Source organism: Natator depressus, chromosome 9 (assembly GCF_965152275.1).
Source record: "Natator depressus isolate rNatDep1 chromosome 9, rNatDep2.hap1, whole genome shotgun sequence".
NCBI classification, from domain to species: domain Eukaryota; kingdom Metazoa; phylum Chordata; order Testudines; family Cheloniidae; genus Natator; species Natator depressus.
Genome location: NC_134242.1, coordinates 29508380 through 29580468, shown reverse-complemented (window position 1 = coordinate 29580468; position 72089 = coordinate 29508380). Strand labels below are relative to the sequence as shown.

The following is a 72089-nucleotide window of genomic DNA, read 5'->3' as shown; positions in this document are numbered from 1 at the left end:
TTCCTGATGGCTTAATGCAGGGGTTCTCAAACTGGGGGTTGAGACCCCTCAGGGGGTCGTAAGGTTATTACATGGGGGGGGGGGGTCGCGAGCTTTCAGCCTCCACCCCAAATTCCGCTTTGCCTCCAGCATTTATAATGTGTTAAATATATAAAAAAAGTGTTTTTAATTTATAAGGGGGGGTCACACTCAGAGGCTTGCTATGTGAAAGGGGTCACCAGTACAAAAGTTTGAGAACAACTGGCTCAGTGTATGGAAACCTTTGACACCTATTTGAATGGGGGGTACATAATAAGGAGCTCATTAAATTACATGACATGAGGCTAAAGTCACCATAAGTAGCTACCTAGGAGTTTTAGTCTGCACTAGGTCACTGTGTAACTTAGATTTGAGGGGTCAGATCTTCCAATCTGGATGAGCTGCACTGAGTGAGCGGATATCAACTTATTATACAGCATAAAGAGCCTGTGGCTTCAGTCCCACTGGAAATAAAAAGCCAAGAGTAAGCCATTTTACTAGGAACAGTCACACTTTCAGATGGTAAACTCAGCTCCCAAATGTACTGCATTTCTGTTGAATCAGCTTGAGGAAGAAGAGAAAGTCAAGGTGTTGTGATAATTGGGGCCACAAATTTACCCTAATTGTAAGCTCAACTGTAAAAAGCGAGTAAAAGTTCAGAAAAGGTTACAATAGCCTCTAATAACAAGTGTGGGTGGGAAAAGGTAAGAATGGGACACAGAAAAATGGAATTAGTCCAAACAAAAAGACCTACTGATATAACTCAAGGACTATGTGAAGATTATGCTTGGTAAACAAGAAAAGCATGGAATCAGAAATCAGTGTACCAAAATTGGTGTGACAAAAACTAGGCCTAACTGTAGAATTGCCAGATGTTGGTTTTCGACCAGAACACCCGGTCGAAAAGGGATTCTGGCAGCTCTGGTCATGACCAGCAATGCTGACTGGGCTGCTAAAAGTCCGGTTGACCGCAGCAGTTGGCTCCACACAGCTCCTGGAAGTGGCTGGGATGTCCCTCCAGCTCCTATGTTGTATATTTGCAACACTGATGTAAGCCTGTGACCAGAAAAGAGCAGTTAAAAGTAAATCCTTAAATAGCCCAATGCTGGTTTGAGTTTGCCAGGTCTTTGAACAGCTAATAAGACTGCATGCTAGGCCTGTGTTTCTCCAGCAGTAAGGCTGCAAGTGAGGTTGCAACATCAGAGATAGAAGCTGAATTTTCTTTGCTGTTCTTTTGTCTCCCCTTTTACCTGTGTTTGTTTTGTCTTGTCAGAAATGTGATCAGACTTTAACAAAAGATTTAGTCCATCTCAACTAGCTTCTTCTCTTTTCCTCACAAGAACAGTTATTACTATCTTTGATACCATCTAAATGAGTGTCAAACAAAGGGAGAAGGGGTTTCCTTCTAACAGCTCTCCAGCTAATGGGAAAGGGAACAATATATGTAGTTAAAATGCAAGCCTTACTGAATACCTTACATGTAAAAACAATTAAAGTATTTGAAATCTTTTCTGTATCTTTAATAAAATGTTAAAAGGATGCTTAACAGCACGTTTGCCATGATAATGAGCAGGCTGAGGCCTCTGTATAACAAACCCTGAACCTTGTTTAAAACTGTTTAATGTTAGACAGTGACTGCGTTATGTTAACATCTTTGACTCTTTGCCCATTTATTATACCTAAATTAATTTAACAGAGGTCTCCAACAAAATGTCCACTAGCCTAGGACAGGGGTTCTCAAACTTCATTGCACCGCGACTCCCTTCTGACAACAAAAATTACTACTGGACCCCAGAAGTGGGGACTGAAGCCTGAGCCCGCCCAAGCCCCGCCAGCCGAGTGGGCGGGGCAGGGAGGGCAAAGTCAAAGATGCTTTAGCCCAGGCTGGGGGGCAAAAGGCAAAGTCCAAGGGATTCAGTCCCAGGCAGGGGGCCTGTAACCTTAGCCCCGCCACCCAGGGCTAAAGCCCTCAGGCTTAGGCTTGGGCTTGGGCTTTGGCCCTGGGCTCCAGCAAGTCTAAGCCAGCCCTGGCGACCCCATTAAAATTGGTCCCGACCCTTATTGTTGGGAAAAGCCTCATCCCCCCACCTTAGGGGTCAAACAGGCTTCAGCTACACGATTTTACAAATAAACAAAGTGACACATTGCACAATATTACTTTAGAATTAGAATTCAGGTGTCTGACATGACAGACTACAGTGTTCCCCCCTTAGCTACACTGCCTCTCAGGAAGAATCTACCAGTTCTGTATGGTTGCCTATGCTGGCTATAACCATTTACCACACTTCAGTCTCAGAGGTGGTAAAATAACCCAGAACTCCTGCTTCCCAGAATTTTATTTCTAACTAGTAAGCAGGTGCAAAATCCACTTGCAAAGTGTATCTCATAACCCCCCCCAGTGGCTCTTCCTCATAAAAAAAAAAGTTTATTCAAGTGGTAGAAGTATGTGCTGGGAGGGTAGGGGGTGAATTAAAATTTAGTGTTAAAACCCTGCTGATGACCCTGGGTAGGGTGACCAGAGAGCAAGTGTGAAAAATTGGGACGGGGGTGGGGGGCAATAGGAGCCTATATAAGAAAAAGATCCAAAAATTGGGACTGTCCCTATAAAATCAGGACATCTGGTCACCCTAACCCTGGGTGGGGATGGGGTGGGAAAGGAATTGTGCTTATAGTTGCACATGATAGAAATCATCTTCAAAAAAAGGTTTTATAGTGAAAAAACATATTATTATTGTGAGATGTGCAACAAAGCACAGGTGTTCCACAGTTCGGTAATTTGTTACACATTTCAACGGCTTGACAGACTTGTAGATTTCGAAATATGATAGCAAAGGTGAAATGGTGAGTATCTCCCCTAAGAGCAACTTGAGGCTTCAGCTCTCCTGGAAAAAAATGGAGAATAGTGGTTATCTTTAGTAGGAGTACCCCCACTCATAAAGTAATTGCTGTCTTTACTGACCAAGTGAGTAGCTTCAATATCACTGTAAGTTATAGGAAATGGTGGCCATTTGAGAAAGGGAAAATAGTTGATTTAATGGAAAAGACAAGAAAAACTAATAATTAAGTAACTGCTTATTCATAATCTTATTTCTTCATATTTTGCATTTGTCAGTAGCAGACAATGTGGTTTGACTATATGAAAAGTTTATCTTTCAAATTAATCATATGTTAGCAAAAAGATTCCAAACATTCATTAATTTTAACTCTAACTAAATAACAGATTTAGTCAAAAATATACAGATAATGTAATCTTTACTCCTATGTTCCTACTCACCAGAGCAACACTCCCTCACAGCTACAGGGACTCCAAGAATAGGGCAGAAATTGCATTAGTAATATTGCTTGATCTATGTTCCTGTGCCAAAACCATACTTCATCTAGATCATATTTTGGATTATGTGCGCTGGACTGGAATTTCTAATGAAGAAGGCAGCTGCATCTTTCTTCTAGTCTCTAGTTCCTGCTCTTCACAATAAAACTCAGTCCTTAGGAAGAAAATGCATCTTATCTTAATGTGGGATCTCAGAAATCATTCATTAAAAAACACAATATGGCACTGAAAACAGTTCAGGAGACAGCCTGTGGCATAGAAAGCGTGCCAGCAGTGGTAGCATCCAGCAAAGTGCTAGTTATGTTCCACTAAGCCATAAGTGATTGAGCAAGTAGATAGTTCTGTGCTCTTGACACCTACAAAAACATTATCAAGAGAAAGAAAGAGAGATGGAGCCATCTAATTGTATAATATTGGACGAATACTTGCATAATTACAGAGCTACAGTGACAGCTGCTTACAATGTCCGCTACCATGCACTGCAGGTGGTAATTTATCCATGGGTTTCCCATTCACTTGAATGGGAAACAGTGTGTGTGTGGGGGGGGGTGGCCTCTTGGCATCCCACATAATCACATACATTTTAAGCAACTACCATTTCTTAGGTCCCTGTTTTAACAGTGGGGCTTGTTATTCTATACTGGACTTGTCTACTGCTGAGTGCCAATTTTAAGGACATATAGTAGTTATTATTAAAGATGTCACAGGGCAAGTTGTAGATGGCCCAGGAACTCAAGATAAGTTCTTAGGACTGGTTTTGGTGAACTGAATTTTGGAAAGTTTCCTTACGATGCAACCCCTCTGGTTGCACATCACATGACAAGTTGGAGGACAGCAATAGTAATGTCCTTTAAAATTTAAAGATCTGAAATACTGTTGAGTGTGTAAAACACCTGTTTGAGGCTGAAACAAAGTAAACAGAGATAACTGAATATAAAGGCAGAGACAAAAAGGGAAACTTTTTTTTAATCTCCCTTATATCACTTCTAAAATGCAGGTTGGCAAGGAGGAAATGTGTCACAATATATCCTCTCTCCTCATGGGGTATACAAGTGAACCACAAGGACAGAAACAATTGGTCATTATGGCTTCAGAAATGACATCTCACATATGTTTTGTGGTGCCTTACAATATATTCTCTATCTCTTCAGTTACCATCCACACCTATGTTACTAAGCAGTGAGTAACAGCCTTAATCTCAGGCTGTCCTCGAGTGTGACTGTGGGCTAGCCTCACCAACTGTGTCCTACTGTTGTCCATGGGGTCAAGCGCTTGTAGTTGCATTTGCTTTATTTGTATTTGCATTCACTGGTGAACATGTTCACACTTTCCTTAAGCTCTTGTAATGCCTTATTTAGTTATAATACTTACTGTACAGTAGAACCTCAGAGTTAGAACCCTTTGGGAATGGAGGTTGTTTGTAACTCTGAAATGTTCATAATTCTGAACAAAACATTATGGTTGTTCTTTCAAAAGTTTACAACTGAACACTGATTTAATACAGCTTTGAAACTTACTACACAGAAAAAAAATGCTGCTTTTAACCATCTTAATTTAAATGAAACAAGCACAGAAAGAGTTTCCGAACTTTGTCAAAAAAATTTTTTAAAAACTTTCCGTTTATATTTTAGCAGTTTACATTTAACACAGTACTGTACTGTGTATGTGGGGTTTTGTTTTTTGTTTTGGTCTCTGCTACTGCCTGATTGCATACTTCCAGTTCCAAATGAGATGTGTGGTTGACCAGTCAGTTCGTAACTCTGCTGTTCGTAACTCTGAGGTTCTACTGTATTATATCTGTGTGACTTTCTACTGGCTTTATAGTCAACATTTAACTGTGTTTGTGCATTCTGTGTACCATAAGAATTCTCAACAGAATCCAGCAGTAACAATGCCTATTACTCCTTATGCCATTGGAAAGTGCGGGAAGACTCACTTTGTTATTTTTGTAACTGGGTGACATTGTGAGGTGCTTCCCATGCTTGCAGTATTAACCTGCATTACAGAAAGACAGAAAACTTCCATTTAAATTGTAGCAATCATAGGTATCATTCTCGCCACTGTATATTACATTAAGTTAATGAATTTTGGAAGATGCACTTGAACAGATCATCATGTTCAGCCCAATTTATTATAAACGGTATGCATCATTTACATTGGTTTCCAGTGTACTTTATGGGGGTAGGGGGAGGGGGAGAAATGTGGATCACTTCTGCAATCAGCTCAACATGTGTGTCCTGCATGCAAATGATCACTTCTGGGAAATAGACCGAAGATAAAACAAAACACGAGTCTGAGTACAACATAAAGGAAATGTGTCCTGGTCACAAAAAGGGTGCATCGTTCAGATGAAAGTAGAGAATGTGAGGGAGCAACCATAAAATGTGGCTTGTATGGCATGACTGCACTTGAATTGCTTTCACTGTAGTCCACCCATCACCAACAGGCAGTCATGCGCACACTCAGACCACAGTCACACAGCCTGGAAAGAACACCACTTTTGAAGCTTTAGGCTTTTTTTTCCTTCGGAGGCTTAACCTGACTTTTCAAAGAGTTTTCTTTACTGACATTTGTCATAAGCTCTATCTGATTGGAAGAAGGAGACCAAAGACAGCACTGCAGCAGAAGAAAAGCGAACAGATTTTCTTGTGTACCCTGCATGCACCATTCACTTCATTTGGATACAAAGCAGCTTTCTCCCCACAGTCCTTCATGACAATTTGCGTATTACCTTTCCTTCCCTCTCCCAGTTTGCATTCCTCTCTCAACTTTCAGCACTAGGCGTCACATGCTACCATTCTTTTTGAATAAGAAAACACTTTCTAAGTGCTCTTATCATACAACACACCTGATACAGTCATTACCAGACACCACATCTGAGATCAGTAAGGCCACATCAGAAACAAGAATAAATCTCATCCGTTCCCTCTCCATCTGGTTTTTATCCTTGGACCCAACAGCTGGGCCACCTGGAAGCTCCCTTTTTTTGGACTCTCCCTCAAGTGTCTTCTTTCTTTTACAGAGGTGGGAATGTAGTCAAGGTTCTGTAACTTGGCCAAAACCTACATTCACTCATTAATTAAATACATTTTTTAAAGTGCCCTTCAGTACTATAGTGTGGCTGACTGTTCCAGGAAGGGATCATTCATCAGATCTATTCCAGCAATTTAACAGCTCTGTGGGGTTCTCAGTTCTATCTCACTGGTATGCCTTGGCCCATCTCACAACTGAGAGAACTGTTTAGTCTCTGTGCCCATTCACAACTTGGCTTTTTGGATGAGACTATCCATGACGTTGATGATTATAACTGGGGAGTTTGGGGTGTTGACACCTTTCCATTAATGAGCTGACATACTGACCACGACTACCAACTCATTTCATATGGTCTGTTTCTGGGTATGGCTGGGACATTTATTTTAATTTTGTGACTAATCTACAAGAGTTAAAGAAATAATTGAGAAAAAAGAAGCTTTTTCCATGTTTTCCTGTTACTTTACCTATTTATGGTGGTGATGTATCCATGTTGGTCCCTGGATATTAGAAGGACAAGGTGGGTGAGGCAATATCTTTCATTGGACCAACTTCCATTAGTGAAAGACATGAGCTTTTGAGCTACACCGAAAAGCTCTCACAGTAAAACTTGTCTCTTTTATCAACAGAAATTGGTTCAATTAAAGATATTACCTCACCCACCTTTTTTCTCTGTTATTTACCTCAGTGGTTCTCAACCGGGGGTATGCGTACCCCTGGGGGTATACAGAGGTCTTCCAGGTGATACATCAGCTCATCTAGATATTTGCCTAGTTTTACAACAGGCTACATAAAAAGCTATAGTGAAATCAGTACAAACTAAAATTGCATACAGACAATGACTTGTTCATACTGCTCTATATACTATATACTGAAATGTAAGTACAATATTTATATCCCAATTGATTTATTTTATAATTATATGGTGAAAATGAGAAAGTAAGCAATTTTTCAGTAATAGTGTGCTGTGACACTTTTGTATTTTTATGTCTGATTTTGTAAGCAAATAGTTTTTCAGTGAGGTGAAACTTGGGGGTATGCAAGACAAATCAGAGTCCTGCAAAGGGTACAGCAGTCTGGAAAGGTTGAGAGCCACTGCTTTACCTGACCATTTGCACTGCACTTACCCTCTGCTGTCAGACCTGATCACATATGTGACCATATCTCTTTCTACTTGTTGGCCTCTACAGTTAGCTCAAGGGGCAGGGAACTGTGATTATATCCACACTGTAGATCACATACATATGTAGAGAATCATGGAAAATCATGAAGTCGTGTGTTGGTTAAAAAACTGACCTGGGTTAGAAGGCAATTGAAGTCAGTTATAAAAAATAAAATTATAATATATAATAAATGGAAGAAAGGTGAAATTGATTGTAATTTATGTAAATCTGAAGTTAGGAACTGTAGACAACTGGTAAGAAGGGCCACAAAGAGATATCTATGGCTAGGAAAGTTAACGACAATAAGAAGAGATTTTAGATACATTAGTAACAAAAAGAATCCTTACAATATTGGTCCATTATTAGATGGAAATGGTAGAATTTTCAATACTAATGCAGAAAAGGCAGAAATGTTCAAGAAATATTTCTGTTGTGTATTTGGGGGAGAAGACATAGTCTGCTCATATGGAAGAGGTGGCTGAGGATCATACTGGACCGTTAATGTTGATTTTCAATAATCCTGGAGCACTGGTGAAGTTCCAGAAGACTGGAAGAAAGCTCATGTCGTGCCAAAAAATGTTTTTTAAAAAAGGGTAAATGGAATGTTCAGGATAGATCTATTAGCCCAACATCAGTCTTGGCAAGATAATAGAGTGCTGATAAAATATTTGATTAATAAAGAAATAAAGGATTGTAATTTAATTAATGCAAATCAACATCTGTTTATGGAAAATAGATCTGGTCAAAGTAAATTGATTTTTTTTCATGAGATTACAAATTTGGTTAATAAAGGTAATAATGTTGACGGAATCTATTTAGACTGGGGTAAGATGTTTGACTTGGTAATGTACTACATTTGGATTAAAAACTAAATTAACATGGCACACATTAAATGGATTAAAAACTGGCTAACTGATCATTGTAATGTGATTGTAAATGGGGACTCATCATTGAGTGATTGTGTTTTCATTGGGGTCCTCCAGAAATCAATTCTTGGCCCTTTGATATTTCACATTTTTGTCAATGACCTGTAAAAAACAACATAAAATCATCATGTAAATCATCTGACAAAATTTGCAGAAGACACAAGAATTGGGGAAGTGGTAAATAATGAGACGCACAGGTCACTGATTCAGAGCTATCTCGATTACTTGATAAACAGGGCACAAGCAAACAATATGTATTTTAACATGGCTCAGTGTAAATATATATATTTAGGAACAAAGAATGTAGCCCATGCTTACAGGATCGGAGGCTGTGATGGGTTATACAAACCCCACATTAGATAATAAGGGGTTAAGGTGATTCTCTGAGTTCAGCCAGCTCTACCCTACCACACCTGCAAGGCAGATACAGGCTGGAGGTGGGTCTTAAAAGGAGAGCAGAACAGCTCACTTGCAGGCAGACCAAAGAAGAGAACAGACTTTCAACCTTCAGCTCCTGAGGAAAGGGCTGACTGAAGACAGGAGCTTCCCAGACAACCTCCCTGAGTGAAGGGAGGGCCAGATCCTGATACAACCTGAGCAGGAGTCATTCCCCTCTCTCTTTTACTAACTCAGGTTTTTTTGCGTTAGTTTCCTTTGCTTTTTGTTTATGGATTACCCTGGAAGGGGAGAGACTTTGAAGTAATCTGGCCAGAGGGCCAAGTCACAGGAGGAGGCAGGCTACTGCAGAAGTGGAACAGCCATTGTCAGCAAACCCCAGTAGAAAGAGAGCTACCACAGCATGCCAGACCACAAGGAGGTGCTGGCAGTAAGTTGACTCCTGCATAGGGTCTCAACCCCAAGAAGCAGTAGCCATCAGTCAATACCAACATTCTTCCAACCTAGGATACAAAATCTGATAGTAGTTTTGTGATCATCTGGATTTTTTACTAAATCAAGATGCTTTCAAATTTCTCAAGGTTGGTTTTTGTTTTTTGGGAGAGAGAGAGAGAGAGAGACAAGGTGGGTGAGGAAATGTCTTTTATTGGACCAACTTCTCTTAGCGACGTGAAGAAGAGCTCTGTGTAAGCTCAAAAGCTTGTCTCTCTCACCAACAGAAGTTGGTCCAATAAAAGATATTACCTAACCCACCTTGTCTCTTTAATATCCTTAAATCTTTTCCACAGCTTGAGGAATTATTTAAAAATGAAAACAACCTTCTCCTCTTCATGCTTATTTTTAGTCTATTGTTTTGGTCAGCTCAGAAATCCCATTTTAACCTCTACTGTATGTGAATCAGTGCTTGAATTAAGGGAAAATGTCAGGGTCTGCTCTGACTTTTTTGCATTCCCTCCCCTTGCCATTTTAGCCGTTACCTCCCTACCCCTTTATATTTACCCATCTGAGCATTACGGTATAACTACTTACACCAACCCTTGAACCCACCCCATTTTGAGCATGCTGTACTCAGTATCTGTACTCAGAGCCTGCTGGACTCTGTCAAGTTACTCTTGATAAAAATTGGTAAAAATTTTCCCTGCAAAGAAGTATGATCACACATTGGTGACATCGTGGCAATGCATGAAAACACTGACTCAGGCTGCCAAAGACTCTGATATTACAAAGGTGACACAATCTCCCAGAAGTGAGATTTCAGAGCACTCTTGGCTTCTGTTGATCAGTCATGGCCCATGGAATAGCTTCAATTTTTCACTTCATAAAAACTTAGCTTCCACCCTGGTGCCTGCAGGGTTTGTGTCATGACTACAAGAGGGGAGTTGATTTGGTTAGAACAAAAGTGGGTGGAGGAGAGTAAGGAAAGAGATATTAAAAATAAGTGAAGTGCATGGAGTGAATAATTAAAACCACTTTTCCATCTTCTGGAGGAACAGAAACCACAAAGATGAAAGTGAGATTGCTTGTTTTATTAGTTGCCTAACCAATCAATACCATCTTGGAACAGCAACTGTATAAACACACATCTCTTCAGCAAATGCTTTGTAGAGCCACCTGCACCCTGATGTAAACTGAACCCCAGTGACTTTTCAAACATTCTCATGAGAAGTTTTCTTCTTTCTCAGAATACAATGGACTGTATTGCTCAGCAGATTACTGGAACATATGCAGCATTTTTTGGACAGTGGTTGCAGTTAAGGATTTTCAAGCAGTGGTTTATGTTTTTTTTGTTTTGTTTTAACCACTGCTTCATTTTTAACATCTTAAACCCCAATGCACATCTGTGTCAATGCTTCTACAGAATTTGTAAAAATCTTTGCATACCTTACAGGTTAAGTCATATTGGGCTAGATTCTCAACTGGTGTGAATCAATGTAGCTGCTGCACTGAAGTCAATGGAAATATGCTGATTTACTCCTGCTGAGGTTTTGACCCATTGTGTCCTTAAGATTCAAAAACGTGTGTTTCTAGTGAACTTACTTATTATTCAGCTACCTGGTTAATTTATTTTTTATATTTGACAGTGTCATAGTACAGAATTGTCATTAAAGTAAGCAGGGGGTTACATGCACAATTCTCATTAATGGTAGTATTTTTCTTGGGATTTTGCAATGCCATTGCCTTCTAATCATTCGTAACTTTCATACTTATGCATGCACAAACCAGAAGGAATATGACTGAAGGAGGGTAAAGGGAAATTACCATACTAAAAATACTGATCTTATCACAAAATTTTGCGTAGCCCAAGCAATGCCTACCACGGTATTTAACAACACTTCGTGCAAAACTGAAGGAAAGCATCATCTTACCTACTCTATCAACAGTTCCTAGCTTTGCAGTAAGGTTAAAGTCCTCCTAGATAAACTGATGCCAAAATAAAAGCCATATCTTAAAGAAACAGTTCACCTTTTTATTTAGGGACTTATTCAAAGTCCGTTGAAATCAACAGGTGTCTTTCTGTTGACTTCAATGGGCTTTGGAACAAATTCTTAATGCTCTTCTGTAAGAAAAACAATCAAAGAAAAACACACTTATAGGCAAAATTCTTCACCTTCTTAAATTCTGGTTCTCTGCTTCCCTTCATATATAGATTTCTCAGTGTCATCTGTGGTAATTCAGTGCACACAGGGAGAGCAGGATTCCTCATAAAAGACCATCATTCCTATGGAAAAGGAGATTTTTATATACCAATTGTCCTTTTCTTTTTGACTCAGTTGCCCACATATGTCATTTCAAGTACACAATTACTTGGGCTATTGTCTACCTGCACAAATAATGTCAAATTCCTCATTAGCACTTCTGCAAATGATCCAAATTTGCTAGAAATGCTGATCTTCAGTTGTTAAATGATTTTACAACATTTGTAGATGTGCTGCTATACTTAAGTTCTGGCATATCTGATATAACATAATGACATAATAACATGTGAGGGTCAGGACAACATGAGAATGAACTCTGAGGTAAATTTGAGATCACAGTGAGGGGTGAACTCAAAAGTTTATAAGGTTAAGTGTAGTTTGGAACCAAAAATGTGGATGCTTATAGAAACCAATTAAATGTCTTGGTTCTGCAAAAATGGGCTGAAAGTACTGTGCTGCCACTGTATCAGTGTTTTGATACTTCTTTTTCTAGTCAGGACCCAGAAGAAACAAGAAACTTCTCAAACTTCAGAAACAGATTTGGTTCAGGTTCAGTTTTGGCAAAAGCAATTTCTGGACTGCTTCATCCATCCCTTTTAGGAATTAGAAAAAGGTAGAATGTAATATTGGATCCCTTAAAACTCTATGCTCCAAGTCCCTCCACTGATATAAATCAGTGTAACTATTAGAGTTGGTTGAAACATTTTCAACTGATCATCTTTTCACTGAAAAATTTTCTTTTGCGAAAGCCAAAACATTTATCAGGAACATAAATTATGATGAAGTTTTCAGTGGTAACATTTCTGAGGTTCAAGGTGGACTCTCCAATCACTTACAGAGAGAGAAAAACAACCCATTTTAACATAATTCAGTTTCACAAAATGGTTCTGTTTTCATTCCAATGTGGACCAAAACCAAATTCTGAAACCTTCAAAGTTGTTGCAAAATTGAATTGTTTTTCTCCATCCATCTCTAGTAGCTACATGAACTTTCATGGTGCTATGTTGAGTTAAGCCAGCTGGTGACCTGGGCCCACCTGTTATGCAGGAAAGCAATGTCTATTTTAGAAGGATTCAGGGATTTCATGATATTCAGTGGAATTCACTTTAGTGTACAGGTGGAATTTTAAGGCTCAAAGATTGGATATTAAAGTTTAGAACCATACTGTAAGCAATCTTGAATTACTGGGAAAGGGTGACAGGGGATGGATCACTTGATGATTACCTGTTCTGTTCCTTTCCTCTGAAGCAGCTGGCATTGGTCACTGTCAGAAGACAGGATACTGGGCTAGATAGACCTTTGGTCTGACTCAGTATGGCTGTTCTTATGTTCTTATCTTCTTAATTAGGCACTGTAAAAGTCTAGTTAGCATAGGTTTTTAGTATTATCGTGTAAAGAATTCCCTACTTTCTATTATGGACATTTTTATGTAAGTTTGGGCCTTGAGAAATGTGCAGCAATCTAAACAGTCCATTAAACCAAAGTGCACATCCACTGCATTTTAAAGATTTTTTTCATTTAAAAATATTTCTTCTGGAAAACACATAATATCTAGATTCCAGTTTATCCTAAACAATGTGGTCTGATAGCATGGTAGGAAACCCAAGTATGATACAACACTAATTTCTGTGATAGAAAGACCGTAGGAGTAGCTCTGCACAAGTAAAAAACACATTCTGATGCCTATATCCCAGAGTAAACTGAAAGATGGTAAAATCTTCACCCTCACAAGATCCTGATCTCTCCTTTACCTTGTAAGGACCTAAAAAGAAAAGAAGCATTTGCAGAAAACCACACATTATGCATAAGGATCTAGAGAGCAGAAGTGTAACGGTCTCTCATTACCTGCTCCATTTTTCTTAAAAGCTGCTATACCTGTATTTACATGAGTACCTTGGTCATAATATGATCTTTTATTATGTATTAGAATGTTGAACATATTTAGCCAGCAAAGGAGTACTTATGTGGCTTCAATGAGATATGCTGCAATGCCATACACTGCATCCTGAATGTTTCTTAAGTAGAGATGGGAACTGAAGAATTGAGAGCGCATCAGGATAATTGTGCTCATAATAAATGTCAAAGGAATTAATTAATTGCCATTTGTTTTTACAAGGTGCTGCCCCAGTTTCACTCTTAGCATTGTAAGACTGTGTGGTTCATTACTAACTGGTTAATGCAACCCTAAACTCCCACCCAAAACTCCACTGAAGTAATCATCTAATAATGCATTGATTGATGTGTTAAATACACTGCAACCAGAATATGCAAAACCCCCTCATAAATCAGTAATTATCCTCATCATGTACTTCCCAGAACAGAATAGCATTATGTGAAGCAAATACTTCAGATCCTAACCTGTACCTGACCTTACCAAAACTAAGGTAGAATGCAAGATTTATTTTTGGCAGATTGTCAACTTTTAGCTTTGTAAATGGATCTTACAAAGAGTATCCTGTTAAGTTCAGGTGGCTGTTTTCTGGTTTGGCATGTTTGTTTTACTTCCAAAAGAATTTTTAGAATCTGAGTTTTGCATTGTTTGTACCTAAAGAACCAGTGTGTGTAGGTGTGAGTTTGTGTGTGTGCACATAGAACCTGAACCTTTGTGCGTTACATTAATGGACAAATGTGGTTGGTTTTTTCCTGAACTTAATAGACTAAAAATTCAGCTTAAAATCAGAGAACACTTGTCAGTACCTACTGCTGTTTAAAAATTATATATGAAGAAAGACTTTCTTTTTAAAGCTTCTAGCTCTATTTCTAAAGACTACTGTCAAGATGATATACTCCAGGAAACAAAAACATCTCTTAAATGATCACATCCCAATGCAGTATAAAACCATTTTGAAAAAGCATCTCTCTTTCTGTCACCTTGTCTGACAAGCTTTATGCAGTTTATTTGTATGCAAGTGAATGGCAGTTTATTGTGTCCCAGAGGATAGGGTATTAATGATCATTTGCTCCCTGCTGTGTGGCCTGTCATAGTTTTGCAGAAAGAAGACTGACAGAAGTAACAACCAATCAGTATGCTAATACTCTGCCTGACAGTGGATAGTTAGTCCATTTTAGCCAAGGTTCTTCTGCCAAATCCTTAGGTAATTTTCATAAAAAATGCAATTTTTGATAGCATCTGTAAATTGCTAGATAGAAGCAGACTAAGAAACCATATATTTCTTTTGTGTAGCAGTCAGACTTCTATCTCAGCAGGTGTTTTCTAGGGGAGGGGGAAAAGACTTCCAATCTGAAAGCCCATTTTGGTCAGCAAGAATCAATCTCTAAAACATAGAGCAATTTGTTATATCAATATCTTAAGAACTCTTTGCAGCATATCAGAATTAAGTCCAGCCCTGACAAGTAAATAGATAGCAGAATCTTTTTAAAATGATAGCTGGAAGTCAAATGTCAAAAAACCACCCAGATTTGTTCTATATGATGTCATTCATTTTTTTCTCTTCACTGCCATGAAGCTTGTGCCTAGCTAAAGACAGTTGTTACCAGCTCTGACATACAAATAACCCAACATTTTGTTAGTCATTTTGTATCATACAGCCCATGCTATATGCACTCTGTGCCATAAAAATAATGTTTCTGGAAAATGATTTCTGAGTGTTTGCACAGCACGTGAACATATGATTACAGAGAGGATTAGTGGATTTAGGTATTGATGGTCAGCTGCCATAAGGCAGCACCCAAAAAGAGCTGTATTTCTATCCATAAAATTACATTTTATTCTCATTCATAAGTGAAACAATGAAAACAATAGAGAGAGCCAGCCTTTCTGGTTAGTTTGAAAACAAAATCCTTAGGTGAATTTGGTAATCAGGGAAAACAAATATGAGAAGAGAGAGAGAGAGAGAGAGTGAAAATCCTTGACAGGTGTACATCAGCTTGAAACTAAAGTCTGCCTCCTTGTTGACAAATGGGTTTGGACAAGGTATGACCTGTCTAATGTGCCTTACCTGAAGAAGGAATTGTTGTTGGTTACCTAAGGATGGGTTGCTTTTGGGACCTAATGCCAATTAATATCACTCATGTGTTACAGCTGTATTTGATGTAAATTAAATAGATACATTATATCAGTTACATTTCTATAAATGGGGGTGGGGGAAGAAAAGAAAGAAAATATACTTGCTTGCTGCCTGCTGTTCTTTATATGCAAATCTTGGTATATTACATGGCAACATACTTGCTTTCCAAAGCCACATAAATGTTTTACTGTTTTATGAGATGTTTGCAATAAATGTGATTGATGATAATTTTTTTTTATAATTGCCTATTAGAAATACACTATTTTGTGACAAATCCTTTAGGAATAACTCAGTTTCAAATCCAAACAGAATAAGAGAAGATATCTGTACTAAGAGGTGGGTGGTTCTGCTAACAAAGATCAAAATGTATGTTTAGTCTGCTGTTTGATTTTACTCAGACAATTCTTTAAAATTGTTAGCATCTTTTCCACGTTTACTGAGTTTTGCATTTCAGTCAGATGCAGACTTGTATAAAATACTGCTACTGTACCTCAGGGCAGGCAAATAGCTTTAAGGTACACTCACAAATAGTCACAAGGGTGGATAGCTATAATTATATTGGAGTGCATCCAAGAAATCAGCTATTCTGTTTATACTTATTGCCTCTCTGAATTTATGTGCACTTCAAGCAAACATACTGTAAATTGATTTTAATACTAAAACTGTTGACCTTACAATTGCAATTTATTGACTATTTTTTTCACATTACTGCTGTTGTACTGGAAAGATACACAATCAAGGGAAATATTTATAGTAGGAAATGCCAGGTACATTGATAAGTGACCTTAGGTATTGCTGATAATATTTTTAAAAAGCAAGACTTTTACAATTATTTTTGGTCTAAACATCAAGAGCCAAAATCTTGACTGATTTACTCCCTCTGCAGTTCCATTGAAATCAATAGGGAATGCATGAGGTGTAGATCAGCACAGAATCTAGCCCCATCATTACAATTTGCAAGGTTATTTTAAAATGGTAGGTCACTCAATTATTGCTCTTTGAGTAATAGGCTTGTTGGGATGTGGCTATGCCTCCATTATCATTGCAGAGATCAAAAATGGGCATAATGGACTCCAGCTGCACTGTGAAGGATCATGCTCACTAGTGACCCTTGATATATTTTTGTCAAAGATCACGGAATCAGAGTTTAAGTCCAGAAGGGACCATCAGATCATCTAGTCTGACCTCCTGTACATCACAGGCCACCAGCACCACCCACCACGCACACACTAAACCCAGCAATCTAAATTAGATCAAAACATTAGTGCCCTCAAGAGATTAGATTATTATGTGCCACAGGAAGGGAACAGGAGGGACCATGGTGCACCTATGCCTGAGGCCCCTGCAATGGCAGGGAATTGATTACATAAGATATACCCAGATAATCCCAGCAAGTGACCTGCACCCTATGCTGCAGAAGAAGGTGAAAACCACCAAGGTCACTGCCAGTCTGATTCGGGAGAAAATTCCTTCCCAACCTCACATATGGCCATCAGCTGGATGCTGAGCATGTGAGCAGGAACAGCCAGCTAAGCATGTGAGAGTGAGAATGTCTGGTGCCACCTCAGAGCACTGGCCTACCCCATCCAGTGTCCTATCTCCAGCTGCGACCATCTCTGAGGCTTCAGAGGAAGGAGACCAAAACCCAGAATACATTGGCTAGGGGTGGGGGGGAGAAGGAGGGAAATCCCTTCCTGACCCCTGCAAGTGACCAGCTGAAGTCTGATGCATGAGCAATAGGAACATAAGGAAAACAGGAGAGGAACCCCAGGGCTTCCTAGCCTGGTCCTCCACTATCATGTGCAATACAATTCCACTCCTAAATTTGTTCAGCTTCCTCTTAAAACTAATTAAGTTGTTTACCCCCACAATTCCTGTTAGAAGGCTAGTCCTGAACTTCACTCCTCTGATGGTTAGAAACCGTCTTCTGATTTCCAGCCTGAATTTGTTCCTGGCTAGCTTATACTCATTTGTTCTTGTGCCAACATTATCCTTCAGCGTAAATAGCTCTTCACTAGGGTGACCAGACAACAAGTGTGAAAAATCAGGACAGGGGGATGGAGGGTAATAAGCACCGATATAAGACAAAGTCCCAAATATCAGGATTGTCCCTGTAAAATCAGGACATCTGGTCACCCTACTCTTCACCCTCCCCAGTGTTCACCATCATGATGTGTTTAAAAAGAGCAAACATGTCTCCTGCCTGATTTTGCTTTGCTAGGCTAAACAACCCAAGGTCGTGTAGTCTCCTCTGGTAAGACAGGCCCTCCATTCCCCTGATCATCCTAGTAACTCTTCTCTGCAACTGTCTCAGTTTGGATTCACCTTCTTTGAAGATGAGTGACCAGAACTGTACTCAGTATTCCAGATGAGGTCTTACCAATACTTTGTACAATGGCAGTAATACTTCTTATCTCATAGCTTTCCAGCCATAAGCCAGATGCAATGTACTGCATAGCACTGTCTTACTGGAAGAAGTATGTAACATGTGGTGTGATGTTGCTCTTGAAGGGCTGGCCTGCTATTGCTAATTATTAAATCATTCACTAACAAGCAGAGAATAATTCAGAAAGTACGCTGGGCCCAATTCCTGCCTTTTGTATCACTGTTAAAGAGGTTTGGTGGGTTAAACTCACAACTGGGAATCAAGAGAAGTAGTTTCTATTCTAGAGAGTGACTAGATGTATGTTTTAGGGCAAGACTCACAAGGCTTCACTTTCCCTATCTGAATACTGGGGAAAAATCTGACCTTCTTTGTAAATCATTTTGAGATCTATGGCTGAAAAGTTCTAATCATTATTATCATCCATAGAACCTCAAAACAACTGCTTCAACAGCCTGATCCAAAACCCATGAAAGACTATGGGCAAATCCAAAATATCAGTATTACAGCATTACACTGAATTTGTAACAGGTGATTGAAATGTGATATGGCACAGCCAAGCAAATATTCAAATAATCATATAGAACAAGAGGTTCCATACACCTTAAAGTGCTAAAAAAATAATGTACAGTTTAGCAAACTTGTCATATAAGACTAAGGAGAAATTAGATCAGTCAGTTTTCTATTTTTCCAGGTAAACTAAACAAACAAAAAGCAGCAATTTAACCTAGTAAATGAATGGAACCAAAATAGGACTTTCACATCTGTGGATTATAAATCACAGATTTCCACAATAATACATATTTTTCCCTTCTAGATTAATTCAATTAAGAGGAAATTTGTCCGATTTTTTGCCAAATAAATTAGATTTAACATATTAACTTGGGAAGACATCAGAGCAAATTTACTAGGCTCATTAGGCTTAGGAAATTAAGTTACAGAAAATTGTGCTTCCTAGCAATAGATTTAAGCAGTAATATTTAGCAGTCTGCCAAAGATACACAGATTTCTCATACAAATAGCTGTTAGGGACCAGCAACAGCCACTAAGTATATCTCAGCAGTACTTTGTATCACCTTTTTGCAACAAAGAAAAAACTATTCCCATTTTGAAGAGTTCAGAAATATCAGGACTGTACTCAGATGAGGAGTATTTATTGACCCTGTCCAGTCAAAACAAGCTGAACCAAGCTCCTGAAAGGGTTTGAACCTTGCTATCTATCCAAAGGGAACCATGTGTGTAGAACCAAAATACACAGGTTGGGAGGCTATGGATGTATCATGTGAGCCTGAACCTATAGGCTGTGACCATGTAAAAAGATTTTGCTGTATGATTTGTTTCAGTTTTTTTGTACTCCAGGTTGGAGCTCACATCCTAAAAGAAGAAGTGCCAGAATGCACTTCTGGTACTATACTATCACTCATAAATGATAGTACCAGAAGTACTGGAACACTGTTCCAGCTCCCCAGAATAATGCCGGAATGACTCGAACCCTGCTCTAGGTACATATTTTATCAACAAAACACAGTGACTAATATAAATGGACCAAAGTCAGACCTCAGGTGCATACTTGCAGCTTGCACTAAGTTCAGTAGGATCCATGTTTGTATCTGTGCTCAGGATTGGCCAAGTCTCTTGTAATGTGAGAACTGCTGTGGGCACAGTAATATTGGCAATTATGAGATACCATAGTGGACAAGATTCAGCCCTAGATTATGCTGGTTTTTGGATTAACAGGGCTCCAGCTGGAGAATGTCTATGCAGAAGGGGATGCCACAGTGCAAGGCACCACAGACTATCCCCCACCAGCCAGGCCAAAAGTTGGCATCTGACTGGAGAGGTGGTATGGTTTTGGAGCCAAGGAATATGCTAAGTAAGGGCCTTAATCTAAAACTCATTCCATATCAATGGAAAGAGTCTCCCTCCATTTATTGTATGGGAAGCCTGAGTGCCTAACTTTCTGAATCCCAGTGATTTTCTAGGCACCAAAAAGTTAGGCATGCTGCTGCTCGCAATCACCACACACAAATTCCCTTGTGAATCTAGCCCTTGAGATTTTGAAGGATAAAATAAATTGGAGGAAGAGGGGAGTTAATGGGGGGAAGGGTCACAGACTATTCTTTTGAATTGCTTCAGGATTCTGTAGCCACCTGACAACCATAGTATTAGCTCAGGTCGTTACAAGTTCAACGCACGTTGCTAGTCACACTCCCAACCTTCCATTTAGTGTAGATTATAGGCTAGAAAGTTGGATATTTTACACCTTCACCTACCTATCAATGGCCCCTGTTGTCAGAGGTAAGGATTCATTTTCCCATTGGGGTGAATGGCTTGTTTTGACTGCATGCCCTTGAAGATTAATGGAACTTGAACTTGGGTTCCTAGTAATAGATTCACCAGACTCACCGGCCAGAGCAGTCCAAAGCAAGCCCAAATGCTTGAGTCTAGTCCCTTTCCTTACGGCAGATTTTATTTAACAATAGAAGCTACAATAGGTTCAAAGTAATACAAATTGCTTAGCAACAAAGACTCTACCGCTTTTTACAAGCTGGGAGTGGGAGGAAATATTCTCCCCCCCGCAGCTAACTTTTCCGAATTCTATGGAGAGCTCCTCCCAGGTAATTCCCGGACACTGTCTCTCTCCTGTCTGTTCTTGTTGGCTGAATGAATGTCACACACACTTGCTCCCGATTCTGTGCCCTACAGCTACTCCTCCCAGTTTTAAGTGGCCTAAGGCCTATAGCAAGCATGGTGGAACATGCACATGCACCCAAGCCCCAGAACCCTGTTACAGTTCCAATAAGCCATGTCTAGACCTTGACATAAAGGTCTCTTGTCTTTAGCTAAATAAAATAACATGGAAGGAAGAAAATATGAGTTAGGAGTGAGAGCTGCTGGTAGATGGGGACAGGAAGGTTCCTGTCAGGGGTTCAAAGACTGAGAAAGATGAATAGAGGAAGAAATAACAGGCAGTCTGGGATGGAAATAAAGTTGAAATTAATTTTTTGCTTTCGGGTTGTTGTTTTTTTTAAGAGAACAAAAATAAAGTTCACAGTTAGTTTGAAATTTATATTATTTGTTTGCAAAATATCAAAATATTTGTGTGCACAGTACCTTGGTGTGCAAAATAAATGGTTCTTGCGAGATCTGCTTTGCGAACCAGGCTTTGGAATTTAACATTATTACAATCTGGGACAGTCCGATTTATTAAATCAATCAATAAAATAAATAAAAGCAACAAAAATTGTTGAAACTAATGCTGACACTGATTTCTTTAGAATGTCTTGTATTTCCCATAATACTTATGAGTGTGCTGGAGCTCAGAGCTTCTGGTTCATATGTGTTGGGTCTTTTAATAGAACATAATTTGCCACTGACAACCTATTTTAGAATCCCAAATAAATATCCAGTAGGCTTCTTAAGGTCCACTCACCTCTTTCTCTTAAGGATATTGGTCTGAAAATTTCTAAAAAGCCAGAGATCGCACTTTTATTTCAAAATTTGCCCCATTAAATTTGCCCCATTGAATTTGTTTCTTTTCACAGCACCTCTTCAGTTTACCTACTTTTGTTTGCCAAGTTATGAAGCTGGTGTCAGTCATGCTTCAAATTGGTGCTGTAATTCTTGACAGTAAAATGATCACAGTGATGTCCCTTTGAAAATATACAGGATTGAATATTTATGTCCAATACACATTTTGGAGCTGGGCAGGGCAGAAATTGTCAGACTAGAAGATTGCCTACCCTCCTATGATGACATTTAATTGACTGTTTGACCAGTGGGTCCCATATCTAATGTGAGGTAAATAAGGCAACCCTCTCTACTTGTTAGAGATCAAGCAAGAGATTACTTTTTTGCCCTAGCTTAATGTAGCTGGGAAATAGGTTTGTTATTTTTCTACAAAGAATGCACAGGAAGGAATATGCTAACAAGTGTCAGCTGCATCCATGATCTATATGAAAGATCTGCTTAAAACCACTTTAAACACCAGCTTCAGTCCATATAAAATATCAGCTTTACAATGCTTATTCCTAGTTTGTACAGCTGGCGGCTTTGACCCTTCCTCAGCAGATGGTGTAGGTAGATGGCTTAGCATATATTTTCAGGATCCATGTAAGATAAAAAAATGCTATCTTTATTATTACTCTTTGTGGCATCAATGACTGGTTCGGAAGAAAAGCAATACCTAAAAATAATTGTGATTCAAATTCCCTGGATATTTTGAGGCAATTGTAGAATATGAATTACACTCTATCAAACCATTCTTCACATCTGAGGCCTTTTCTTACACGTCAGCATCTGGAAATTATCAAGATGCCCAGGAACTAGAAAATGTATAAACAGTATGGTCTGATTAATCGCTACACTCCCACGTTCATAAAGACAGAATAACTCATTTGTTTTATTTATTTATATATTTAACGTTTGCAGAGTGTTGGAGCCATGTTGGTCTCAGAGTGCTAGACAAGGTAGGTGAGGTAATATCTTGTATTGTCTCTTTCACCTACAGAAGTTGGTTCAATAAAAGCGATTACTCGTCTCTCTTATTTATTTTAAAAATTCCTGAGCAGGAGAGTAAGTTCTTGGAAGGAAGACTTGCATAAAACTGAACCAACCAGACAATATAGCTTTCCTATTCTTGGTCAACTCCTACAATGCTAGGTCTCCCTACTATACACAAATACCACTGTCCCCAGTCACTGAAGCGACTCTCCTGGGATACAGCCATTGCTGGCAAGGGCAACTTGAGTTAGGCATTGTATTTAGGGCCCTCTTAGGAAGGGGAAAATTATGAGTGTCCATGAGCCATCAAACCATCTGTGGCGTAATAAAGGTATTGCTGTTTCTCTCGCTCTAATTATCGTCTCCTTGTTGACATTCTTTGGGAGGCCAGATTAAATTCAATTGAAGCCAATGGAAAGGCTCCCATTGATTTCAGGGAAGTTGGGTCAGGGCCTTACTGAGGCAAAGTAGAAAATAAGAAAGCTCCAATAGCTTTCTATTTGTCAGTGCAAGAGTTGAGCTGAGCTCTCACTGACTGGCAAGAGAAGACTTTCGATTGCACTGGTACAACTCCATGGACCACAATCTGGGATTCAAATTTAGGTCTTCTTCTTGGCTGTGCTTTATCAGGTATATAGCCCTTCTCATCTATTTATTTAAAATTGCTTTACAATAGAGGTAACTGAGGCAACGGAGGATTAAATAATTTGCTGCAGGTCCAACAGCAGGTTAGTGAGAGAGCCAGGAAGAGAACACTCTTGGTAGAGGAGAGACAAGACTTAGCTGTAGTGAATATAAAGTGGACTCTATAATGAGGATACCAAATGCAAATAGTTTCTGTAATTCTCCCTGAGGCTGTAGTTCTCAGATTAAGCACAGCTTGTGTTGCTAAATATCACCAAAGTACTGGCCTGAACCAAGCAATCATAGATGGTATTGCTTGCAGTGTATATAGCCAACCCATAGAGCCATCTGATAAAAGAGGTAATTTTTAAAGAAATCCTGGCAGACATGAAGTTATGCTACTCTAGTACAGTGCTATATATTTTCACTCTGAAGTTTACAAAATACCTGTATTTATCATAGCAAAACTTTCAACAAAATGGTGAAAAATATAGTTTCTATTAGAGGATACATTTCACTATAACAGAGGGAAAAACCACAGTTTTGCAAAATTGTTTTAGGCCTATGGTGATTGATTCTTAAAATATATATATACATATATATGATTGTGGCTTCTATGGTTTGATGCCAGGAGAATCATATTTCTTAATACAGGATTGCTCATTAACATGATATATCCACTATTACCATATTAATCACAAATTGATTTCCTTTACAGACAGGGTAGTTGAAGAACTAATAATTGAAACAGACATTAACAAAGACAGCTTTATTATGAATAACTGCCATCAATATTACCTTTGATAGTTACAGTGTAAATTACTATTTTCCAGCTGTCAAATTTCTTTTGCTAGGATACTTTAAAAATAAAATGTGCAAAACCAAAGCAGTTATTGTAGGTCAAACTGCTGAAAAAGTTATTTTTATTCCGATGCTATTTTTAATTTGCCCTTTAAAGAAAGAGTGCAGATTTTTAATACTGTAGATATATCTATATATACACACACATTATGCTCTGCTTAAGGAATTTATGTCAACGTTCTGTAAATTTTTAACATTGCCCTTTATAAATGTTTCAGGGGCTATAGAAATGAGACAGGCCTATAAGAAGTTTAATGGGTCCCTGTTTAGCCATTTGTAATGGGGATTTAACTGCTTTGTTTGTGAGCTTCAGCCAAGAAAACAGATTACCTTCATCAAGTGCTAATACTCCAGAGTCAATCTATACTCTGTTCAGCTATGGAAAGGTATCATGGGATGTCAATAAGTACTGTAAACACTAATCCAGCAAACCTGTCAGCTGCTGTATAAAAAATTATTTCTAAATCCAAGCTTCAAGTCCAACACCACCCTTCCTTATCCAAGGCATAAAAAAAATATGGTGCATCATCAGGGACACATCTCAAAATTCAAAATACTCTGCTCATAATAATTGAAACTGTTGCAGTTAAAGGGATGCTTTCTGCATATCAGCAAGACAAAAGCATGTGATAAATATGAAAAAAAAAATCAAGGCCTCAGAGATGACACCATCACAACACAACAAATTCCATCAAAATGTGTTTGCTGAGGCACTAGATGGCTCAGGGGATTGGTAATGGTATTTCAGACACTTTCCCATCTCATTCTCCATTTTGAATTCAGTCCTAGTGTCAGTAGTAAATGAAAACTATTACCATCCAACAGGGGTGAAAGTAATATTAATTTCTTACTGGTATGGGGGCCAACTCTGGCCCCTGGAAGGGTGGGGCCTCAGACAGAAAGTGTGGGGCTGGGGGGGGGTCAGCCTCTCCCAGCCAGCCCATCCGTGCTGCCCGGGGCTCCAGCGGCGATTTAAAAGGGCCCGGGGCTCCAGCTGCTGCTACGGTAGTGGCGGCTGGGAGCCCCGGGCCCTTTTAAATCACTGGCCCTGGGGCAGCTGCCCCTTTTGCCCCCCCTGTTGGTGGCCCGGGGCGGAGGCAAAAGGGACAATGACATTAAAGCGCTGCTGCAGTGCTTTAACGTTGTTACCCATTTGATACTGTCTCGCATGACCTTCTCATAAACTAGGGAAATACAACCCAGATGGAGTTACTATAAGGGGGGTGCATAACTGGTTGGAAAACCTTTCTCAGAGAGTAGTTACCAGTGATACACAGTCAAGCTGGAAAGGCATATTAAGTGGGGTCCCACACAGATCAGTTTTGGGTCTGGTTCAGTTCAATATCTTCATCAATGATTTAGATAATGGCATAGAGACTACACTTATAAATTTTGCGGAGGATACCAAACCGGGAGGGCTTGTAGGTACTTTGGAGGATAGGATTAAAATTCAATATGATCTGGACAAACTGAAGTGGCCTGAAGTAAATCGGATGAAATGGCCTGAAGTAAATAGGATGAAATTCAATATGGACAAATGCAAAATACTTTGTACTTTGGAAGGAGCAATTTGTTACACACATACAAAATTGGAAATGACTGCCTAGGAAGGAGTACTATGGAAAGGGATCTGGGGGTCATAGTGCATCACAAGCTATATATGAGTCAGGAGTGTAGCACTTATCAGAGGGGTAGCCGGGTTGGTCTGGATCTGGATCTTATGCTCCAATACGTCTGTTAGTCTATAAGGTGCCACAGGACTCTTTGCCGAATGTAGCACTGTTTAAAAAAAAGCAAACATCATTCTAAAATGTATTGGCAGGCATGTTGTAAGCAAGACACAAGAAGTAATTCTTCCACTCTACTCTGTGCTGATTAGGCATCAGCTGGAGTATTGTGTCCTGTTCTGGGTTCCACATTTCAGGAAAGATGTGGACAAATTGGAGAAAGTCCAGAGGAGAGCAACAAAAATGATTAAAAGTCTAGAAAACATGACCTAGCAGGGAAGATTGAAAAAAATGGGTTTGTTTGGTCTGGAAAAGAGAAAATTGAGAGGGGGACATGATAGCAGTTTTCAAGTACATAAAAATGTTACAAGGAGGAGGGAGAAAAATTGTTCTCCTTAATTTTTGAGAATAGGACAAGAAGTAATGGGCTTAACTTGCAGCAATGGTGGTTTAGGTTGAACATTAGGAAAAACTTCAGAATAATTAAACACTGGAATAAATTACCTAAGGAGGTTGTGGAATCTTCATCATTGGAGATTTTTAAGAGCAGTTTAGACAAACACCAGTCAGGGATGGTCTAGATAACACATAGTCAAACCTTGACTGCAGTGGATTGGACTAGAAGACCTCTGAAGGTCCCTTCCAGTCCTGTGATTCGATGATTCTATAACAGACACCCTTGCTGGCAGTCTCAGTGTTGCAACGCCTAACTGATTTAGGAGCCTAAATCACATTTAAGGTACCTAGATCACTTTTTAAAATAAGATTTAGGCTCCTAAATCAGTTAGGCGTTGCAACACTAAGCACAGCAAAAATCTGGGTCCATATGGCTAAGTGCTTAGCTGGACTGGGGGCAGCACTCCCAGCACTTTGTCGGATCAAGCCCATATTAAGGAATCTTGCATAATTGTTGCCTACATCATGCGAAAACAGAAAACTTCACTCTCCAGGGCTTTCAGTCTGGCACATTTCATGAGCACTAAAAGTTTGGTATAAGGAATCTTTGAGATGCCTTTCTTGATTTTTCAGCTCCTTTGGCTGCAGCATTTATCTGATATGTTTTTAATGGTGTTATCATTTTTACACAGCTGAAACTGTGTTCTTACGAAGTTTGGTTAGATATATTTATTGCTCCCCAGTCAGATCTCCTTCTTCATTTATACAATATGCTCGAGAGTAAATATTTTTCTCAAAGCTTTGCTACATTATAAAGAGGGGTGTTCAATGGAAGATAAATTATAAGAATTACATATGATTGGCATATGGAAAAATATAAACAGAACACTATTTGCATTACAGTACATTAGGAGAATTTCTTTTATGTTTATTCAACAAATGTTTCCTAAAAGGTTTTCCTCCAAACCAAGAAATTTAATTTTCTGTCTAATGTTATTCTCAGTGGTTATAAACTTAATTAGCTTCTTAAGCATCACATTTATTTGCATTTGAGATAAATGTAATCTGTTCTTAGTATAACTTTTTGAAATCAAAATATGGACTAAAAAGGGGCAAGTTTGATTAGTGGAACAGATACTGTAGCAAGTAATCATAGCAATGAGATGTTAATTGGTGTCTGGGAGGTTCTATTCATAGCAACAATAGGCCATAATAACACTCAGTGTCCTCTACTGCTCAACTGTGTTTTGCAGTGGCATTTATTATACTGACAATTATATTGTACTTGAATTTCCTGCCTGTCTTCCCAATAGAAAGGTACATAAAATGAATCAGGCACCTGTGATTTTGTGAGGCACACTGTTTGGAAGTAATATACTGTAATTTACCATAACTCCTGTTTGTTTCTGGAAGTCAGTGCACAGAAATATAACAGATTTTTCTGCACAACATAAAGGACTAAACTGTGAGCCTTGTGCTTACACAAACAGTCCCAGATTGTCAGAAGGCTTAGTATCAAGAGTCAGGTGAGTAGGATTTAGCCCAAATTCTAAAGAAACTAGAAGAAATCATTGGGTTTAACAAGAGATTTTCCACTCATCATCCTGATCTCTGTATCTATGTTATATCCTTTTTTAACGTCAGACCCATCTGTCTTGTCTGTTTAGATAGCCAGCTCTTCAAGATGAGACTGTTTTATTTATGTTTGTACCGAACCTAGCATGATGGGACCTCAGTCTCTAATCTGGGCCCTAAATGCTACTGAAATACAAATAATAAAATATTTTTCTGTGCCCTTAAGGCACAGGTCAGAATTGGAGCCAATGCTGAGCTGCACCATGCCACTGGCACAGTGCCTTACGGAACTGGATGGAGCCCCATTACTATGTCACCCTGAAAGAGGTGCGGCGACTACCCCCTCCCTATCTGTTTTGGTGAATCTACCATCAGCAGTGCTGCAAGGGTGAGAGACTCCTTCTATATACGGCTGCGGACATCTTGTCCATAATTAGTATATGTGATTGAACACACACTATAGTCAGAGGCGTACTTTTGGGAGGTTATTTGGAGGAATGAGCACAGGGTTGGGAGTCCAGAGAAGTTCTAATCCTGGTTCTGTTGTGTGTCTTTGCACAAGTCCTTTCAAAATTTCCATGCTGCCTCGGTTCCCCCATCTGTAAAATGGGATTAATAATAATTGCTCACCATACTTGGAGATTCTTCCCAAAATACTCTGAGCTTTCACTGGGTTTTCTAAGAGACTGGGTTTTCACTGGGTTTTCAGATTTTGAAGAGGCCAGAATGCCTGTCACTTCTTTCGACTGAGATCCCATTATTCTAGGAACTTTACAAGAAATATAAAAAGACATGGTCCTTGTCCCAAAGACCTTACAGTCTAAAAAAGAATCCATGCTCAAAGTCCTAAATGCTTTGTAATTTTGACACTTACTGAATTTATATTATTTAACCCAAAAGTGAAGATCATTTTATTGCTATGTAGTGTTGTGGATGCTCCTTTGTTTTGACTTTGATACCTTAAATATGAGAATTACATTAGCTACCTTCAATCTAGTCCTCTGCTAATTACCCTTATGGAGCAAGTCATGCTTCTTTCTCAGAAGGTTTTCCTGTTTCCCAATCCTTCAGAATTTTGGTATGTAATTGATCTGAGCCTAGGTTTTTGCCAATTTTTCAAAATTACTGTACATGTAAGAAGAATTATGCAAAAACAAATATGCAACCCAAAAACATACAAGTTTTGGGAGGACAGGATTTGCTGTTGTAGTTTATTTGAAGATTCTGAACATGATATTCAGCTACATTTATGAAGAAAAATTTAAAAAACCCTCTCATGATTTAGAAACTACTTCTAAGAGACCTACTTTCCTGTTAGGGCATGCAAAACATTAAATAATAGTTTCAGATTGACTATGAAGGTGACAGGAAAAACCTCTAGTTTTCACTACCTCTACAAGAAAAATCAATCCTTTAGGGTTTAAAGGGTGTTCAAAAATACTTAGCAAATAAACCAATATATATTTAATAAATTAAAAATTAAAATTTTATTTGCTCAGGCACTGGGGTCAAGCAATACGTCCACATTTCATCTGTGAAAAAAATAATTACACTGCACTAAGCCATGGGGAGGTGAGATTGGAAACAGACTTTCCTTCCTGCCCAAAACTTTTGTGCAGATGACGAAGGGAGCTCATCACAAAACCTCTGTAAAAAGACACTTTTTGCAAAGCCAAATGGGTGAAAATTTACCACTTGTTATATGGCTGTACTTCAGTATTTCTCACTGTAAAAAACATTGACAATTTACCTTTGTGGAAATCAGCAAATCTTGGCAAACGCAGAAATCAGAGTTTTTGCATAAAGACGCTTCCTGTTTCACATACCCTACACCCTTAACCTCTTTCAAATGTGAAAGTCAAGTGAGGCATTCCAGGCTGTAACTATTTCCTTTCATGTCCCTGATGTCATCAAAACATCAGGTAACGGCATGACTGGGCTTAATCATTCATAGCTGATAAGGAGAAGGTGGTTGCATCAATAATACAGCCTTAATTGGGGTTATAAATATCAACCTGGATAGGATTTAAAACACAAAGAAGAGTGAGTTGAGAAAGTGATGAAGGAATAAGATTTGACAAGGGCAGGATTGAAAATAATGAATGAGAGAAAAATGAGAGAGGAAAAAGATGAGACAAGAGAGACAACAAAAAATTCATGCATGCAGCTATGAGATTTAAAACTGAAACATCCTGCAGCTGCTTTTCCCATCACCTTTAATGAACAAGGGATAACCAGAACTCAGTTCACCAAACCTGAGCCCAAAGAGTTTCCCTGTCTGTGCAAAAACCTAGTAATCCTATCACTACAGAGCATCTTTCTTCTCAAATTAAACTCTACCCTCCTTTAAACAACAACAACAACAACATAAAAGTGCTTCAACAATCCTGACTACAGTTTCTCTGGAATTTTTTGATGAAGTGCTCTTTCATCAGAAAATGCTGATTGGTCGAAATCAAAACTTTTCACAGGAACATATCACTTTTGATTAACTTTTCTTGGATAAGGTTTCTTGGGTCAAAACCAGTGTGTGTGTGTGTGTGTGTGTGTGTGTGTGTGTGTGTGTGAGAGAGAGAGAGAGACCTGATTGATTCAGGGATCTCTCATATTTTGGGCAAAATTTCAAAAAAGTCTCACATTCATCCCAATACAGAACAGGACACTTTGAAAGCATTACAACTTTCACAGGGTGGGAAAACTGTATCCTGCTCACCTGTAATCCTGACCCAGGAAATACAATTCCATTTTCATTCATAAGCAAGGAGACAATACAGTTCTCATAGCTGCAGTCACACATATTCCAAAAAAGTGTGATTCAGCTGGTTCAAAATATCTTTCTAGTATCTTCTACAACAAAGCAAATCTGACCTGTGCTAGTTTACTTCTGTGGGAAACTGCCTGAGAATGAACAACTCTTGCATGTAAAACAGGTGCCTCATACCCGAAATTGATTAACTAAAATAATTACAATCAATTAACAACCTTCCAAGGGTTGCTACAATCCAGAGAAAGAACAAAATCAAGCAGATGACCTTTAGCATTAAATATGCCAGAAAATTTACATACTAAGTTAATACAAAAAGACTTAGGGCCAGATCCTCATTTGATACAAAGGAAATGGTGAGCCATTGCTGTACTGGAAACAAATATGGAAACAATAAAAGTTAAAGGTTTGAAGAACAGAGTATAAATCACAGCAGATTCAGCCTTTTTATCTGCTCAACATTCTTTATCAGGAATATTTGTGAGTGGAGAGATTTCCTTCATTTTAAATTACTCTATGAATTTACTCTGAATTATTTTACAAATTTAATTTTTCCATGGCTTGTTCCTATATGTTTTGGTTAATTTTGACTGGTCATAAGAGTTTAATAGAACCGTAGCTATTCCCCAACGGTCTTTTTCTTTCTAGCCTTTGTAGTCCTGGCCTCAGGCTAGGGTTCCGGACATGGAATTTGGGAACACTCTGCTCTGGTGTATTAAGAATTTCCCACCCCACACATAATATACCAGGTTCTTTATAGAATTTTCTGGCCTGGAGTTTTCTGTCAGCACGATCATAGGTATTTATGTCTGAACATGCAGTGGAGGGTGTGGACAGATGCTTGAATGGTATGTTTCATTGTCTCTGTGCCTCAGGACAAGTGTCCTCCTCCTGGGTTAGTATCTTTATTGTACTATATAATAACTGCCATTCCTAGTCATTGAATGGATAGAAGAAAGGAGTCATAACTGCAAAGGATGAAGAAACTGCTCTGCACAGTTCGTATATTTAGCTCCTAGCATGAGACAAGCATCAGCACTAACATGGGAACCAGCACAGTTTTGTCATAACACGCCACTTCTGCCAACTTCAGATGACAATGGGCTACTGCAAGGAAATATCAGGCAAGTTTGTTCAATGTGACAGAGAAAGCAGCCAAGAACTTTGAGTTCAGACTTCAGGGAGACATGGTGCTTATTGTTCAGTTGTAGTCTGACTAGTTCAGTGTATTGTTATGGTGTCTGGAGAAGACTGTTTAGCAGAGAGTGACATATTTCTGGGGTATACCAAGATAAATGACAATGCTACTATGGAACTCATTACTCATGATGATTTGGGAATGAAGAAGCAGAAAGGTGATGAAATGGAGTCATAGAGAAGGTACTAGAAGAGGAGCTCTTACAGAACATTGCTAATACCCGATGAAGTGAGCTGTAGCTCACAAAAGCTTATGCTCAAATAAATTGGTTAGTCTCTAAGGTGCCACAAGTACTCCTTTTCTTTTTCCTTAACAGTGTCCATAACAAAGTACCTTTACCTTCTGTGATGGGTTGTAGGGGAGAAATTGGAGCTCGAATAAGAGACTAAGCACAAGAGATGATGCAAGTCCCTGAAGCCCTATTTATGTTTCTAATGCTTCACACAGGCAATCTCATTGGAAACACCAAAAACAAATTATAGCTGTGAGTATTTTTCGCAGTGATCCAACTCATATAATTGGTGCAGTATGTCAGGGAACAGTTACATGCAGACTGACCCCTAAGAGCTGAGTATTTCATTTCTCAGTAACCATATAAAGCATAATCATAGCAATGTATACACTTATCAGAAGAGCCAGGGTCAGCAGCATCTTGGGGTGCCCCTTTCATCACTAAACAATGACTCAGGGAAATGCCTTTTCTGATGTGGAGACAGGGCAGCAGAACCAGCAATGGACTCAGTTGTTCCTAAGAGCCTCAGCGTTTTCCTATGCCAGCTGAATTTAGGTTAAATGGGCAAAAAGTACCACCATGAACAACCTCAGTCCTCTTTAGTGAATGCTGCCGATGCAAAGATGCTGGCACTTATTACATGTGGCCGGAGGGTTTTTTTTTTTTTCGCAAAAAGAAAAGGAGTACTTGTGGCACCTTAGAGACTAACCAATTTATTTGAGCATGAGCTTTCGTGAGCTACAGCTCACTTCATCGGATGATAGTTGCTACCACTTCATGATAGCATGTACCTCCTTTCCCCTCCTGCTCCCCACAAAACAAGCTCTATCAGGGCTCTGCTGATCAGCAAGGGAGCAAGGCATATTCATGTCACCATGAGAGGATCCACCTAACTGCAGACACACGGACAAGCCACAATGAGCTGTACACAATGAGCTGAATTCAGCAGTAGCAATCCTCATGTCACACTGCACATTTCCAGGATGCACTAGAACAGTGGATGGTGATATAGTCTCTCATTCAGGTCTGTAGTCTCTGACAAGTGGCAAAATACAAGGAAGGCAGTGCATGATGGCCGTTTTCTATATGCATTCTGCAATGTGTATTGTTTCAATTGCTCCCTCATCACTCAATGAGAACTTTGTGGGATTCTTATCACAACCAGGAAGATTTGTGAACACTTCAGCTGATCTCATGGCGTACAACATTCTCCAGGAGCTTCATGTGGAGAATCAAATTCCATGCCACCTGGTGAACGAGAAGGCAGCAACATAGTGAAATTTCACATCCTGGATTAGCTCTAGGAGTATCAATTAGCTACCTACCATCCATGCTCCACTCAGATTCAGCAGTCTGCACTTAACACCAGCAGAGTGGTCATTAATAATGACTCTGTAACACCTCCAGTCCACAGACATGGTCAGTGATACATATTGAAATCCATAAACAACTGCCTGATGGGATACCAAAACAAAACAAAGAAAAGCTACATAAGCAGGAAGGCTCTGAAAGATTTATAAGTGGCCCATGCCTCCCCCACTCCTGCTTGAAAATACTAGGTCTTCTTTCCTGCTTTAAAGAGAGGAAGAAAAGATCAACTGACCCAGTGGCTGTGTGTGTGACAGGAATCCCCATAATGGAAATGCCAGGCAGGACTAATGTGAAAGTAGTAGTTGAGTGAGGGGAGAGCTCTGTGGGAAATTCTGGAATACTTTGACTTTGATTTTATTGCTGCCAAGCTGCAGACTTCATCCCAGGGAAAGGCTGCACATATGGCCAGTATACTATTGTTATATCTGCCAGTATAGAACCTTGGCTGTAATGGTAGCAGTACAGGGACCCATAGCTGGCCTTGTTTTACGTTCAGCTGTACAAATCCCACTGGTAAGCTGAGCCTTTCCTCTAAGTGCCTTCTGAGTACAGCAGATGCTGTAGTCACCAACAGGTGAACTTGCCTCTCCACAGAAAATATTCAGGGGCTTTGACATCATAAAAATGAACAAACCACGGCTTCCACAGGCATACAGACTACCAAAACATATGGCTCGAAGCAGGGAAGCAGATGCACAGGACACAAACCGGGATAATCAAGGGGATAACATAAAAGACTTGGAGCACCAACGGTTGGTTTATTTCTCTTTCCGCCCCTCTCTGTGTCTGCCTCACACTCGCACATCCATAGGGTTTTTATTTGAAGTATGTTATGAAAAGATTGCTTACCTTATTGACAGTAAGTGTGGCCAGGCCTCCATTTTCTCCCAATTAGCAGGACAGGATCTGCCTGTATCTCAGTTTTCTCCTGGTCTTGAGTAGTTTAGCCCTTCAGCCAAACTATAAGCTCCCTCAGTCCCCTGAAGAGTAAAAAAGAGTCTAATTCCTTTTACTCTTCAGTTCAGGGATTCCACAAAAAGTCATTCACCTTCCCCAGATCACAGCCCTCTCTCTAGGGTCTGTGTAATCTCATCTTTAGTTGGTCACAACAGCCCTGTACCCATTGGTTGCAGGAGTGTCCACTCATCCCCCCAAAGGACACAGCCAAAGTGGAGAGCACATTAGCTCCCTTATCTACCACAGACTCTAGGCCCAAAGCCCTAAACAACAAAGCAGCCATCTGCTTCATCCTCAAACTTTGCTTTAGCCTTCCCCCAGGATTACCTCCTATCCAGGCTAACTGACTTCCATCTCTCCCTCTATGGTCCTTTTCCCCAAGATTCTTTTTCAGCATCTGCTTATCAGGGAACCCCAGAGCAGGTCTTGCCCAGGCCCCTACCAACAAGCTGCTGTTCTAGCTAGCTCTACTCACGCTGAGATTGTGGCTTGGCTTCTTAGCAGGATTTGCTCTTAACCTGTGGTCACAGTGATCCCTGCGAACTACAAGTCCCCAAATTCCTTTGATCTGGGAGGAAGCCAAACACAGAGCAGATTCAGGATTTCTCATAAAGGCCTGCCTTGTCCTGTGTCAAGACCACTTGAGTACTTCTAACACAAATGTAAATATGCTAGTCATGAATACAGCTGGTCAGAAATTATTGTCAATTTTTTTCCCGAACAACAACAAAGGACATTTTTGTTAAAATGAACACACTGACAAATGTTTTCATTTTGATAAAAGATCATTTAGAAAAAAAGATGTAAAGCACTTTGATAATCTTGAAACATCCCACTTCAAAATTTCCAATATGGACATGTTGAATTTTTGTTTCAAAATGACTTTTTGAAAATAAATGATTTTTTATATAAAAATAGTTTAAAAGTGATAAAGGCTCAAAATCAAAACAAAACATTTCACTCAGCCTGAGATTATTTTTTTTCAGAATTCCATTTTGCAAGAAATTTTGGAATGTTTAAATTATATTTCATTTTGGAATGGAAAATATTCAAAATCACAACATTTTGAATCACATGAATCAGAAAATCTGGTTCTCACTCAGCTCTGTTTATGAGCACGCAATGGTGAGAGTTGAAAAGCCCCTTTCCACAAGTATTTATGTAAATGTAACTAATCCCCCTGGAACTGACAGTAGTGGTTGAATCTGGGACCTTCAGCATTAAAACTATATCTTGGTACTTTTATATGCCCATCATCCCTACTATTTGAGACCTCAAAAAAAAAACCCTCAAAAAAACCTCATCACCTCCTGTAAGTTATCGTCCCTATTTTGCAGATGGAGAAGTGAAAAAACAGAGTAAATTAAGTGATTTTCCAGGTCACGCAGGAAGTCTGCCGCTAAACTAGGACCTAAAGCCAGAGCCCTATCCAGTATACTATCCTCCCTCTTGTTTTGCTGAAGTGAGAGCTAAGTCCATTAGCTAGAAGTAGTAATAAAATGTATAAATCTCTCATGTACAGCAGCCACAAGAGGAAGACAGAGACCCACACGGTCCTAGAGTGAATTACATGTGGAATGTACAATCACAAAAAGGGGGGTGAGTACACTGAATTTATTTTTATTTTATTTATTTTAAAATTCTTCTGGAAATGTTACTACAATGTTTGCCCTGTGCTAGTTTAAAAGTAGTAACAATACTTAGAGACATTGTAATACAGAAGCTGCACTTTGGCATGTGTTCTACACCTTCTTGTCCTCTTTGCCATCAGAATGATACAAGTCATATTCCTGTTATAGCAGCAGTCAGTTTGTTATCTGCTAAGCACAATGGGCCAAAATGTGTGGGGCACAGGATAGTTTTAGATCTGAAACCAATTTTAGAGTTACTGCTGGTCAATACAGCTACAGTCCCCATAATGGAAAGTGATTTGTGCAGCAAAGACAGGAAATTTAGGTTGTTTACCTCTCTGCAGGCTGAACCCCCTATTGATTTGATGCGGTTGGTGGACCAAGCCAACAACAGAAGTGAATGAGGGGAAAAGATCAATGTGTGGAGGAAATTCAGTTTCCTGGTCCCTCCACGAAAAAAATGGCAAAGGAACAGCATGTAGCCCAATGCATTTTCTTTGTACAATTATCTAATAATTATCTGAAAATGCATATTTGGGTAAAGAGCCCAGAATCATTTTTGGCAATAAGGATCATCTCATGAACCAACCTATACAACACAATTTTGAACACTTGTCTAATTTTCAGTATACTGTAACCTCTCACACCATATCATACTGCAGCGAGTCCAATGTAAAATTGGAAAGTTCTTCTATGAAAGTATAGTTTACAATGGGGAAAACTCAAAACATATCCATGTAATAGTTTGGAATTAATTATGGTATTACAGTTTTATCTGATTGTCTTTTGTGTTGCAAAGATGTCAGACATAAGAACTGAATATTTTCAGAATACATGGGCATTAGCATTTTTCTCATCATCCTCAACTTCTATAGTACCTTCCCTAAACTGTAGCAGCCAATCCTGCAAACATGCACGTGAAGAATGTTAGTCCCATGAGTAATCCCAGTGACTTCAGTGGAACTACTAATTTGTCAAAACTTACTCAGGATGCCCACTTTAGTGGTTGGGCCTATAGGCATGACTATTTAAAAGGCTCTTTATGAGAGTCAGCCCATCATTTTTAATGATCAGTTGTAGTCAACACTTATGATAGAATTACCTGCCATTTCCAGATTTTTTAAAACAATATTTCCAGTCCTTAGAATAAACTGGATTATTCCTGCTGACCCATTCCACTAACTGTCTTTCTGTGTAAAAATCTGTGTTTTGGTTTCCTGCAGGAAAACACATACCATTTATGGAGTGAAATTAAATCTTCTGTAATTGGGCACATGAGTTACAGAAAATTATAGCTAAAATTGTGTATTTAAATAGCTTATTTTTCTAGTGATTTCTCTCTTAGTAAAACTTCTGCTGGATGGATCCTTATCTTTTGAGATACATCTTTTCCTTAATGCAGATGCATAACTCTCATTTATATCAGAGGGAGTTACCTGTGAGTCGAGGACTAGATCATGCAAACCCTTCCTCACATTAATAGTCTTTATTCATGCAAGTATTCCTATTGGCATCATTGACACTACCTGTGAGGACAACTCTTGTGAGTACTGTTTGCAAGGTTTGGATCCTGAGAGAACAGATCTGTCAGCCCTTTAACATATTGCAGGATCACTTTCCATCATGTTGGTTCATACTAGGGTCCACATTTCGATACCCTTCTGAATACAGAATAGTACCTTACTCAGCAAATACTCAGTTGAAAGCACTGGGAATACTCAACGAGACAGGGAATATACAGGATGAAGAAAGGTAGCAGTTGAGCCCAAAGGAAACACAGGAGATGATGGGAGTTGCTTTGATATAAAACTGGAGTAATACAGATGTGAATCTGGCCCAGATTACATAAAAAGTTGATTGTGTGCTGGTGCAACAACAATAAAATAAAGTTCTGAAAAATGGAAGAAATAATTATGATTTCACAAAGACAGAAATTTATTCTTTTAAATAAGCACAAGATTACTCATTTGTTTTTCCTTTGGAAAACTGCCCTATTGGATATAACAGTGATGCACACAAGAGGATAAAATATATTTTATGTTATGTCTTCCTGTTACTTCCACTTTTGCTGATTGATGACTCTCTTTCTCTTGGCTTTTGATTTTGCAAGGCTAAATCAAAAGCAAAGTCCCAAAAGAGAGAAGCAGTGATATGTGACCGTTCAACATAGCTGCCTGTCTTTTGGTCCACTATAGAATATTTTTAAAACATTAAAAAAATTCAGTTCCTAAGGACAGTAATCAATCCTGGTTAGCTGAGAAACTGGAGATCCCATGTTGGCTGTGTGCTTGGCAAGTATCCACTTTCCTGTGTATTACAAGTTTAAGTAGAAACAGAGCTAGGCAACAACAGGCGGCCTCAGGCTCCAGAAACTTATCCTCTCCTCCAATACAAAATGTATAATTCATAGTTAATACCTCATCTAAATATGCCCAAACAATACCAAGGGCCCTGTTTTGCCCTTACTCAGACTGTACATGCCTTAGAATTTAGCATAATTTAAACAAAATATAACATAACTCTTTCACAGATGTCACGTGATGTTGATATTCTCTTCTTTGCAATTTAGGACTTGTAATTTTCAGAAGGTTTAACTGCACAAAGGACTGTGCATGTCCCAGAGGCATAAATAAAAAAAGGATAGTACTCATGGAGCTAAATAACTAGGGAACAAATAGAAAGGGGGAAAAAAGCCAGTTATTCTTATTCTCCAATTTAAAAAAATTATAGATGGCCCACTCTTTCAACAGCAGTTGCATGTGTTGGTACCATGTTAGGACTGGACTCATATGCATTCCAGAAGGTTTTAAAACAAAACCCACATCTTTCATATAGCTTTTTAGGCTATCCAAGTATCTTCCCAGCATAGAAAAACCTCTGGGTGGCACAGGGCTCTTTGCCACTTCTCTCCCCCTGTCTGGGTTGTGGGGAGTGACCCAGGACTTGGCTGGCGGACAAGATGTGCCTGAAAGGTTGCTGTGCTGATGATCTAGAGCAACCCCTGTAGGTGGCCATTCCAGCGTGGCACATATAGCCTAAACATAATGCTGCTATAACTAGTGCCAAGGGCCAAGCTGTCCCCTGGCAGACCCCAAATTCAAGGGAGCATAAAGGACATCAGGCCACTGCTATTAACTGGTGTGAGAGGAGACTCAGACTCATTATCTGTAGATTCTGAGAACTTCACTGCAGATATTAAAAATGACTGCACCAGAACTATAGGGAGCAGAATTTGTCTGGGCTTACCAAAAGAAGGGCAGCTCTACTTTGTGGTTGGGGAGGTGGGAGGGAGAGGAAGAAGGTCAAAAAATGCTGCAAAAGGTTCTTGGTGGTCAACTTTGCAGCAATGACTCCCCTCCCTCCCCCCAGGAATGTGCATAAATGTACAAAACCTGGGTGGGGCAAGTCTCTGTGTGAAAGCAGCGAGGAAGCTAGCAGCCACCCACCCTCCCTCCCCTAGTCGAGGCGAATGGCAGGCTGGGTTAGGACTTGCTGTGGGCATTACGCCAGTCGCTCCTTTTAAATGGGGGCTGGGAAGGAATTTTTCCTGCACAACCAGAATGGGCTTCTATAGAGTGTAGTTTTTTTGCTTTCCTCACAGCGGGTGTGAGGATGGACCTTTTCTGGTGAATAGAAAAGGTGGTAGGCCATATGTCACAACTTATTTTGTAATATTGGGTGGATGTTCAGTGCAGATACTCCATAGGGAGGGCAGCCAGTGACCAGATAAATGGCCTGGTAAAGAACTTAAAAGGAGGTACTGCATAAAGAAACAGAATGGGGGAGAGAGTTCGGGGACTCCCATGATTGGTACGGCAGGAAGCCAACCCTTCCCCTCTGCCCCCCACCCTGTTCTCATAGCCCTCCTTAACCCTCTTACGCGGCTGGTGGATGTTAAGGTCCAAGACATGGGTCGGCTGGGGGACCTGGATGGAAACAAAGGGGCGGCGGGGTGGAAGCCCTGGAGAATTGATTTGAATAAGCATGGATTAAACAAAGGGGAGCTGGTAAAAAGCCCAGAGAATTTATTTGAATAAGCATGGAGTTGCCTGCACGGTACACTTTATCTGTCGGGTCGTCCCAGACATCTATACAATAAAGTTGCGGCCTGATTAAAACCCATAACAAGCCTCCTGTCCTTCTTGCGGTCTACCCAGACAATGAAGTCTTGAGATCAAAGAGGCCAAAATGTGCTGCCAGTTATAGTTGTAAGGCTGTACTGATTTTAATGAAGCATGACTTAGAGCAACACTTATGGAAAAATCCTATAGGAGTAGTAGCAATATTTTTGTAGAACTCTATTGACATTAATAATGGTCCATAATGGTTACTTTAAAGACTTATAAAACTTGATAGAAAATTATATCCTTCTACGTTTTTTTTTGTTTTAATTGTCTTGTAGAATTCTATAGAAGGGATATAAATCTCCATTAAAAATCTATAGGATGGCTGAAAGAACCTTTAGGAAGAATATAATTTGCTATTAATTTTCTGGATTTTCTGCCAAGGGGACTTTAGCCCTAGATGTTTTCAGTATTATTTCAAAATGACTCTTGAATTAGCAGTAGAGTGCTGATCTGTTCCTGGCCTCAGATTTGAAATGACTTTTGCCAAAATGTGCAGAACTCTCTGAATTATCAATGGAGCTATATTTTAATATCTGGGCCCAGATGTTTCAGCAGTGTTCATGGGAGCAGCATGATTAAAGCTCCATTGGGAAAGTTTCCCTTCCCTCCTCCTCGCTTCACATCTATACCTTGTATTAGAGACTATTTCATCGCAACTTGATTGCAATTCAACATTAATCAGGGCAATATACAGAAACTGGAAGAGCTATTCACCTCTGCAACAGATTTGAAAGTTACAGCTAAGTTCAGGTAAGTATGTTCACTTTCCAGGACTTGTCTGATCAAAACCTCCAGAACTTTTGATCCTGTGTACCAAGATTTTCCAGTCCCATGGTGCACTCTTAGTGCACAAAATTGCAAGGAAGCACAATAAAATTAAAAATTTTAAAAGACAATTTAGTAAGATATAGTGAAGGGACCATTGTTCATATACATCTACAGTATTTTACTGTAATATCCCAGGCACTACAGCTCATAAAGTGATACTACAGTATTTTGGACTATTACATCCTTTTATTTTGACCTGATGTGTCCTGCTGACAACTATCTGCTATAATGAAGAAAGGAGCAAGCCATCTGGCCACCTTCTGACTGAAGAGGACCTTTGGTGGGAGAGGGAAGTGGGCCAACTGCAATCCTTGAACAGAAGGCCTGCTACTGGAGGTAAGCAATGGGGGTTGGAGTCAAGGGACTTTGTGGAACATTCAGAATGTTTCAGTTCAGATTACGTTTTAAACGTAGGCAAAGGTTTAGTCAGGTTCTTATTGTATCCAAATCAATTCACTCATCGTTAGTGCGAGGAGCTCATTTTAAAACAGATCTATTTATTTTTTAAAGTCAGGCTTTGATTCTATCATTTGAAAAATGTGGTGGATGTGTTTACATAAAACCATAATATTGATCACAAAGGTATATGGCAGAGTACAGTACTAAGTATACAGCTCTGCTGATATCATTTAATTGAACTGATTAGACTTTGATCTGCCCAAATTAGTCATTATAACCAAAATTCACTGAGCTTTTGAGAGTGTTATAATCTTTTGATTCATACATCTGCATTCAGTTTCACCGAAGTGAGGAAAAAACTCATAAGTGGCTCTATGTTGTCCATATAAAAGGACTGAGCAGTTGTTTACTATCAGGTACAGTAAATACTGCTTGTATAAATTACACATAAGCAAGGCGATCCACTGTCAGAGAAAGCTCTGTCATATTTATCAACTAAACAGTTAGTTCATATGATTCACAGAGAATGTTTCATTCCTATATATAGATGGACAATTTGTTCCAAAATCTCTATTATATATAGTATATAATATAGGCACTAAATAGGAATAATGCACTATAAAGAACAGCAATTGTATCATATACTATAATTATTTAGATAAGTTCCTAAATAAGTTCCTGTATTCAAATAGATTGCCCCTTGTGATCCCAATTTAAGAATCTTTAGTTTGCAGGAGCCAAATGTTTTAAGATCATAATACTATAAAAGGCTTTGCAACTAGAGTCTAAAATATAATTCCAAAATTCTAAGCAGCTCACATTTTATTTCAAAATTAGTCTCCTTCATTGAGATATTACCTTGGCGTCTATTAAGATTTTGCCTTCAGCTGGGAATTATTGGGCTTTTTTGTTGTTGTTGTTGCCTTCTTTGTTGTTTTTACATTTAAAAGCTGTCTGATTCTAAAATGAAGCTATTTAATCCCTTGTCATCACATGGCCATAAAAATTGCAGGCAGACAGAAGTTAGCAATGGTTGCTTCACAGGCCCCACAGCAATGCATGGTAACAGATTTTCAAAGCAGTTCAAAGAGTCCAGTTTCCATCTGTGTTTGGTGAAGGGTGCAAAAACCTTGGGGCCATCTGAAAACTCTGCTTCATCTCTAACACTTGGAATAACAAAGGTGTTATTTTTCAAAGCCACATTCTCCCCTCCTGGGGTGGCTCTGCAGATATAGTTCAGGGAAGGTGGAAAACTTCAGAGTAGATATTCTCCTTCTAGACTTTGTCTCCTTCAGGGAGTTCTTTTGAGGATGTCACAATAGTGGCCTATATAACATGGGTTACTGCCAGCAGAGGCCAACAGTTAATGAACCCTATAGACAAATTCTTTCTTCAGATTTCTGTGCAAAAATCTTCAGAAAAACAACATCCAGGTTATTTCCGAGCCCTGGAGTGTTATTTAATCAAAAGAAAGCAGAGGGTGCTCTATACCCATAGTACAAGCCAACATATGCCATATGTCTCCATTTCATTCTGCTGTGCCAGTATCACTAAACCCCACATTATGAAAACGATAACTTAAAGATGGTTGGATTGCTTTATTCCTAATAAGTTGCCGATTGCTAATGTTTGCCTGACCTTTGCAAATAAGGCAAAACTTCAACTCATTTATTTTCACTTTTGGTATAATTTTTTAATTTATTCTTTGTACACAGAGCACATTTATACAGGATGCTAACATAAGGAACCTGATGAGTAGCATAAAGCAATAACTGTTATTTATTGTAATTATCCATATAGCACCAATAATATGTCAGGCATTTACTCGATTTTCACTGTACTATCAATACACTTAGTTCTTTACCATCTGTTACTGTATTTCTTGTATCCCGTATTTATCACACAAACATATGTGACCTCTCCTATATTGGGAAAACAGAGTGGAGAATAAGTCAGCCAGAAAACACCAGTTACTCTCAATCATAAGTGTAATAACTATAGGTTCTTGCTTAAACGCCAAAGTTGCTTAAGTAGTCCAGTGTTGTGAGGTAATGAGTTTTTTTCAGCCCTTATGTTCATCTGAGAACAGGACATGCATTATTTATGAGCATTTTTGTTTTGCACAAATATTGCAATGCATGTGCTTTACTTGTACATTTAGGTTTGTCTCAATGCTCACTAAGGGTCTGATCCACTTCCATCTGAGTCCATTAGGAATCTTCCCATTGACTTACATGGATTTTGGATCAGGCCCCGGGGGTTGAATTCTTCCCTGACTTACACAGTGGGTAATTCCATATAGGTCTATGGACCTGCAGGGAATGCAATGCTATTTGATTAGTTAAAACTGATATTACTAGAGTTTGAGAGAAGGAATTTGGGGTTTGGAAAATGGCTTTGACTGCTGTAATATTCTAGAGTTTATCAAACAGTCTTAAAATGAAGACATATTTTGCAGATTGTAATCAAGCATTTTTTTTCTTGCATAGGCTACTCAACAATATAAACTTCATTGAAAATTTAAAACTGTCTTAGACTGATAATCATCTTAACTGACTTGGCTTTCTAGAATTGGATCCATCAACAATGTGCTTCTCAGTACCTTTTCAATTCTTCTCTTTTTCTTCCCCTCATTCACCGCATTCTGGCCCTGATTCTCTCTGTTCCATTACATTAGTTTTACATGGTGTGACTCAGTGCATTTGAGTGGAAATAAAACAGGACAAAACTGGTGTAAAGGAGTTCTGTTCCAAGGGCCCTGCCTCTCTTTCAGTGCTGAAATTCGGATGCAGGGGGAAGTGCTGGTACATTCTGATCCCCAGAACATGGATGATATGCTCCCACTTTCTCAGTCATTTCCCACTCCCCACAGACATCATTGTGAAGTGGAGAGTGACATAACCACTATACTCTCCCCCACAAATCCAGGAGCCGCTCTCTTATTCTCTACATTTGAATGAAACTCCATCCCTAACTTTCTGCCCACGGGGTTCCCTGATTTGTCCACAGGCATCTCTTTCATTTCTTATAGTTCAAAGCTTTTTGGTCAGGGCAATTTCTGCTCTGATTGACATCTTTTGCTACCCCGGTGCCTTCAGCATGGTGAGCCAAGTCAGAATTTAGCCCAGAGTCCTATGGTAAAATGTTTTCTTCTAAAGTTTTGCTCTGACCTCTGCTAGTAGGTTTATTTATTATTATTTATAATTATTGTAACCTAAAATTAGACAAAGAAAGGAGGGAACTAGTGAAAGAGGTAGTGCAAATATGGTGTGTACCTTGTTATTTTCATATGACTTTGGATTTATTTATTTATTAAACAATTTAAAATTGTAACATAATGTGGGTGAGGTTATAAGATTATGAGGTAAGGCAGACAAGCAGGAATGAGTGGTTAGTGGTGGGAGGTTTGCCAAAGAACTGAGCTTTTAGGATAGAGTTGGAGGAGGACAACAAGTTGACTTGTCTCAGCAAAAGACAGGCTCTTCAAAGTCTGATCCAAACCCCTCTCGATGTTCAAAGACATTCTCGCTCTCTGCTGTGACCCCTTTGTTCCATTATTGTTGGGCTCTACTTCCTTCTAGGCCTCATTATCTAGTCCAAGGCATTCAAGCCTCTGTGTGCTGGTTCTCCAAGATTTTTATAACATCTTCGCTACCCCTTCCAATTTCACCACTTGCCCACACATCTTCCTGACAGCGGCCCTTGTCTTTGCTACCTTCTGTGTTTCTGGTGGCACTGGATAGAGAAGGCAGTTATCCCTAACTACTCAGTACCCTATTTTGATAGCTAATCAAAAGGGACATAAAAACCCACAAAACTGTTAAAGGAGTCACACATATGGAAATCTTTCAAATGGCTAAATCAATTTCAATTCCATTCTGCTGCTCGGGGCACAAGAGTTTAAGGTTCCGTTGTAGTATGTACACATTTTTGCAGAACCAGAACAATGAAAGCACAATTCATAAGAAGAGAGGAGAATGATACTATGTCCCCTCCATACAGGTGAGACTGAGGTGTTCTACTGAGAGGAGTTCAATAAGCTCTCCACCCCAGGAACAGCTTTAAGAGAGTGACTTCACTGTCCCAACAACTCATCCAGCAGAGCCAACCCAACAGCCAGAGAGCTCAGGGGGCCAATCCAGAACACATGAGAGCATGGCAGAAATTCCAGAAATAAGTGAGGCTGGGAATCTAAGACCAGCAGAGACTCCAGAGCTGTTAGTGAGTAGGGAAAGATGGTATTTTTGGGTGGGAAGGAAGCACTTTAAAGTTGTCCATTGTTCTATCTGTGATGGTTTTTATACAGTACCCATTACCATGGTAACCAAGTTCCTTCGAGAAGGAAGAAATCTACTTTGGGGCCATACATGTACTGTTACAACACTGGTTTCACTGACTAAATTATTAATGTCAGATCCCCAAGCTGGCGTAAATTGCCATTGAATTCAGTTGAGCTATACCAGTTTATACCATCTGAGATTCTGGCACTTAGTCTACAATATTTATGAATTATTATAATAGTGCTGCATGTACTAAATACTTTACAGCCCACAACTTGATCGTCCACGATGATCCAAGGAGCTTACAGATTACCAGGGATCCTAGAAATCCATTTGACACAGAAAAATCCAGAATCTGCATTTTTAGAGAATCTTTAGCGTTCACATTTTCTGGAAAATTAAGAACATATGTTAACTATAAACTAAATTTTACTAAAAGTATCAGTGTCACTTATTCAATGCTTGCAGCTTCCCCCTGTTGTAGTTGATTTTTGAATGTGCTTTACATTTACAGTGGAACCCTGTTTGATCCAATCTAATTGGGACCAGGACCAGATCAGATAATCAAAAATGCAGATAATCAGGAGAACTGGCAAAGAGCTTTCTACCCCTTATTTTAAGATGGGCGGTGGGGCTTGGGAGGTCAGCCCCATGCGGCTAATATGGACAGCCAGATAATGGAGGCTGGATTCAATGGGGTTCTACTTTTATATCAATAAAACACTGTGTTCAGCTGATACCTATATATACTGTGGTTAGGGAAACTAAAGTTCCGTGTGTCATTTTAATTGTGGAAAAAGTGGATTTTAATGTTTTTTATTGGAGAATTTGGGGGCTTTATCATGGAAAACTAGGATCCCTGAACATTACTAAGCTCACCACATTAATATGAATATTAGCTATTTGTTATGTTCTATGGTAGAAAGTTCATTTTTGCAAAGCTGCTTTATGCCTCACACTGTTTGTGGTTGAACTCAATTTCGAATTTACTCTCGTCTCCGCATTTATGTATAATTCCCATTGAAACTAACAGAGGCTACTCCCAGAAGAATCAACCAAATATAAATTACTGATGGCAAATGGGAAAAGTGTCAGCTAATGGACTTGACAAGGCCCTTAAAATTAAAAATGATTGTGTGGCTACGGACACAAGTTTTACACGGGTGTAATTCCATTGACTTCATTGGAATTAGTCCCAATTTTCATATCTGGGTGAGAGGAGAATCAGATCCTACAAATACAGTACATGTCAAGCTATGTATAAAGTTATTGCCCCTGTATCAGGCAATGGAGTAGTAAAGCTAAGAACAACAGTTTTAGCTGAAGGGTTTAAACATCACAAAGCTACCGTATATTTTATCATTGATTATTATTTCAGTGGGGTTTGCTGTACCTCCTCTTTGGATTAGATGTTGTACTGATCTCCACCAATGACCTCTCAGAAGCAGTTGTGCTATAAATATTTCACTTTGCTGAAATATATCTTTATTTCATGACCATCATTGCTGGCTACATTTCAGATACACCTGGAGTTAAACTTCAAACACAATTCACATTAGGTAATCAATGGTTAAATCCGATGTAGATACCAAGAGAAAAATCAATAATGTAAAACCCAGTCAATACAAAAGGTCAAAAATAATATAAACAGGAAAGAGTTGCACTTTATGAAAGACTATGTGAATTCATTGGTATGTTTATCAGAGACAACATAGCACAGGAACTCTTGATATTCATGGGTATTGTTAAAATATCTATAACTATCCATGGGCACTCAAAATTGGTGGGGGGTTGCCATGCTTTGAAGCCATCCTCTCAGATACCATACATCAGATCACAGAATCAGCCAACCTGGACTGGCAATTCAATTCTTTGTAGATGTATTATAGGACAGTACTCCAGGGAATGTAGAGAACAGCATGTTGTGTTCACTGAGCTCAGGCTAATGCAGATATAAAACTTGCTTTTTATTGCTGGCCTCATAGTAGCTTTATATGGGGAGATACCCCCACTGCATTTTAGTGATTAAGCTACTTCAACACTTACACTGAGTTAATAGAAAGATTAATTGTTTATGATTCCTTTCATATCTATACTGTTACATACAATTATAACTGTAAAAGGTATTCCTTTAATATAAGGAGCCATTTAGTAGGCAAATGTTCTTTATGTTGCAATACTGTACATAGTACAGTAAATTGTCTGCCCACATTAAAATTCTAGATATTCCAAGAAGACTTCACAGTCATAATTTCTTTTAGTACCTTATATACATCAAGAAAGTTGAGTTAGTGTTTTATAAACATACATGTTAACCCCATCACTCCCTGTGTGTACCTATGACCAACAGTGAGGCATTGGTAGTGAATCTGAAGGTGGAAGGGAATTGGGGTGAAAGTCATGCATTTTATGACTATAAGGAAAGGAAGGAGTTAGAGCATCAGAATAAGAACAATAGACTTCAAAAAAGCAGACTTTACCAGACTCAGAGAACTGGTAGTTAAGGTCCCATGGAAAGAAAATATAAGAGGAAAAAGGAGTTCAGAAGAGCTGGTAGTTTCTCAAGGAGACAATATTAAAACCACAACTAGATGGATAAATTGTTGAGGAGGAATACAAAAGAATAGCACAAGCATGTAGGATAAAATTGGAAAAGCATGTAGAAAGGTTAAGGAACAAAATGAGCTAAACCTAGCAAGGGACATAAAAGGCAACAGGAAGAGGTTCTTTAAATACATTCAAAGCAAAAGAAAGATGAAGAAGGTGTAGGTCCTCTACTTCGTGGGGGAGGAGAGTTGATAACTGATGACATCAAGAAAGCTGAGGTGTTTAATGCCTATTGTGTTTCAATCTTCACTAAAAAGTGAATGGTGACCAGATACTGAACACAATTAACGTTTCCAAAAAGGGGGAAGGAATGCAAGCCAAAATAGGGAAAGAATAGGTTAAAGAATAGTTAGATAAGTTAGTTGTATTCAGGTGGGCAGGGCTTGATGAAATTCATCATAGGGTACTTCAGCTAATTCCTTAAGCAATCTCAGAACCATTAGCAATTATCTTTGAGAACTCCTAGAGGATGGGTGAGGTCCCAGTGGACTGGAAAAGGGCAAATATAGTACCTGTCTTTAAAAAGGGAAACAAAGAGGATCTGGGAATTATAGGCTAGTCAGCCTAACTTCAATACCTGGAAAAACACTGGAATAAATTATTAAGCAATCAATTTGTAAGCATCTGGAAGATAATAGGGAACAGCCAGCATGGATTTGTCAAGAACAAATCATGCCCAACCAATCTAATTTCCTTCTTTGCAAGAGTTACTGGCCTAGTGGATAGGGAAGAAGCAGTAGATGTGATATATCTTGATTTTAGTAGATCTTTTGACACAGTCCCATATGACATTCTCATAAGCAAAGTAGGGAAATATGTTCTAGATGAAATTACTATAAGGTGTGTGCACAACTGGTTGACAGATTGTAGAGTTATCAATGGTTTAGTGTCAAACTGGGAGGGTGTATCTAGAGGAGTCCCTCAGGAGTCAGTCTTGGGTCCAGTACTATTCAATATTTTCATTAATGACTTGGATAATGGAGTGGAGAGTATGCTTATAAAATTTACAGATGACACCAATGGGAGGTGTTTGGAGGACAAAAATAGAATTCAAAATGACCTTGACAAATAGGAGAACTGATCTGAATTCAACAAGATGAAATTCAGTAGAGTCAAGTGCAAAGTACTAGACATAGGAAGCCAAAAAAATCAATGCACAAACTACAAAATAGGGAATAAATGGCTAAGTGGTAGGAGTGCTGAAAAGGATCTGGGTAGTATAATGGATCAGAAATTGAATGAGTCAACAATGTCATGCTGCTATGAAAAAGACTAATATCATTCTTGGGTGTATTAAGAGGAGTGTCGTACGTAAGACACAGGAGGTAACTGTCCTGCTCTACTCAGCACTGGTGAGGCCTCAGCATTTCCGGGTGCCACACTTTAGGAAAGATGTGGACAAACTGGAGAGAATGCAGAGGAGAGGAACAAAAATGATTAGAGGTTTAGAAAACCTGATCTATGAGGAAAGGTTAAAAATCTGGGCATGTTTAGTCTTGAGAAAAGAAGACTGAGGGGGGACCTGCTAGCCTTCAAATATGGTAAGGGATGTTAATAAAGAGGATGGTGATCAATTGTTCTCCATGTCCACTGATGTTAGGCTAAGAATCAGTGGGCTTAATCTGAAGCAGGGGAGATTTAGATTCGATGATCAGAAAAACTTTCTAAGTATAAGTGTAGTTAAACTCTGGAATAGGCTTCCAAAGAAGGATGTGTAATCCCTATCACTGGAAGTTTTGAAAAACAGGTTGGACAAGAACCTGTCAGAGATGGTGTATGTTTACTTGGTCCTGCCACAGCGCATGGGGCTAGACTTGATGACTTCTCCAGGTGCTTCCAGCCCTACATTTCTGTGGTTCTATACACATTATATTGTACATCCAAGAAAGCTTTGTCCATCTATTATAATGATGCATGAGCATATGTGAACGTAAGTGTAACAGTCATCAGAAATCCACAGACTATAAATCGAGCTGATTCTGGAATAGAGTAAATGGGTCTAAACTAAATCTCTGACCACTTAGCAAGCAGAGGAAAACTTAAATGTCTAAAATGTGTACAATATACCTCCATGCTAACAGAGGGCAGAGCATAAAAACTAACTCATCATTATACAGCTGAGTGAATTATTAATAAATACGTTTGATAAATTTATTCTCTTTTTCTCCTTAAGAGTTACATGAGCAGACTGATATCCTCAGATTTATCCAGTTTTTGAATTTATTCAAAAATAATTCAGTGGATTGATTGCTAGTACTGATAAATCAAGCTGAGTTGCTTACTTGTGATTAGTCAGAGAAGTCATATGGTATTGTTGGAATTCACTAACAGGATGAGCACGCAAGCATTTCTAGCGCAAGTGATTGTGTGTGAAAACGGACATTTGGTTTCTGCAATTACTCCTGCATGCAAGTTTGAAGTGGTCTTTCCATAAACCTTTGTACCAGTAAAACATGATCATTCAGGTGTTCATGAAAAGTAAACACAGGGGTGGGGGGGGGGACGGAGGCATGGCCAAAGCAAGTTCATTTAGAACTTAACATGAATATTTTCAGAAAAGGAGTAGCCTGAGTCTCCCAGCTCTGATCATTAGAATAATTCTCGTGCTCAAATAGATATTGCTGCATGGTTCATGAATGTACTTTATACACCTCTCACAAGTATTAATGTACTTTGTATCAAAAGGAACCCAGCTGGGTTAGCTTTAAAAATTTTTTTAAAAAGACAGGTGCTTCAGTGAAACTAGGGAAAATGTATTTATTTGTCCTCCCCACACTGGGGAAAACAACCTAAATAAACAAAATACACATCCAAGTTATTAGCAGTGCCATCTTAGACAGAATAAAGACCTGGGGGCACTCACCAACGTTAGGTTAAAGAGGTAGGCAAATACCAGCTGCCTTTCAACTCAGATTTCTGTACTTTTTTAAATACAGTTTACTGTGCCTCGAGATTTCTAATTCCTAACCTATTGCACTTCACTCCCAGTTGCTAGCAAGCATTAACAGCAACTTGTCCATGGGTATTTGCATATTTGTCCTTTACGGGTTTTCTAGTGAAAAAAAAATGCTGCCATAATTAACATAAAGGAGAAAACATAAAACTGCTCTACCTTTCACACGTTCTTTAAATCTGATGCCCCACACAGTAATTTGACCTGAATCTTTAAAGGAAAAACAAAACAAAACAAATCCAAACAGCCTTTTAAGGAAACAGACCGCCTTGTCAACGCTTGGAAAGCAAGTTACTTTATCTGATATAAAGTAAAATGGTGTAAAGTGACCCTCTACAAGCAGTATATATAGGCAGAAATAAGTACATCTAAAATTATGACAGAACTAGTTTTCTCAACTAAAAGTGTGTGTACTGAATAACATGCCCTAACATGAGTCCCCTGATATGAGAGAAAGTACTGTGTTTACAAACTGAAAAATGACTATTTAAGGCTGTACCACTTTTACCACATCAGCAACTGGTATCATGGCCATATCATAGCAGGCAAAAGAGAGAAAGCTGGGAGAGAGGTGTAATAAAACAAGGACACCTAAAAAAAAAAGGCATGGGGAGGGAGAGGCCAGATTCTGAGCTGATATAAATCAGCTGTAGTAAGTCAATGAAATGCTGGCAATTTATACTTGGCCTTGACTTTTTTTAGTTGTTGTGGTGATAATGAGGTCAATAGTATGATCTACTGTTCATAGTTTACAACAAAATCCTGTCCAACTGGATTAAGGTAAGGAAATGCCTCTAACCATATTCTGGTCATCATGCCAGAAAACAGTGATGAGCTGTTTTAAGCAGTGTGTTTGAGGGGAGGGAGAGGTTGCTGTATATAATGCTTATAGCTAGTGCCACTGTCCTTCACTGCATGCATTAGGGAGACAGCATCTGTAATGTAACGATGTAATGATAAACCACAAACCATTTAAAACAGACAAGTTGGTGTCTCTTGAGCAGATTTCCATTATATGAAGAGTTCATTATAGATCAGATTTTGGCTGATCTGTGCAATGAGGGAAGGCATAAGATGCTTTCCCCATCCACTTCACACTCAGCAAAGAGCCAGTTACAGTGCAGTAAAAAGGACTGCTTGCCCTGGTGACATCAGGCCAGAGAGCGCAGCATGTACCACCCTTGCCCATAAGGTCTGCCCAAGACACAATCCTGCTGTGAGCTCCCCCTGAGTGGTTCAGCTCTGCAAGAGGCCAGTGCCATAAGGGAGGGCATAATTTGGCCCTACATAGCACAACATGGATGTGTGTGTGTTTCTGGGGAGAATATATACAGGGAAATGAACTGATAGGCAATTGCTGTTTGTCAATTAGAAATAAGCCTAATTATTGTGTATTCCAACATATAAATTACGACATTTACGAAAGTGCTGTGCATTTCAGATTTGTGAATGTCCTCATTCTAGAAGTAGTCAGTTATATGGAGCTGATCAGGTAGAAAAACTGTTGATAGTCAGTATCTGACAAATCTGTATTTAATTCCTGCCCCCCCCCCATGAGTTCTCATGTATCAAATGTAATTCCATGATTTCCACCTCTACAGCTAGCCATCTGCAGATTTAAAATCCTTGTCCCTCATAGCTGAGGTGAGCTGCTGTGATTTTGCATTAGCAGGGGACTAGTAATCAGTGTTTCTCAATTCCTGGCATTTGAAAACCAGCATAACTGAGTTTACGCCAGTCCTTTGTTATTTATTTATTTAGGCCAGGGTTCTGATTCCTGTTCCATTCTGAAGGAGCTGTTCTACTTTTTGCTTTAATTAGGTCATTGGAGGTCACTTTGGATAGAACAAAGGGAGCTACAATGTCTATCAGGCTCATTTTTGGCAGACACACGGTAGGCATGATTATCACAATCTCTCAGCAAAGAGATAGAATAACTGATTTTCCTGGAAGCCATCATGAGCAGAGATTAGCATACAAAACTGAGGGCTATTTACACCTGACTGAAATAATAAGTTTTTAACTGGTCAGTGCTAAACCATGCTGACACCAATGATCACTAAAACAGCGTTCATGCAAAATTATTTCAGTGCCAGTATTAAGTGGAAACAAGTGCTATCATGGCATGCATTCATTTGATCTGGGAAATTATTGGAAGTTTTTTATTTCAGGGGTGCCATCTCAAGGGAAGTGCGCTGTACATGGCTCTCTGATGGACTCCCCTTGACAGCCCGCTCAGTGTAATTCAGAAATCTAGTTATGGCACATGACACAGATAGATCAGCTAGAGCAGATTTAACTGATTAGCCAAGCACTCCATCTGGTAGGAGGGCTTCTCGTGCATACATCCTTTGTATGACTGTATCTGAACCCTGAACAGGGAACCAAAAGGAGCAACTCTACTGGCTGGTTCGATAGGGATTTTCATCTTGACCAGTTGTAGGAGTTTTGCTAAATTTGTCTCAACTGGAAGTTTTTGGTTCTTGCATTAACCAAGAATAAGTAGTTTGGGCAAAGGTGTGAGAGGATGTTTCATACTTTGTAAACCAACACAAACTACTTCAGCAATAAGATACCAGACTAGATGGACCTTTGGGTCTGTTACAATATGTCTAATTCCACTAATATTAATAATCCCCTTTAATAGGCTCATGGCTTGAGCTAGAGCCCTTAATCTTGCTCTCCTCACTCCACCCTAATTCTGACTAACAATCAAGGAATCTCCATCCTTCCCTGTTACTAAGCTGCAGATTGTGTCAGTAGGAATTAGGCAGGCACCTGTGATACTACCTGCTGGAGTCTCTAATTCTTTTAGTCACTTAACCATTCTTGGTCTTTTTATAGTTCATTCAGTGCAAGAGAAGGAGGAGAAAAGAGAGCATGCCATTAATGCCAAAGCTACACTACTCACAGTTAGGAAGTTATCCTTATCACATGGAATTAATCTGGTCTAGTACCCAGGCATTCCATTGTTTGTATTCAATCCGACTACAGTCACTAGAGAATTTCTGAACAATTTCAACTACAGCACTTTTTCTCTTTTTTTACTTTTTGTGTTAACTTGATAAGGGTCTATAACTGTTGTACCCTTGTTTCAGCTCCTGGTATGGTGGTGAACTAAAAAAGTCTGCCTTGACATATTTCAGAACTTTCAGAAAGAAAATAGACCCACTGATTTTATTTACTGATTTCTAAACATTGCAACAAGTCAGCAAATTGGGAACGATGTCTGGAAATGAAAACTCCTTGTCCAGTGTACAGAATGCAGAAGGAGTTAGATCCTACCTGCAATAGATGGATATACAATGTTCCCCTCCATCAGAAATGTGACTTGCCAATCCCAGGGATCATCACCCTCCAACCTGTTTTTGATATGTTTTTATCCTTCCTCTCATACCATTCCTCACTTACTAGGCCCTGATAGAACATTAGTAAGTGAAAGAGTCATTCTCTCCCTACACCACTTTCCCCCTACTACACCAAGGTAACAAAAATCTATAGGTCATTTTGAAGAGCAGCACTGAAATTCTACAACGAGCATCATTCATAGGTTAGGAGGTAATGCTGAGCGTCCTGGACCTCCACAAAATCAGCTTGGAAGTTATAAAAGCCAAACCACATGAGCTAGTTTATCAACAGCTTGTGACTTGTTAGCCCAGTGAAGAACATTGTAAGCGTATGTGAATGATAGAAGATGACATAACACTCCTATAGCCTTCATAAAAGTGTAATTTATTTTAACACAGTTTTAAAGACTTCTACCCAATCCTGATACAAGCTGTGGCAGCACATATTGAGACATGATAGGGGGCGCTACAGAAAAAAATGATACTGCATTGTGGTATTTAACTTAGACAAAATATTGTTATTATTCTCTCTACCTACAATGGGAAATACCTCATATCCCATAGTCAACTTACCTACTGAGGGTGATAAATGTCCAGTTTTTAATGGCACACCCTAGGGGTATGGAATCAGAGCAAAGGCCTAGAAAAACATTGACTGTGGATCAGGAAAACAGAGCCAAGCTTACTTCATTGTGGATCAGGGAACCACATCCAAGTGAAAGGAACCAAATGCTGAAGAGAATGATTTTGGCGGTTTGGACCAACTGTGAACAGATGGAATAGAGACAGTGATGAATTGGAACAAGAGGAGCAGTGGAATGTGTGGGCCAATAGGTAACCAAAGCTGTTCAATCTCATATTCTCATGTGAAACAATGTCCCTCACCACTGCTTGAAGTCATTTAAGCCCTTTTGGACCCATGCATTTAATGTTCAGCAATGCAACTTCAACCCTGATGAAGCTTGTAAAGCCAAATGGAGTTCACACGAAGTCACAAATAAACACCTCATGAAAGACCCAGTGCAGAAAATCCCTGGCTTCGATCTCCCACAAAGATCATGGCCAACCCTAAACTGTATCTGCACAAACCATGGCAGATGCAGATTCTTGCTGCACAAATGGAAAATGTAAGACTCTCCAGTGTGTGACTGTGGTTGTCCAGAACAGACCATGGAACATATAACTGCTCAATGCGTGATTCACAAATATGAAGGAGGCATCGCAGCAATACGCTCCGCTACACCAGATGCAATTATCTGACTTAACCCTCTAAATGTAAAATTATAGTTGTTGCTCTACATTTACATCAATCAATATGAAGAAGAAGAAGATGTGAATCATCACATGCTTAGAACCAAGAATGACACTGTAAAACAAAGAATAAGGATGAAAAGGAAGGCACTCTCCCCTCGGCCTGCACCTGAGAAAGAAGAGTAGTATGATAAGTGCTTCAGACTGGTAGCCCAATGCCAAGTCTTCAGGGAGATTTGGAATTACCAAGCAAACAAAAGAGGAAGAGAAAACACTGATCATGGTATGTCTGTGGCACAGTAGTGTGTTTGTGTGCATTTTTTTCAAATTTAGTAACACCTTCGGAGGACATTAAAGTGTGTAGGTGGGGTGTGTATCAACCTGTTAATCGCACTAATAAGTTAGTGGTTTATAGTAATGCTATTAAAGAATGTGTCTCCTGCAGCTGTAAAAGTGCCAAAATTTATGAGATGGGTATACATTCCTGTGCATCCTGTTACAAAGGTAACATTTTTGGTCTGTGATTGTAACACACATGTGTAAAGCTTGTGTGATTGAGTACAAGTAAAAGCTGTCAGACAAAAGTGCAGTATTTGCCAATAATAGGTATGATTTTTGCATAGAATAGTTACATATATACTCCTGCATGGTGTGTAATCCCATCCAAAGGGCATTGCTTGCAGCAATTGTAGTATCTGATCCTGCAAATATTTTACCTGTCGTAAGTAGCTCCACTGTTTTACAATCAGTAAAGTTAAGCATCTGAGTAAAAATCATCTTTTGTTCTGCTAATATATTCTAACTCTGATTTCAATTGGCCTGTAAAGAATATTAATCTATGTGATACAGTAATTTTGCAACACAAAATTAAGGGATTAACATCTAGGGATATGATGTATTGTAATGTCTGGGGATATGTTGTTAAATTGTTTTAGCATCAATAAAGATCAGAACATCATATGTACGGGTGTCAGAAAGGTGTAAGGCTCTCCTTGTTCTTGTCTTCAAAGTCCTTCATTCCTCAGCCCCACCCTGTGTCTCTGATCTTGTTTCCTATCATGTTCCCGATTCCCCTCTCTTTTGCCAGTAATGCCAGTCTAGACTCACCCACCTTTATTCCCTTCTTTCACTTCATCTTTTTTCATGCTGCCCCCTCTACATGGAATTTCCACCAAGCCACCCTGCTCTCTTTATTCAGATCCCTCCTAAAAACTCACTTCTGGCATGTTGCCTATGAGAAGGGAGGATTAAAAAAACCCACAAACCCTCATGTGATGGTACTGCCAAGGTCTGCACACACTTCCGAATGAGACTTATTGTCCTGCCTCTCACTTTCCCCACCTTTTGTTTGCTTATCATCCTCACATTTTTGATAGGCCATGATTGAGGAGCACATGCTTAAGTCCATCCTGATTCAGAATAGCATTGAAGAACATGCTTAACATCAAGCATGTGCTTAAGTTCCATTGACTAAAGTTAAGCACAGGCTCTAGTGCTGTACAGGTTAGGGATGCTTTTCTAAAGAGCTGCCTTAAATGGTAAGCAGTGTTGGTATGGACCATGTCTTTACTTATTTCCGTGATGCTACTAGAAAACTCTTGGGCACTTGAAAAATAATTAATAGTGCAGAAGATGGATGTCAATGAAGCTATGACAATTTATAGCAGCTGAAGATCTGCCCCTAAATCTTTACCTCAAGCCTTCTTCTAGGGAGGCAACCTTATGAATTAATGAGAGAAAGTGTCAGTGGTGAACTTGCATTTTCTGCACATAACTGAGGTATTTAAACTGAATCCATGAAATTGTTACTATCCAACTAGCTAGCAACATCTAGCTCAGTGGAAATGACCTGATATAAAGTGAAGTAAGCCAGATAAGAGAGACAGACAAAATACTAACTACAACAATACTTTCCAAATAAATATTTGGGACACACTACAAAAAGTAAGAGCTGTGTACAGTGTTACCTGTCTCAAAGTCACTGGACCTGTTTGCATTGCTTTTCTGCAATAAACAGTTCTATATTCCTAATAAAATATCTATTTTACTCTTGAGTAGCTGGGCATCTCAATGTTTGGAGATAGCTAAACTTCAGAGGTAATTAAACAAATTGCTTTGTCCCATCTCTGTCTTCAACAAATTCTGTTCCTCAAGAAAAACACAGTGAGGCAGTGAAATATCACTTTTGCTGTATACAGTGTGTTTTTTTCATGGTTTTATTTCATTTTGCTTATCAAACTCAGGAGCCAACTATCAATTCTACTGAGGCCTTGTAAGTGAAGATTAAAGCATTCTAACACGCTTGTCTACAGGTGTGCCATGGTGAATTATGATCCTCGCATAATTCATAGAATGAAAAAGCTACACCCAGAAATCAACTGTTAATCACTGCATTGGCACAGAAGATCAATCTTTGATTCGTATATTCACAAATCCTGTTTATTTGGCCACATTAGAGAACAGTCGGGTGAGCTGGAATGGATTCTGAGAAATGATGGATGTAATTGTCAAAACTGCCAAGGTCAATGTATAATGTTCAAAAAAGAACTAACTCATTTCAAGCACCTTCCATTTATCATTCATGCAATTTGACCCCCAGTTCTCTTTGTAATAACATACTATGAAGGAACAACTGCTGTGTTCATTCCTATATACTCCTGTGGACTTTTAAATACCATTCAGGTCACAGCCTTTCCAAAAGACTGAGGCCATTTGTATATAACTTTTTTTTCGAAGTATGTAGAAACTATTAGATGAAGCCTCGATTTAATAAAGAATAAGTTGACTTCATATGTAGTTGTTGTTGTGTTGCCATACAGTATACATTTAAAAAGGACCCCGTTAACTTATTTTTCACAATGTTCCACAATTAAAAAAAAAAAGGGACACTGGTTTACAACAACCTCTTGGAACCCTGAAAAAGAATTCTGTTTCTGTATAGAGATGTTCCACCATGGCTTGATGCATTCTACTTGCTGACCCTCATGCTGCAGAGCATAAGCCAGCCTCTCAGTAATGAGGATTAGAAAGAAGCTGTCCCCGGGGACAAGTTTATTCTATAACTGCTTTTTACAGGCTTTCTTGCACATTCCTTTGAATACCTGCCACTGTCAGAGACAGGATACTGGACCAGATGGATCCTGGGTCTGATCCAGTTTGGCAAGTCCTGTGTCACTCTATTTGATTCTTTGAGTACTGGACTTCTGGCCAAAGCTGGTTGAAAAATGTGTTTTATTTTCTACACACACACACACACACACACAAAATTGACAAAAAAGAACATTTGGGGTTTTCACAAATTAAAAAAAAAATGCAGATTTTTTCCGGTTTCAACCAAATTAAAAAATAGAATTGTTTTGATTTTCAGCAACGACAAAATTGGGTTTGTGACAAAAACCTGTAACATTTTTGACCAACTCTACTTCTGATACCTTTCATATGGGACCCTGTTTTTCCCATTGTTTCCTCTTACGTGGGCACATAGAGCTTATGATTCCTTTTGTCATGGAATAAAAAGCCTAGAATCATTAAATAAATAATAAAATATACTGGATATTTTCTGTGAGGACAGGGTAGTGACTGGACCTCAGGCTTCGTGGGATTTTCAACTGTTTCTTTCACATTTTCTGCGGAGCAACTTAACATTATTAGGCCAGATCCTCAGCTTCTGTAAACTGGCCTACCTCTAGCTGAGAATATGGCCTGAGTAATCTGAATAATTTGGAATCAAGTTTAGATGAGCTCCCCAAAGTCAATGGGAGCTGTTTGGTGAGCATCCGATGGACACAATTTGGCCCTATTTTGGCCTCAGTTCAGGAAAGTATTTAAGCTTATGCTTAACTTTAAACATATGCTTAACTCTTATTTACTTCAATGAGACTTAAACACATAGTTAACATTAAGCACATGCTTAAACACCATTCCTGATTAGGGATGCTTTCCTAAAAATTAGGGCCTTTGAACTCTGAAATTAAGGTGCCACGTAATAAATAATTTCTGGTCATTTTTAAAGCAGCATTCTCTTAAAGTATCACATGTTTAAGAAAACATTTCAAAGTGCGTGGCAAATGAAATGTCATTTCCCTCCTAAATGATAAATCATTTCTCCTACTCAAGCTGATGACGCTGTAGTACAGCATATATCCAGTTCACATAAGTGCTTCCCTTCATATTTAAAATGGAAGAAGGCACAATATGGCAAAATTTGTAGGTGGGAAACTGTGACATCAGAATGAGTGGCAGCAAAAGGTGTAAAGGGAAGCAATCATGTCTGAAATGGCACAAGATGGTTTTAAAATGTCTTTTGTTAACTTTTACACCTTAGAGCTGAGCTGTAATCTTGGTAATAGAGCTTTTTCCATTTGTGAAGAAGCACTTTGTTCAAAAAATATCCTTTAAAAATAAGAAATATAAAGAAAAAGTATCTTCAGGGGATCTAGAATAGAGAAAATACAGAGACAAATTATTTAAGTGATAACTTCAGCATACATGAGTATCACAGGTATGAAAAAAATGGATTAAAGCCTTCAGTTTACTAGAAGGGTCAGAAATGCATTGCCGGATGAAATTTATGAAGCGTTACACTTTTAGTCACAAAACTCTTACTACTCTTATTTACTTGCTAAAGGGAAATAAATCCATAGGCTTAATTTGAAAGACATTGGCTGCCATTTGATGTTAAACTGGTCTCCCTGACACACACTCCAGATTTAAATAAATGAATTATTTCCAGCAGAAGCCGCATCAGAATTGTGTGTCATATTGTGACATTCCATTCTCCTGCCTTCTCTCTTGTCCCATGACTCTTGAAGCATTTGTAAATGGACTTACTAAAGTTTCTTCATTGTACATTAGCTCTGTCTGCCATAGGCTGTGAATTAATTTTTTTAAATAAACCGAGACATAATAGGACAAACATTGAGAACTTATAAACTCCTTTTAGAAAAAAGAAATTGAGACTGTAAAAAATTATTCCACTTATGACCATTACAATACAGGAGAAGGGAGTTTTACACTGATTAATCTCAATAGGTCCCCTGGAACCAATATTAATTACCTTGAGGGCCAATTTTATATGCTGGTTTAGAGCCATGGAATATATCTAATGAACAGCACTGGACATTTGATTCAGTCATACTTTGTATACAACCGCTAGGACAAACATACTGCTGTACTATGGGAGGAGCTTGAATGACAGTGGGAAATGGCCCATTTGCTTTACATATGCATCCTGGTCAACGAATTAAAGGTGTAATTTTTTCAGCTAAAAAACTCTGCACAAAACTATAGCCCCTGCTATGTCAGTGGCTTCAAGGAATCATTAGCCACAAATATCAAGGACACCTGTGCAAAATTGCACCACTGCAGATGTGCTATATGAGTCATGGATGAGGCATGCCAATGAACAGGGCTCTGCAGAATATGTCTAGTTGCAATATACAACCTGCTTACTTCCCTGTTGTCCCTTGCCTTGGGGTTGGATTACTCAAGCCTTAGAATGATACACCCATGGAGGAAGCTATTTCATTAAGGTTGGTCATGTTTCAACCTATGGTATGAGGATAGTAACTATATTGCTGTGGTCATTACTGCCCTGTGCACACTGGCAGTGGTGTTATATATATTTATAAATTTGTAAGTCTCTAAGGTGCCACAAGTACTCCTCGTTCTTTTAATAACTATCATGTGAGAACTGTGAACAGTGTGAAAACTAGTGTCAAGTGCTCACCCCTTTCTCTGGCACAGTACTTATTCACTGAACGCTGCATACACTGAGTTTTTGAGGTAAGGCAATAAAAGTGAATGGAAATGAGGCTGCTTTGTGCATCCCTTCTCCCTTGGGTCCATGGAACTTTCCACTGCTGCTGTCCAAACCTGTTAGAATACCTGTCCGAATACCTAGTGGCCTTCTCAGCCAATGAGCACTCTAGTTTGAAGGAGGGAAAGGATGGCACAGTGGTTAGGGACACTAGCCTGGGATTAAATTCTTTGCTTCTTTGTATGTGACATTGGGCAAGTCTGTGTTCCTCAGTATTCCATTTGTAAAATGGGGATAATAGAACTTCCCTACCTCACTGGGGTATCATGAGGACAAATTCATTAAAGATGGTGAGGTTCGAATACTACTGTGATGGAGGGGTCATGAAGGTACCTAAGAAAGACAGGTACAGTTGGAGCCCAGTGGCTACCCAGCTTTCCTGTTAAACCCCATACATTCAGACAACATAGATGATGCACACTTGATGCATGAACTGATTTACAACCCTGTAGTGAAGGTGGAAATTAATTATTCCATTAGTTGCTACAAAATGTATTGAGAATAGTAACCATGTGGGATAGTCATGCCCCTTTTCTATGTAACTCACTACTAAACTGAACCCTTCTTTGCACCCTTATAGGTAATATCCATACCATTGTCACCATACACCATACCAAACAAGTGGTATAACTATTTTAAATATTCTTAATATATATAAGAAATGGCATGGAATAAAAGAGGCAAGATCATCTCATTGTAGGTGAGATAATAATTAATTATTATTTTATATTATATTATTATGTAATATATTATATTATTAATTAATAATTAATTAGTCTCTGTTTTCCAATTTTGAAATTGTCTAATTCTATTTAAAAAATAATTCCACAGAAAACTGGGAAAACTGTGCCATTCAAGTATATTAAATTTACAGAAAATTACTTTGAGTTTGCTGAATATTCTGTGGAATGTTTACTCTCCCCCCACCCCAAAAGAATATAGCTTGTACATTTCAATATTTTTTATTTATTTCATTACAGGTCTGGTCAACTCATGTTAGTGTGTGTTTTTCTTATATTTTTTCAAGAGGACTTTTCTGATATTAATGATTGCTAGCTGATTAACTCCACCCCATGTAGACACAGGAAGTTTGATTAAGTTTGATTTCATTTTTCATTGTTTGTGAACCAAGATAAGAAAAAAGTAGGGATTAATTATATTTCTGCTTACATCTCTCTCCAGCACAATGTCAGATAATGCTGTATGTATTACTGTAGGTTTCAGCAAAACAGACCAAAAGGACGACGAGTGTCAGAATAGAAAATGGAAGAATAAAGTCAGCTTTGAAGTTTACCTGTACATCTGCAGTGCATTGTCAACTCTGAGCTTATTTTGAAATCAAAGAATGATCACATAAAATTCCAAGCAATCAGACACAGATTGCTACACAGAGACTTCACATCAAGTTCTTTCTTTGTAGCAAGGCAAAGTAAAAACCCTGATGTTTTGAGATGAACAGTACAAGCAAATTAGTCACATCTAGCATACAATTAATGTTACCAGCAACACAGTGAAAAACAGCAGTTTGAAAACTTATAAATATGTGGAGTTATTTTCTTGGACATATAGTATAAAAAACCTGTCATTTTTATGAGACAATGATTACCAATTTGAAATCTTCACAGATGTGCTATTAAAGTTATTAATTTCACCAGGATTATCAATAATACTTTATTCAGTTGTTCTCCAAGCCTTAGAATAATAATGAATCCACTCACATTCTAAATTATAGCATCTCTTGTCCTTATGTTCAAGATTTTTGTTTTGCCTTATATGTTTTCAATCTCCTGGGTTTAAATTAGTAAAACTGTTTTAAAGAGTTGAAAGCTTTAATACATAATTGCATAAAGTACAAAATGATTATGGAGACTTCAGTCAAATATATTAAGCTGTGTCAATTAATGAAAAAAAGAGAACTCTAGCTACTTTTAACCTATTTGTGAAAATGTCTGGGACAGTAGACTTCAAAGAGAAGGAAAATGACTTAAATAGGTTGCATATGACAACACATATGAAAAGAGACAGTGAAATAGAAGTCAGACATGTTTGATTCAATATTAGTTTATTTTCACACTGGCCATAGTAGATATGAAAATTTGGCAATCTGCTATTTAAGACAAAATTCACTATTGTTATGTAGCCCTATAAAATACTTCGTTAACAGCATCCCACTCAATGAAAGACAAACAAAGCTACTGCCAATATTCATTTTAATTAACCCAATAGTATTAGCTGCTTACGACTTCGCTCTCCTCAGTCCCAGTGGGCAACCTGAAAGGCAATTCTCACTATTACTTAGCTCCTGTGGTGTAATCCACAAGAGGCTGTCAGCTTGCCATGGTTTGTGACCTCTGACCCAATCACTTTCTTCCTTTTAACATTACTACTTTTGCACATTTAATGAACTTTGTACATGGTTAAAAAAGATGTCAGCACAGAGAAATGATAGGCCCTGCTGTGAAAGGCTCCATTGTTTCTATAAGTCTAATTGACCTTTCACATCACAGAAAATGAGAAAAAAATCAATATGGTTACTAAGTCACCAATCCAATGCTATCTTTTATTAATATGCTAAACACATTGCTTTCAGAGCATTGACACCCAAACACCCTTACACATACAAAAATGACTTCTCATTAATAACCATTATATTAATCACTGTTGCCCAGAACTGGATTCTCACTGTGAAATCCCCTGGTGGAAATTGCTATAACCGTTCAAACTACAGGAACGAATATTTTTTCAGCATAATTACTGCTGTCTTCTTATTGAAAAATATTCCATTAGATGGCAGCTTTTAGTTACGTAAATCGAGTTGATTAATTTTTAATTTCGAGCATTTATATGACATTGCACAAGTAAAGATCTTTGATAATTTAAATGGTGAGCTGAGCAATTATTAAAATAATATACAGCAATTCAAATATTCATTTACTTACTAGCATTGCCATACATCATTAACGCCTGGTTAAAATAAAATTTGGGAAATTGTAAATGGTGATGTGATCACAATGATATTTTTGTTCTTGTCACTAAAGAAATGTGCTAGTGTAAAAATACGTCTACTAAAAATAGGTTAAAAGGAGATTGTCTTACCTAGTAATTCCTTACTGTGACTCTGTTCCACCACTGAGGAGGGAGGAGGAAGTCAGTTCTCCAGTGATTGTCAATCAAGCAAGAGGCGACAAATAGGAACATAGCATTTTGGTGCTGTTCAGAGTCAACTCCCCCTCTAGGAGTCAGAAAGTGTCTGACTGTAGAATATACACAAGCCGTCTGTGAGAATAGAAAATCCCCCTACCTCTAGGCAAAGTCCTTTAGGGACATGGAACTTGGACTCTGATCTCACTGGCACTGATGTGAATCAGGAGCAACTCTACGGAAATCAATGGAATTATTTTAGTGTAAAAGCAGTGTACGTGCAAGAATTGGGCTGCTCATGGTATCTGGGTCTCTGCTTAGTCACCAATTTCAAGTATTGAAAGCAGCCGGTGTCAAGTGGAGTGCCCCAAGGGTCGGTCCTGGGGCCGGTTTTGTTCAATATCTTCATAAATGATCTGGAGGATGGTGTGGATTGCACTCTCAGCAAATTTGCAGATGATACTAAACTGGGAGGAGTGGTAGATACGCTGGAGGGGAGGGATAGGATACAGAAGGACCTAGACAAATTGGAGGATTGGGCCAAAAGAAATCTGATGAGGTTCAATAAGGATAAGTGCAGGGTCCTGCACTTAGGATGGAAGAATCCAATGCACCGCTACAGACTAGGGACCGAATGGCTAGGCAGCAGTTCTGCGGAAAAGGACCTAGGGGTGACAGTGGACGAGAAGCTGGATATGAGTCAACAGTGTGCCCTTGTTGCCAAGAAGGCCAATGGCATTTTGGGATGTATAAGTAGGGGCATAGCGAGCAGATCGAGGGATGTGATCGTTCCCCTCTATTCGACACTGGTGAGGCCTCATCTGGAGTACTGTGTCCAGTTTTGGGCCCCACACTACAAGAAAGATGTGGATAAATTGGAGAGAGTCCAGCGAAGGGCAACAAAAATGATTAGGGGTCTAGAGCACATGACTTATGAGGAGAGGCTGAGGGAGCTGGGATTGTTTAGTCTGCAGAAGAGAAGAATGAGGGGGGATTTGATAGCTGCTTTCAACTACCTGAAAGGGGGTTCCAAAGAGGATGGCTCTAGACTGTTCTCAATGGTAGCAGATGACAGAACGAGGAGTAATGGTCTCAAGTTGCAATGGGGGAGGTTTAGATTGGATATTAGGAAAAACTTTTTCACTAAGAGGGTGGTGAAACACTGGAATGCGTTACCTAGGGAGGTGGTAGAATCTCCTTCCTTAGAGGTTTTTAAGGTCAGGCTTGACAAAGCCCTGGCTGGGATGATTTAACTGGGAATTGGTCCTGCTTCGAGCAGGGGGTTGGACTAGATGACCTTCTGGGGTCCCTTCCAACCCTGATATTCTATGATTCTATGATTCTATTGCTCTGAACTATGCATTCTTATCCTCAAATATATCAGCCTTGAACATCTTAGTTAATCACCCCGACAGATCCTCTTTCACCTCGGTGTTCACAAACTTTAAAAAATTGTACACTGTTATCATGTCACCATAGAAATTGCATCCACAATGTTGCACATGAAAAATTTAGGATTTGCCTGAATTAATCATATTTAAAATAATAAAGTAAAAAATCTCATGTAATCCCCATTTCTTCACACATTTAAAATTTAGATTTGATAATTGCTAATAACTGCACTGCAGGGAACCATTTCTTCACTGGGCATGGATTAGATTAATTAGTAGGTCTTTTCCATCTCTAATATCTATGATTCTAACTGTGTGAGGGAATGTTCAGGAAATTCTTGCATCATTCTTATGCAATTTCCCTTAAGGAAAAGGGTTTGAGTAAAATTATAATATAATGGTTTAATAATTATCCTCAACAAGAAATACCCCAGGCTCACAAACAGTTTCAACAAACCTTTCTATATTTCTCCAACTGCCAAGGACAATAGTTTCCCTGGCTGCTGCTGTTGTTTTGTATTTTGTTTTTGTTTTTTGTTCTATTCCTGTTTTTATGCAATGTTTCAAAAGGTGCTAAACTGGTTTCACACCTTTCAGCAATAAGAAATGTATATTTAGTATGGGAATAATAAGGAAAAAATGGAGTTTTGCCCTTGGGGAACCTCAAAGATGAGAGAGAATACCTACATCAAGGAAATGACTGTGCTGTAAAAGGGTAGTTCTAAAGTAAGAGAGTTCCATTTTACAAAATGGACCTGCTCCTTTGTCTGTATTCAGGGTCATATCTGCTTACGTTTCTGACCAAAATCAGTTTACAAGATTTTACTCCTGTTAGCCATAGTTATAGAATTCTAGAAAAGTGAGCAAGATTCTATTCTGACTGTGTATCATCAACAACATTGTTTGTTATTATTATTTATTGTTTAGAGTAGCTAAAGATCCCAGTCAAGATGCAGGCCCCATTGTGACTGGCAAGGTAAAAAAACATATAATAAGACATGGTCTTGTTCTGACTCCAGGATCTTATGACTGATGATGCATCAGTCAGAAAGAGCCCAATTTGATTGTTTACAGGACTGTCAGGAAAACAAAAATAAAAACAACTGCTTACCCACAGACTGAGCAGATTTTATCTAGAAGCCACTGAGAAAGCAAAGTTTAGGACTACACAATCCCATTTTTACAAAGTCATTTTTCAGACTATAACCACACTAAACACACTGTAACATATATGGACTTCCTTGTAAACACTATGTTTCACACCTGGGCCACTCAGAACTTCACCACAAAAGCAGTGAGAGAGCCCAGCTTTCCTACTCCAAAAGAACAACCCCCTATCAGTTAATCTAAAAGAGAGTCTCACGATTATCACTGCAGTGCCTGTGACACGGCTGATCAGTTTTGATTCCTTCCTACAGAACACAGGTTCCTGAATTATTGTTTTTTTGCTGCGTCCTCCCTTCTCAATGGGAATTACTTGACTGCCCCCTCTCCCTCTGCTACTCCTGCCTGTACATGACACAAAGTGACTGACTGAGGGGAGTGAGTGTCTCACACCTGGGGCAGTGGCAGGACCCTGCTGGCTCTAACCCCAGAGGAGCCCATGGCAGTCCAGCATGAAGCGGACTGGCGTTCTTTGCCCTCCCTCCCCCATGCCTAGATCCTCTAGCTCCTGCAGGCTCTGGAGTGTTTAAAACATGAGGGGCTTTGGCTGGCGGGGCATCCCGGCCGGGGCAGGACGGCAATAGGGAGAGCACACAGTGTGTCCCAGTGGTCAGGAAGGGGAGAGCAGCAGGCCACTCCTGCAGTGGGACAGGGCTTGTCAGGGCAGGGTGGGACTGCATTACCCCCTCACTCTGACTGCTGGAGTCTCCCTGCATGCTCTCCCCACTGCTGCCCTGCCCTGAACCAGACATCTGGCTGGCCTCTGCCCCGTGCCCCACCACACACTTCCACGATAACCTTGTCATTCCACCCAAGGGGAGTGTGCCCCACAGTTTCAAAACCAGTGCTCTAGCAGTACATATACACTAACCAGTTTATTACAATATGTTCTGCAGCAAAAGGGAGGCTTTTAGCTTGAACATACTTCTCCTGAGGAAAGACAAAACCAGAATAAACTGGGTGTAATTAGCTTTGGTTTAGAAGGTTAAGGACCATTCCTGATTAGAGATGGGTGAAATATTTCATCTGAAACTTTTTTTTTTTTTTGGTTTAAAATGCAGATTCAACACCACAAACATTTTGTGAGTTTGTGCCAATTTTGCCAAATTGGTCATTAGGGGGACCTTTGGGAGGGGGAACAAAGTTTTGTTTCAACATTTTCAGAATGAATTTTTTGTTTGTTTTAAAATTACTTTTTTTTTACAATTTCCTTTAATTTTATTTTTTTTAATGAATAAATTTAAAAATGGTCAGTGATTTTATGGAAACAATTTTTTGGTTGACCCAAAATGATTTTGGGGGGAGTTTTTTGAAATTGCCAACAAATTGAATGAGCCTAACTCAATTTGTGACTACCAGCTTAAATGACTATTTGCAAGGAAGCGTCATTTTAAGATTTCCTCCCCAACCATATTCTGTATTTACAAGTATTATCGACTTTCGATTTATTTCAAGTCTGTATGGTTGGTAGCTATTACTATCCCATTAGGGAGAAGGGGGCGGGGACAAAATCTAAGATTCAGAGAGATTTAAATCCAGATTTTCAGTTTCACCTTATCTTGTCTCTTCTTCTACATACACACATGAGGCTGCACCTTGCTGATGCAGGCAAGTGTTAAAATTTGTACCCACAAAACCCATTTGGACAAATACATCTGCAGTGAAAACTGTAATACCTGCATATGTTAAAATTATTCAAGTGTCACACCAAGAACATTGTGCACAGAGAAGCGAAGTTAGGGTCTCGAATCAGGCAATAGTTGACTTGACCAAAGTTACACAGAAGGTCTAGGAAACAGTTGAAAATAGAACCTAGACCAAGTCTTGAGTACTCCCTATTCCCTGTTTTGAACATAAAATCATCCTTCTTTTGATTTTAATGTACAAAGTGTTGTACATTGCCATATTTGTTTATGGCACTGTCAGCTAACACTATTAGCTGCCTTTCACTGAAATCAAACTTTGTTATAAACACCCTCCTTACCTGTTCTAACACTTAAAATATTTTGCTCTTGGGAACAGCATAATACAAAAAATAAAAGAAACTTTATTTTTGGAATGTTGGTTGTTTTTTATGACCCAGTTCAATATGGTTCCTTAGAAGATTAGCATTATTAGTATGCAAAGGATAACATCCCCCCAAAAGAACAGATAGTATGAACAGCTACCATGTCAATTAAATCTTTGCATTTATTATTCCTGTGTCCTCTTTCTGCCCCTTTCTTCCTTGGTGGTCTTCTGGTATTTTCCTTAAATAATACCAGCAGCAGTATAGAAAAAAAATAGATACTACAGGCAAATATCTTAGTACAGTTACAGAGAGAGACTTTTTTGTAGTATAATATTTGAAACTGCAGGCCTTGGAACTTTGAGTTCTACTATTTACACAGATGTTAGAGAAGGCAGCTTGTAACCATCTACCTCTGCCCTTGTGGTCACCTTTGCCTCTGAGCAGTCTTTGGGAGGTACATTAATAACATTTGTATTAGATACCCATTTCTAAGGTACAATATTTTTATTTCACATTGTCTGTGTGGAATGTAACTTAATATATATTCTTGATGCAAAGAGATGTTTACTTAGTATTTTATGATTAGTTCAATTGTAGAGCAGGGGTTTTCACAGGCTAATATCAATAGCCCATACAGTAAGAAACGAGGCAAAATACAATTATTATGCTGTTTTAAAGAGTGGCACACACAAAAAAGTTAGAAACTAATCTTAAAGTCATAATATAAACATTCTGCTACAAAAAGGAAATAAAAGAGACCCAATCTTTAAATCTTGTTCTTTGAAATTAAAGGAAAATATTTTCAGGAGAGAAAGATTGAATAAAAAACGGACTGAACCATATTGTGTATAAATTATATCACAATGTATCATAATCACTTGATAATGTGATTAAACTGAAAGGTCTTTTTGTTGTCTCTCTCCTGGATATCTTACTTTAGTCATTCTTTAGAACATTCCAAAGAAAGAATAATAATGTTGATACAGGGTATTAGAGGGCGTTATACAACATTTCCTTTGATTTTTGCCTTTTAATTCCATTCTCTTATTTTATGGGATACAGAATAAAATTGGAAGAGGGCTTATTCCATAGGCCCTTCCTACCTCTTTAATCTTTAGTCTAGTTCTTTCAGATGCTGCAGGTGCCCATATCCTGCTGGTAGGCCGAGTGCTAGCCTCCCACTGGGATTTTTACTCAGCCAGGTGTCATGGCTGCCATGCTGAGTGATAAACACTAAGTAGAACCTGTCAGAGGAATATTTGCATTGTGGCTTTTCCTTTAGAATCAAAAGGTGTTACAAGATGTCACTGAGGAGCTTATAATAGTGACTAAGCATTTTCTATACTTTAGCATCTCTTGGCCTAACTTAGTCATAGGGGCCTCCTGCAGGTATGGCTAATAACTCCAGCTCTAGTGCCTATATCTTTTCACACCTTTTTACCATGAAGGAAGCACTGTCTTTGATTGTCCATCAGCCATAATCCTTTCTCAGCATGACACTTGTTAGCATAATTACAGAGAAGAAACCAAAAGGTACATTGTGTGTGTTTCTTTTTTAATGATGTGGGCTATTTGGATGAAAGGACTACTGTATTAATTGCACTAATCCAGCATTTTACACGGCTTTTTTTCTATGGAGGAAAAATACCCAACAACTTCCACCTTTTAGTTTTCCTCTTTTATATTAAATCAAAAATCCCAACCACAACTCAAAGAACACTTCACAATAGTCACAACATTAACAGAGTTAAAAAAGATGCCTTGCTAGCATTAAAATTAGAGTTTCTATTGAATAAAATTATGAATTATGATCAGCACTCGCACCTCCAAACTCACTCTCATCTTCCTGGTTGGCTAGTAGAAACTGTGGCACTGATTATGAAGAAGAAAGTTATGGAGATTGTAGTTTGAGCCCCTTCTGTCAAAAGAAAGGAAAACTTTTAAATGATCTCTCCTTGAGAATTGGAGGCTAAAAGGGTAAAGAGGAGCTAATGAGCCCTAAAACAACCCTTTCAAATTATTTTTTTTCCTTGACCACCTCAGGAGCCCGTAGTCCTTGTGGTCATGCAATTGCTATTTCTGAAGCAGAAAAGAGACTAGAACATGTTTAACTCTAGAAAACTCCCCCCAATTTATAGCAAGATTTGCATCATTTCCTATCTCGCTCTCTCAGGAAGAATGGAGGATGCTGAGATGCTAAAACTAAAACAACAACAAAAAACATCCTACAGATGGATAGTGGCTTGGTCTGTGTGTCCGGGCAAGGGAGTATGGGGCTGACCCATAAGTTATGTAACATATTTTGATGATTTTCAAGGACCCCCCACACACACACACACCTTGTAACATTGAAACACACAAGCAAAATTAAGGATTCACTCACCCCCTAATCTGTTACCTAATTTATGGACAGCCCTTAAAAGAACCTCCCCTGCACTTCTACGTGGGCTTGTGCACTGTGGATCCTGGGAGTAGGTGGCTGAGGAAGAGCAGGGGATGGATAGATACTTGGCTTCACCCTTCAATACACTAAGAATCTTAGCTGAGCCAGTGTGAATGTTGTAATTTGATGCTGGCGTAGGCCACTCAATGCTACATTAAGACAGGGCTGACAAGAGGGGAGGAAGCAAGGGCAATTGTACTGGGGCCTCAAGCCTCGGAAGCCCCCAAAACATCTGTAACTGGGATGAAATGGGAAGTAGAGGGTCCTTGGCAACCATGATGTATTGGGGCCCCAAAACTCTCTTGCCAGGCCTGGATTAGGACCAGGATTTTTTTAAATTTACAAGGCATATTGAGAGCCTGTGGGGTTCATGGACCATCAGTGATATGCTCACAAGAGGCTGGTTTCTGTGAGCTACACATATTGTTGCTTCTGTATTGCACACACGTTGACCCTGAGCTAACGTGTGTTGTAGTAGCCTAACCTGGAAGTGATGAAGACAATAAAATAAGGGGCAGG

The 72089-nt window shown here is 39.0% G+C and overlaps 1 long non-coding RNA gene across 1 annotated transcript; it reads right to left on the bottom strand.

Moving 5' to 3' along the window:
- Positions 1-11528: 11528 nt before the first annotated feature.
- LOC141993616 (uncharacterized) lies at positions 11529-64575 on the bottom strand. The gene is made up of 3 exons (XR_012640910.1): positions 64517-64575; positions 34072-34202; positions 11529-11583 (listed from the first exon to the last, which is right to left on the bottom strand). It is a non-coding gene; the product is annotated as an uncharacterized LOC141993616 (long non-coding RNA).
- Positions 64576-72089: the final 7514 nt, after the last annotated feature.